The sequence below is a fragment of the Triticum urartu genome, chromosome 5A (assembly GCF_056163025.1).
Source record: "Triticum urartu cultivar PI428250 chromosome 5A, HENAU_Tu73, whole genome shotgun sequence".
In the NCBI taxonomy this organism is placed as follows: domain Eukaryota; kingdom Viridiplantae; phylum Streptophyta; class Magnoliopsida; order Poales; family Poaceae; genus Triticum; species Triticum urartu.
In genome coordinates, this window is record NC_141877.1 from 606,330,307 (window position 1) to 606,402,395 (window position 72,089).

General features: G+C 47.7%; 1 protein-coding gene across 1 annotated transcript; it reads left to right on the forward strand.

Moving 5' to 3' along the window:
* The first annotated feature begins 27,351 nt into the window (after positions 1–27,351).
* On the forward strand, positions 27,352–55,945 carry LOC147973298 (uncharacterized). The gene is made up of 5 exons (XM_087524634.1): positions 27,352–27,463; positions 54,252–54,451; positions 54,936–55,212; positions 55,290–55,636; positions 55,868–55,945. Exons 1-5 carry the CDS (start codon positions 27,352–27,354, stop codon positions 55,943–55,945), a joined length of 1,014 nt encoding a protein of 337 aa, XP_087380760.1.
* Positions 55,946–72,089: the final 16,144 nt, after the last annotated feature.

Here is a 72,089-nt window from a genome sequence, read left to right on the forward strand (position 1 = left end):
TACGTTGACTCTGACATCCTTGCTTTTGAGATCTTCATCCAGCATGATGGCGGCAAAAAGAAATTCTACAGAAATCGATCTCCCCGGAGATCGAGCACTCAAGATCAACTCATGGGGTGAGATATAAAACATCTCTTGAGCTGAGACACGAAACACACATCAGGGGTGATGGAAAGAAGCGGATGATAAAGGTTCAAATTTGGTAGGCAACAATTCCACGCTTAAGTAGGATGATGCATGGTTTCAAAGTAGCAAGGAGATAATTGCCATGATACCATAACGAGACATCTTAAGGAAGGTGACTCGCAGAAATATTCCCTTAAGTGGCAAAAAGAATTACTTTTGATTCAGAGATCATTGAAACTCTTCATACCAGCTTAAGGCAATTTACAATTGATCGTTTGAGGTAGCTCGAAGAGATGGCATACTTGGACTAGGATGGATGATGTGGACTACCTTGTTGAAGACAACGCAATGGATGATTTTTGCTTATCATCGGAGATGGATGGAACCCGTGGTAGGACCACTTTGAAGATGATCCTGATCAGTAATTACTGAGAAGGGTAGTCCGTAGTAGGATGACACAATGGCAGTGCAAGCTGGGAACAAAATGCAAATGCTAGGGATGATTATAGTAAATGGGGAGAAACCCAACAGTAGAGAGAGATTCCACTGTTTGAAAGGTTATGGCTTAATCGAAGAAACTGAGAACGGATCCCAATTAATGCCGACGATAAATCCTAGTGCTTGCGCGTGCTCTCAAGAACTTGAGCATTTCCGTATTCATCAAGGTTCTGCCAATATCCGTGTCAAGGATCCTGGCAACACAACATGCTACCATGATGAATAATGGTGGAAGATGCAGATGCAAAGAAAGATAACACTTTCTTAGATTTCACCTTAGCGAGGCCAAGGGATCAGAATCTGGATGATCGACCGAGAGACATTTAGCACTCCGCCTCTAATGTTCTCCTTGATGTGCTAGAGTAATCCATTCATAGATATGGTTTGATATCTAGAACATCATGTAAAAGGTCGGACTTCGGAAGCTCAAGAATCCATAAGGAATAACTACGGAGGCAGATCCTGCGAGATCCTTATGGGGAGGTGACTAACTTCTTCAACCAGGATACTACAATAATAGGCCTTCCGGTTACGTGTGTTGGCCACGACATCCACGTTACCGGTTACAGAGGGACCAACAATATAGTTCTTGGAGTACGCTCCAACCATCATATCTGCCCGAGATTCAGATCTGGTTGGTGTTAGGATATTCCAGACTCATCGAGTCTAGAAAGAAAATGAAAGTTTGCAACACAAATCGACGAGATGTCATTGCGAGATTCTCAGGAAATGGACTATGGTAGTAAGCTCCAAAACATGAGCCAGTTTTGCTACAAACCTGTGAACACGCTGTCCCAGACAAGCATGACCACATAGTAGTCTTATAATAAAACACTACCGAGTCCAGATGGGGAACCATCATCGAGGATATCGAAGTTCTTGCGTAAGTCTAGCTCTTAAGAAGAAACTTCTTCTCCTTGAACAAATCAATCAGTGGCCTGGTGTGCTAGGGAATCATATATAATGAAGGTTGCAAGTCTCCAGACCACAGAATACTTCGCACGTATGCATGACTGACTTGGGATGATTCTAGAGAAGGCGAGACAAACTTTCCCAAATTCACGGTGGCAACTTGCATCAAATGCACATGAATTAAAGGAAGTCACTTCTTTCATCCGAACATATGCTTCATGAACGGAACACGAAGATAATGCTTATAAAGTTTCCAATACTAGATGGATGTTCAACATGAATCATGGGGAAGACAAAATGCTGCTGATGGGCTCAACAACAACTCATCGGAATTTCCATATCACTGGACTTCCACCATCATGTGAACACGGTGATAGCATTGGTCATACCAAAAGATATAATGGTGTATGCTCAAGGGATCAACCATGAGTAAGACAACATTACGAACATCGTTGGTTCTGATTTGACTTGACGATAGCCCATACTCAAGTCTAAGTTTTGACAAGGCAATAGATCCAACAACTGATCACGAGGACCAATCGATGGAGATATCATCTTTCTTCAACACACACACAATAAAAAGATATCCCTTAACGTGAACTAAGCCAGACAAGCTTTTATCTTCCAACTCTCCAAGTTGTTGTTTAGCTTAACCAACTAGCTCAGGGATATCCAACACGGATTCTTGGAGAAAGGCGTGGTTACAAGAAACCAACTTGATCACGAACTCAACATAGCGGTCAGGTGACAATCTGCTAACACTTCCGAGAAGATATTCGGAAAATCACGAACCACCGATATGTTACTAAGCTCGAGAACAATCTTGCTTTTCAGGGCAAGACGATGTGATCAAGAGAGTGATGGATTGACACAATCCTATCTCATTGATCGAGGAGTGCACTAGGAAAAATGGATTAGGTAGCACGATCAATCTTAGAATGATGATTCAATAACCAACATGCTAAGAATGAAATTATTGTCCATTAACTATCAAGAAACGGAGTTGCTAGGAGTATTGATGTCACACATCACGATTCACTTGTCGGTATTCTGGTTGCGACAACACGACACCGAGGAATGAATAATGATGGCGAGAAGTATCACTGTGTCAAGAATTCATAAGATGGTGTGCAATTCCCATGACATTCTTGACATAAGACAGTAATACTTCAGGATAGAACAGAATCAAAAGCTGGATTGGCATTTTGATCTGCGAAACACAACTACTTTGACCCAATCCTAGATATGGATGAGGTGTTGGAGTTTGTTTCTCCTAGTCATTCCGGAATAGAATGGGTTGACGGACCACAAGAATAAAAGGGCATTGATGAACACAAATGCACACATACTCTTGGCTATCAACTGATAGAGGATGGTCGGAATACAACTGAAGGGGAACAACTCAAGGAACATATAATTTTCTGAGTTGTGGATGCATAGATTAGTATGTCGAGCAAAGCAACATTTCTTCCGGACAACCCATACAGAAGGGTAGGAGTGGAAGATTCACAATGCAGAATGGGGAACTCATCAAGAGCACTCTGGTTGTGATCTTTTGGTTCAAAGAACTTCTGCCATAAGCGGTTTGTAGTATTTGGAAGAAGGAACTACCACGGACCTCGAGGACTAATGCAAAGGTTACAAATGTCCTAAAGGAACTAGCAAACACTATCGACATGAGGTAAGTAGGGTGAATCTCGGGTTCAAAACCCAGGAATAGAATACCTACTACTAAATGGCATCATGGGATGCTTTCGAGAATGGTGGCCAGAATCATCACACGGGAACACAAAACATGGCTAGATTACTAGGTGACTCCCTAAAACACTTAGGGTCATAATAATAATAGCTCCAACATATATGTCGAGGCAATAGAGTACCTCAACTGACCGGTTAGTGTGCTTATTCTGACCAAAAGGACATCGGGAATGGAGAGAAAGGATTTTCAAATGCATCAGACTATTTAGAAACCTGGGATGACTCGGACAGCATAACGGCTGTAAATGCTCAAAAAGATTTGAGACATCCTGCAAAATGGTGGCATAACCACTCAATGCACAATATCAAGGTTCTGAGGCCAGCTATGAACATATGGAAGTAGTAGGAACTGAACTAAGGCTTGAACTCAACAATCCTAAGCAACTATGGTTTCGTAACACGTCATCCTGAGAGATAGAAGAGAAGCCTAGTTCTTAACCCTCGTAGAAAAGAAGAGGATGACTCAGATCAGAAGGTCATGAGGATAAGTAGTAAAAAGAGCCTTACATTCCCTTCCACAATCAATTCCCTTATATAACTAAAGCATCTCTAGACACAACTTCGACCAGTATGGCTTGGTAAACCTACAGGCAGTCAGGCTCTGATACCAAAGCTGTCAGGACCCCGATCCTAAGTCACACCGATCTAGCATGTAACACATCATATCACTTTGCGGCCTCACACACGTTATTTCCACGGGTGCCACCTTACCTGGCCCGGGACCGTTTGCGCCTTTTGGCTCACGTATATGATAGTGTTGCTAGCATCCATATGACAAAGAATCCGAGCCGACATGACTAGTCGTAAACCCAAAGTGGGACTAACTCATGGGAACAGGCATACATGAATCACATCGAGCATGTCGGTCAGCAGCGTGTGAAACCGGGCTGTAGCACTGGGCTAACAGGACTCCGGAAGTCACCGCGTGACATTTCCCCGAAGGGACAGACACGGGAACAAAGTGAATCACATGCCGGCCAGTCAAGTGTCCTGAGTAGTGTTGGGCTAGCAGGACTCCGGTGAACCGGGCTGTAGCGGACTACTATGGCTCATGGAAGCACAAGACTACATTTCCCCATAAGAGAGGATACCAAGGATAAACAACTAGGTTGTCGGATCCCACACATATCAAGCATTTCAATCATACACACAATATGCTCAATATGTGCAAATACAACATGGCATCACAACATAACTCTACAACTCAAGTATTTATTCATTAGGCTCCGAGGAGCGAGATATTACAAACATGGGTCTCATGACCCAACATTCAGAGCATACAAGTCAAAGCACATGCGGAAGCTTAACATGTCTGGGTACAGACATCTACAAATGAAAAAGGCTGAGAAGCCTGACTATCTACAAGACCCTGCCGAGTGCACAAGATCGTAGCTGAGGTATCAAGCTAAACGTCGAAGTCCATGCGGAACTACTAGCGAGACTGAGGTCTCTCTGCAAAACATAAAATAAGCAAACGTGAGTACAAATGTACCCAGCAAGACTTACATCAGAACTAACCACATATGCATCGGTATCAACAAAGAGGGTGGTGGAGTTTAACTGCAGCAAGCCAGCTTTGACTTAGTGGCTAACCTGAACTACGACTGCAAGTAACTCTTTTGAGGTGGCGCACACGAGTCCACATATTCACCATATCAATACACCACTATGGATCCGCTCCCGTCTCCCTGCGAGAACGCCATCCATAGCACTAACACTTATCTTGCGCATTTTAGAGTATCCACTTTCGCTTGTCTATGAACTATGCAAGGGGTCCAAGTTTCCATATCCGAGGAATCCGGCTATTCGAATAGATAATGATAACCCTGCAGGGGTGTACTTCTTCACACACGCTCTCGCCACTTATCGCCATGTACACGTCATGTACCTCGGCAACCTTCAAGCGGCAACCGGGCGAGGGAGTCGGCCATGACCTGACTAACCAACAAGTCTCTAGTCCAGGTTTATCGCCTATTCGGGTTCCATCCGCAAGGAGATCCGGCCGGGGTGTCGCTCACGGCCCCAAACGATGTGTGCAGGGTTCCCAAGCCCACCATCCGGGTGCCACTTGGTACACCATGCCACTGTACCTAGTCTGTCCCAAGCCCACCTGTACCGGGTGCCACTTGGTAGACTACTAACACTACCTACAAACACCAGAAACTAGTTGCAACTCCTGGACAGAGATCGAGTTGATTAATAAGCTGAGAGGGGCCGAGTTACCGGAACCCAATGTGTGGTCGTAACTGTTCATGGATCACAAACACAGAACTCAGTTCCTGAGGACGGCTGCAATGAGACAACCCACCATGTACTCCTACATGGCCTCTCACCACTACCTTTACCAAATCGTGTTCACACACTTAGCTCACACACAGTAGGACATGTTCAACACCATTCCAAATCATCCCCGATGAATCAGACCTGACTCAACTCTAAGCAGTAGCAAGCATGACAACAAGCATGAATGAGTAGGCACATCAGGGCTCAAACAACTCCTACTCATGCTAGTGGGTTTCATCTATTTACTGTGGCAATGACAGGTCATGCAGAGGAAAGGGGTTCAGCTACCGCAACATGTAACAGTTGAAACGTTGTTGTCCTAATGTAGTGAAAGAGAGCAGAAGCGAGAGAGTGGGATTGTATCGGAATGAACAAGGGGGTTTTGCTTGCCTAGCACTTCTGAAGATAGTATAGTTCTTCATCGGTGTCATCGAATTCATCGCTGGATCAACGTCTACTGAGGGGGGACAAACACCGGCAACTGAGAAAGAACTCAATCAACACATGATGATATGCAACAATATGATGCGTGCTATGACATGGCAATATGAATGTGTTTTTGGCTAATGCAAGCTAGAACATATTGAAATGAGTCCATTTGAACCAAGGATTCAAATGCAAACCCATTTTATGAAGTCATATAAGTGCATTAACTTGTTTCACCTAAACAGCAAGGTTAAAGTTTTCTAACATGCATGAAAGTAGCATAAATGGATAGACTGGATTTTTCTGATAATTTTTCATATATATAAATTATTTCATTTGGAGTTACGGTTGATTTTCTATGATTTTTTGAAGTTTGCAACATTTTCTGGAATTTCCTTTATAAAAGTAAATCCAGAAAATACTTATGGCTTCAGCATAGCGTCATTGTGATGTCAGCGGTCAACAGTCGCGGTCCAGGTCAAACCTGACCAGCGGGGCCCACTGGTCAGTGACTCAGGACAGGTTAGTGTCACAGACAGGTGGGGTCCGGTCAACCGCCACATCAGCATGGTCAATGCTGACGTGTGGGTCCACAGGAATTAGACTAATTCCAACTAATTTATTTAGCCGGTTAATTAAACAGATGGGGCCCGACTATCTGTGGGTTAGGGGTGGTTAACAATATGGTTAAGCAGCTAATTAATGCCGGGTTAGCCGGTGACTAATCACCAACGCTAAGCAGTGCATGGTGGCGATCGCCGGCGGCTGGTTCCGGCCATGGCTGCTTGCGTGGCTGGGTGCGTTGGGGAGCTGCTGCTGCGGCGCTTCAGGTGGTGGAAGTGGCATGTGCTGGGGCGGCCGGAGACGACCGCGACATCGACCACGACGGCGGCCGGAGCTCGGTCGGGTGCAGGCGCGGGGCTGCAGGGGGATAGGGAAGGAGCTGGTGGCCTAGATGGCACCCACGGCCCACCATAAGCACTCTGGTGCCACAGGTTCAGGCGGAGGAGCTCAGGGCAAGGGAGCTGGGCGGCCATGGCGGACGGCGGTGCTCGGGCACGCGGGCGGGGGTGCTATGGCACGGGAACGAGCAAAGCAAAGGAGGGGAAACGGGAAGGAGCTCACAGTGAACTCGATGGCGTAGTCGATGAGGTCGGGGACGCACTAGAGCCCGTGAATCGACAACGGCGAGGTGCGGCAGTAGGCGGCGAAGACGGCGATCGTGGCGATGCTGTCGACCTCCCGGGCTCCCTTCAGTCGGTGGCGCGAAGCAGCGCGGTGAGACGGAGCTTCTGGGCTGGCTTTTAGGGCGAGGGGTGGCCGGTGGCCACGCGGGCGGCAGCGGCATGCTCGGTGGCTCTTGGGAGGCTGCCGGGGAAGGGGCAGAGGAGAGGTAGAGAGTGCAGCGAGTGAGGGAGAGGAGAGAGGGGTCTCGGGGCGTCTCCGTGGCGTCGCGAGGATGTCGGGGAGGTTGCCACCGCGAAGCAGGAGGTGGAGGCCTCCACGTGCGCGCGTGCTACTTCGCCTCTGCCTACTGGCAGAGGTTGAAGACAGCCGCTGTGCCACGGTGGGCTGGACTGGTGCAGCTGGGCCGGCTACAGGTAAGTGGCCCAGGTACGGGTCTTTCTCTCTTTTTTTCTAATTTATTCGGTTTTCTATTTTTCTGCTTTATGTTTGCAAATAAAATACCAACCAAAACACTTTGGTTAATTCTGCAAATTTTTTTGAGGAATATTTGAATTATTTTCAACCACACAATAAATTCAGAATGTTTTGCAGCAACCAATATTTAATGGTAACTTTTAAACTCCAACTCAAATACCATAATGATTTAATTCAATGACCAAAATGTCCAGGAAAAATATGCATCATCTCTGGTAGAGGCTTTCACCTTTTTCCATAAATCATGAACATTTTAAAAGGATATTTTGAGGTCTCTGAAAATATTTTGGCTAAACCTATTTGAGTTCTTCTGGTGCTAGGGTTTTATCATCCCCATTTCAACTTCAATTGAAAATTAACATGATGCATGGATGCTTTAATGCAACTAATGACAAGCAAATTCTAGGGCTGTGACAACTCACCCCTACTAAACAAAAATCTCGTCCCGAGATTCAAGACGTGAGGTAAGAAGACAGAGGGGGCACAAGACCAACACAATCTTCACGATCCAGGTTGCATCTCTTAGGGTTGTTGATTCGTTGCATACGTTGACTCTGACATCCTTGCTTTTGAGATCTTCATCCAGCATGATGGCGGCAGAAAGAAATTCTACAGAAATCGATCTCCCCGGAGATCGAGCACTCAAGATCAACTCATGGAGTGAGATATAAAACATCTCTTGAGCTGAGACACGAAACACACATCAGGGGTGATGGAAAGAAGTGGATGATAAAGGTTCAAATTTGGTAGGCAACAATTCCACGCTTAAGTAGGATGATGCATGGTTTCAAAGTAGCAAGGAGATAATTGCAATGATACCATAATGAGACATCTTAAGGAAGGTGACTCGCAGAAATATTCCCTTAAGTGGCAAAAAGAATTACTTTTGATTCAGAGATCATTGAAACTCTTCATACCAGCTTAAGGCAATTTACAATTGATCGTTTGAGGTAGCTCGAAGAGATGGCATACTTGGACTAGGATGGATGATGTGGACTACCTTGTTGAAGACAACGCAATGGATGATTTTTGCTTATCATCAGAGATGGATGGAACCCGTGGTAGGACCACTTTGAAGATGATCCTGATCAGTAATTACTGAGAAGGGTAGTCCGTAGTAGGATGACACAATGGCAGTGCAAGCTGGGACCAAAATGCAAATGCTAGGGATGATTCTAGTAACTGGGGAGAAACCCAACAGCAGAGAGAGATTCCACTGTTTGAAAGGTTATGGCATAATCGAAGAAACTGAGAATGGATCCCAATTAATGTCGAAGATAAATCCTAGTGCTTGCGCGTGCTCTCAAGAACTTGAGCATTTCCGTTTTCATCAAGGTTCTGCCAATATCTGTGTCAAGGATCCTGGCAACACAACATGCTACCATGATGAATAATGGTGGAAGATGCAGATGCAAAGAAAGATAACACTTTCTCAGATTTCACCTTAGCGAGGCCAAGGGATCAGAATCTGGATGATCGACCGAGAGACATTTAGCACTCCGCCTCTAATGTTCTCCTTGATGTGCTAGAGTAATCCATTCATAGATATGGTTTGATATCTAGAACATCAAGTAAAAGGTCGGACTTCGGAAGCTCAAGAATCCATAAGGAATAACTACGGAGGCAGATCCTGTGAGATCCTTATGGGGAGGTGACTAACTTCTTCAACCAGGATACTAAAATAATAGGCCTTCCGGTTAGGTGTGTTTGCCACGACATCCACGTTACCGGTTACAGAGGGACCAACAATATAGTTCTTGGAGTACGCTCCAAGCATCATATCTGCCCGAGATTCAGATCTGGTTGGTGTTAGGATATTCCAGACTCATCGAGTCTAGAAAGAAAATGAAAGTTTGCAACACAAATCGACGAGATGTCATTGCGAGATTCTCAGGAAATGGACTATGGTAGTAAGCTCCAAAACATGAGCCAGTTTTGCTACAAACCTGTGAACACGCTGTCCCAGACAAGCATGACCACATAGTAGTCTTATAATAAAACACTACCGAGTCCAGATGGGGAACCATCATCGAGGATATCGAAGTCCTTGCGTAAGTCTAGCTCTTAAGAAGAAACTTCTTCTCCTTGAACAAATCAATCAGTGGCCTGGTGTGCTAGGGAATCATATATAATGAAGGTTGCAAGTCTCCAGACCACAGAATACTTCGCACGTATGCATGACTGACTTGGGATGATTCTAGAGAAGACGAGACAAACTTTCCCAAATTCACGGCGGCAACTTGCATCAAATGCACATGAATGAAAGGAAGTCACTTCTTTCATCCGAACATATGCTTCATGAACGGAACACGAAGATAATGCTTATAAAGTTTCCAATACTAGCTGGATGTTCAACATGAATCATGGGGAAGACAAAATGCTGCTGATGGGCTCAACAACAACTCATCGGAATTTCCATATCACTGGACTTCCACCATCATGTGAACACGGTGATAGCATTGGTCATACCAAAAGATATAATGGTGTATGCTCGAGGGATCAACCATGAGTAACACAACATTACGAACATTGTTGGTTCTGATTTGACTTGACGATAGCCCATACTCAAGTCTAAGTTTTGACAAGGCAATAGATCCAACAACTGATCACGAGGACCAATCGATGGAGATATCATCTTTCTTCAACACACACACACAATAAAAAGATATCCCTTAACGTGAACTAAGCCAGACAAGCTTTTATCTTCCAACTCTCCAAGTTGTTGTTTAGCTTAACCAACTAGCTCAGGGATATCCAACACGGATTCTTGGAGAAAGGCGTGGTCACAAGAAACCAACTTGATCACGAACTCAAAATAGCGGTCAGGTGACAATCTGGTAACACTTTTGAGAAGATATTCGGAAAATCACGAACCACCGATATGTTACTAAGCTCGAGAACAATCTTGCTTTTCAGGGCAAGACGATGTGATCAAGAGAGTGATGGATTGACACAATCCTATCTCATTGATCGAGGAGTGCACCAGGAAAAATGGATTAGGTAGCACGATCAATCTTAGAATGATGATTCAATAACCAACATGCTAAGAATGAAATTATTGTCCATTAACTATCAAGAAACGGAGTTGCTAGGAGTATTGATGTCACACATCACGATTCACTTGTCGGCATTCTGGTTGCGACAACACGACACCGAGGAATGAATAATGATGGCGAGAAGTATCACTGTGTCAAGAATTCATAAGATGGTGTGCAATTCCCATGACATTCTTGACATAAGACGGTAATACTTCAGGATAGAACAGAATCAAAAGCTGGATTGGCATTTTGATCTGCGAAATACAACTACTTTGACCCAATCCTAGATATGGATGAGGTGTTGGAGTTTGTTTCTCCTAGTCATTCCGGAATAGAATGGCTTGACGGACCACAAGAATAAAAGGGCATTGATGAACACAAATGCACACATACTCTTGGCTATCAACTGATAGAGGATGGTCGGAATACAACTGAAGGGGAACAACTCAAGGAACATATAATTTTCTGAGTTGTGGATGCATAGATTAGTATGTCGAGCAAAGCTCAACATTTCTTCCGGACAACCCATACAGAAGGGTAGGAGTGGAAGATTCACAATGCAGAATGGGGAACTCATCAAGAGCACTCTGGTTGTGATCTTTTGGTTCAAAGAACTTCTGCCATAAGCGGTTTGTAGTATTTGGAAGAAGGAACTACCACGGACCTCGAGGACTAATGCAAAGGTTACAAATGTCCTAAAGGAACTAGCAAACAATATCGACATGAGGTAAGTAGGGTGAATCTCGGGTTCAAAACCCAGGAATAGAATACCTACTACTAAATGGCATCACGGGATGCTTTCGAGAATGGTGGCCAGAATCATCACACCGGAACACAAAACATGGCTAGATTACTAGGTGACTCCCTAAAACACTTAGGGTCATAATAATAATAGCTCCAACATATATGTCGAGGCAATAGAGTACCTCAACTGACCGGTTAGTGTGCTTATTCTGACCAAAAGGACATCGGGAATGGAGAGAAAGGATTTGCAAATGCATCAGACTATTTAGAAACCTGGGATGACTCGGACAGCATAACGGCTGTAAATGCTCAAAAAGATTTGAGACATCCTGCAAAATGGTGGCATAACCACTCAATGCACAATATCAAGGTTCTGAGGCCAGCTATGAACATATGGAAGTAGTAGGAACTGAACTAAGGCTTGAACTCAACAATCCTAAGCAACTATGGTTTCGTAACACGTCATCCTGAGAGATAGAAGAGAAGCCTAGTTCTTAACCCTCGTAGAAAAGAAGAGGATGACTCAGATCAGAAGGTCATGAGGATAAGTAGTAAAAAGAGCCTTACATTCCCTTCCACAATCAATTCCCTTATATAACTAAAGCATCTCTAGACACAACTTCGACCAGTATGGCTTGGTAAACCTACAGGCAGTCAGGCTCTGATACCAAAGCTGTCAGGACCCCGATCCTAAGTCACACTGATCTAGCATGTAACACATCATATCACTTTGCGGCCTCACACACGGTATTTCCACGGGTGCCACCTTACCTGGCCCGGGACCGTTTGCGCCTTTTGGCTCACGTATATGATAGTGTTGCTAGCATCCATATGACAAAGAATCCGAGCCGACATGACTAGTCGTAAACCCAAAGTGGGACTAACTCATGGGAACAGGCATACATGAATCACATCGAGCATGTCGGTCAGCAGCGTGTGAAACCGGGCTGTAGCACTGGGCTAACAGGACTCCGGAAGTCACCGCGTGACATTTCCCTGAAGGGACAGACACGGGAACAAAGTGAATCACATGCCGGCCAGTCAAGTGTCCTGAGTAGTGTTGGGCTAGCAGGACTCCGGTGAACCGGGCTGTAGCGGACTACTATGGCTCATGGAAGCACAAGACTACATTCCCCCATAAGAGAGGATACCAAGGATAAACAACTAGGTTGTCGGATCCCACACATATCAAGCATTTCAATCATACACACAATATGCTCAATATGTGCAAATACAACATGGCATCACAACATAACTCTACAACTCAAGTATTTATTCATTAGGCTCCGAGGAGCGAGATATTACAAACATGGGTCTCATGACCCAACATTCAGAGCATACAAGTCAAAGCACATGCGGAAGCTTAACATGTCTGGGTACAGACATCTACAAATGAAAAAGGCTGAGAAGCCTGACTATCTACAAGACCCTGCCGAGTGCACAAGATCGTAGCTGAGGTATCAAGCTAAACGTCGAAGTCCATGCGGAACTACTAGCGAGACTGAGGTCTCTCTGCAAAACATAAAATAAGCAAACGTGAGTACAAATGTACCCAGCAAGACTTACATCAGAACTAACCACATATGCATCGGTATCAACAAAGAGGGTGGTGGAGTTTAACTGCAGCAAGCCAGCTTTGACTTAGTGCCTAACCTGAACTACGACTGCAACACTATGGATCCGCTCCCGTCTCCCTGCGAGAACGCCATCCATAGCACTCACACTTATCTTGCGCATTTTAGAGTATCCACTTTCGCTTGTCTATGAACTATGCAAGGGGTCCAAGTTTCCATATCCGAGGAATCCGGCTATTCGAATAGATAATGATAACCCTGCAGGGGTGTACTTCTTCACACATGCTCTCGCCACTTATTGCCATGTACACGCCATGTACCTCGGCAACCTTCAAGCGGAAACCGGGCGAGGGAGTCGGCCACGACCTGACTAACCAACAAGTCTCTAGTCCAGGTTTATCGCCTATTCGGGTTCCATCCGCAAGGAGATCCGGCTGGGGTGTCGCTCACGGCCCCAAACGATGTGTGCAGGGTTCCCAAGCCCACCATCCGGGTGCCACTTGGTACACCATGCCACTGTGCCTAGTCTATCCCAAGCCCACCTGTACCGGGTGCCACTTGGTAGACTACTAACACTACCTACAAACACCAGAAACTATTTGCAACTCCTGGACAGAGATCGAGTTGATTAATAAGCTGAGAGGGGCCGAGTTAGCGGAACCCAATGTGTGGTAGTAACTGTTCATGGATCAAAACACAGAACTCAGTTCCTGAGGATAGCTGCAATGAGACAACCCACCATGTACTCCTACATGGCCTCTCACCGCTACCTTTACCAAATCGTGTTCACACACTTAGCTCACACACAGTAGGACATGTTCAACACCGTTCCAAATCATCCCCGATGAATCAGACCTGACTCAACTCTAAGCAGTAGCAGGCATGACAACAAGCATGAATGAGTAGGCACATCAGGGCTCAAACAACTCCTACTCATGCTAGTGGGTTTCATCTATTTACTGTGGCAATGACAGGTCATGCAGAGGAAAGGGGTTCAGCTACCGCAGCATGTAACAGTTGAAACATTGTTGTCCTAATGCAGTGAAAGAGAGCAGAAGCGAGAGAGTGGGATTGTATCAGAATGAACAAGGGGGTTTTGCTTGCCTGGCACTTATGAAGATAGTATAGTTCTTCATCGGTGTCATCGAATTCATCGCTGGATCAACGTCTACTGAGGGGGGACAAACACCGGCAACTGAGAAAGAACTCAATCAACACATGATGATATGCAACAATATGATGCGTGCTATGACATGGCAATATGAATGTGTTTTTGGCTAATGCAAGCTAGAACATATTGAAATGAGTCCATTTGAACCAAGGATTCAAATGCAAACCCATTTTATGAAGTCATATAAGTGCATTAACTTGTTTCACCTAAACAGCAAGGTTAAAGTTTTCTAACATGCATGAAAGTAGCATAAATGGATAGACTGGATTTTTCTGATAATTTTTCATATATATAAATTATTTCATTTGGAGTTACGGTTGATTTTCTATGATTTTTTGAAGTTTGCAACATTTTCTGGAATTTCCTTTATAAAAGTAAATCCAGAAAATACTTATGGCTTCAGCATAGCGTCATTGTGATGTCAGCGGTCAACAGTCGCGGTCCAGGTCAAACCTGACCAGCGGGGCCCACTGGTCAGTGACTCAGGACAGGTTAGTGTCACAGACAGGTGGGGTCCGGTCAACAGCCACGTCAGCATGGTTAATGCAGACGCGTGGGTCCACTGGAATTAGACTAATTCTCACTAATTTATTTAGCCGGTTAATTAAACAGATGGGGCCCGACTGTCTGTGGGTTAGGGGTGGTTAACAATATGGTTAAGCAGCTAATGATGGGTTAGCCGGTGACTAATCACCAACGCTAAGCAGTGCACGGTGGCGATCGCCAGCGGCTGGTTCCGGCCACGGCTGCTTGCGTGGCTGGGTGCGTTGGGGAGCTGCTGCGGCGGCGCTTCAGGTGGTGGAAGTGGCATGTGCTGGGGCGGCCGAAGACGACCGCGACGTCGACCACGACGGCGGCCAGAGCTCGGTCGGGTGCGGGCGCGGGGCTGCAGGGGGGTAGGGAAGGAGCTGGTGGCCTAGATGGCACCCACGGCCCACCAGAAGCACTCTGGTGCCACGGGTTCAGGCGGAGGGGCTCGGGGCAAGGGAGATGGGCAGCCATGGCAGACGGCGGTGCTCGGGCACGCGGGCGGGGGTGCTATGGCACGGGAACGAGCAAAGCAAAGGAGGGGAAACGGGAAGGAGCACACAGTGAACTCGATGGCGTAGTCGATGAGGTCGGGGACGCATTGGAGCCCGTGAATCGATGACGGCGAGGTGCGGCAGTAGGTGGCGAAGACGGCGATCGTGGCGATGCTGTCGACCTCCCGGGCTCCCTTCAGTCGGTGGTGCGAAGCAGCGCGGTGAGACGGAGCTTCTGGGCTGGCTTTTAGGGCAAGGTGTGGCCGGTGGCCACGCGGGCGGCAGTGGCGAGCTCGGTGGCTCTTGGGCGGCTGCCGGGGAAGGAGCAGAGGAGAGGGAGAGAGTGCAGCGAGTGAGGGAGAGGAGAGAGGGGTCTCGGGGCGTCTCCGTGGCGTCGCGAGGATGTCGGGGAGGTTCCCACCGCGAAGCAGGAGGTGGAGGCCTACGCGTGCGCGCGTGCTACTTCGCCTCTGCCTACTGGCAGAGGTTGAAGACAGCCGCTGTGCCACGATGGGCTGGACTGGTGCAGCTGGGCCGGCTACAGGTAAGTGGCCCAGGTACGGGTCTTTCTCTCTTTTTTTCTAATTTATTCGGTTTTCTATTTTTCTGCTTTATGTTTGCAAATAAAATACCAACCAAAACACTAGTTAATTCTGCAAATTTTTGTGAGGAATATTTGAATTATTTTCAACCACACAATAAATTTCATAATGTTTTGGAGCAACCAATATTTAATGGTAACTTTTAAACTCCAACTCAAATACCATAATGATTTAATTCAATGACCAAAATGTCCTGGAAAAATATGCATCATCTCTGGTAGAGGCTTTCACCTTTTTCCATAAATCATGAACATTTTAAAAGGATATTTTGAGGTCACTGAAAATATTTTGGCTGAACCTATTTGAGTTCTTCTGGTGCTAGGGTTTTATCATCCCCATTTCAACTTTAATTGAAAATTAACATGATGCATGGATGCTTTAATGCAACTAATGACAAGCAAATTCTAGGGTTGTGACAGGAAACATCAGTTAGACCACTAGCAATTGGGAATACACAACTGGGGCTAGGTTGTGCTCTAGCTAGGCAGTAAAACAGAGCATATAGAGGCATTGCCTGCCTCTGCTGCAAGTGGGGATGTGAGCAGGATTATCACAATTAGATCACTAGCAAGACTCACAGTTAGGGATTTCACAAAGAAACTCTGTAAAGTGCCGGAGCCTAACATCTTGCATCACAGAGCAAAGCATTAACCGGGCCAACTCCACAAGTCACTAACCAGGCGCACAAATTGACTGGACAAACAGAGTGTTTGCGAGAAGGAAGAGGGGAGAGGAGGCCGAGCTCACCGAGGAGGCGCAAGGTGGCCCTGCGATAGCTTAGTAGCAACAGAGGTGGCCGGAGTTGAGGAAGACAGCGGCGACCCAAGGAAGAAGAGGTGGAGGGGGGTGGAGGGGTTGTCGGCATCAAAACCGGCGGATCTCGGGTAGGGGGTCCCGAACTATGCGTCTAGGCGGATGGTAACAGGAGACAAGGGACACAATGTTTTACCCAGGTTCGGGCCCTCTTGATGGAGGTAAAACCCTACATCCTGCTTGATTAATATTGGTGAGCTGGGTAGTACAAGAGTAGATCTACCACGAGATCAAGGAGGCTAAACCCTAGAAGCTAGCCTATGGTATGATTTTGTATATTGGAGTTGTCCTACGGACTAAAACCCTCAGGTTTATATAAACACCGGAGAGTGTTAGGGTTACACAAAGTCGGTTACAATGGTGGGAGATTTGAATATCCGCATCGCCAAGCTTGCCTTCCACGCCAAGGAAAGTCCCATCCGGACACGGGACGAAGTCTTCAATCTTGTATCTTCATAGTCCAGGAGTCCGGCTAAAGGTATAGTCCGGCTACCCGGACACCCCCTAATCCAGGACTCCCTCAGGGGTCGAGCGTCGTCGCGCCCTGGTTCCGCGGCTCGCCGGCCCGGTGTTGAAGCAGATTTTGCCCACCGCCTTGCCTGTCGCCTCGCACGGTGGAGCTCGAGCGGAGAAGGCATGGTGGAGCGTCACGTGTTTCTAGGGTTTCGAGGGCTGGGAATGCGAGGGAGGGGGTGGGTGGGTGCAGTGAAGGCGAGGGAGGGGTGGATGGGGAGCGGACGGCGATGGGGGGCACGGCAGGGGCTGACTGGGGGCAGTGACGGAGACGGAGGCACGGGAGCGGTGACGGCGTGGGTCGGGGCAGCGGGGGGAAGTGGATCTGGTGCGGGAGAGGGACGAAGGGGATCTGGCGAGAGGGAGGGAATTAGCTAGGGGGGAATCTTACTAATGGCGCACCCGCGGTCGGTGCGCCATTAGTAATCTTTTTTTACATAGCAATGGCGCACCAGGAAGAGGTGCGCCATTAGTAATCTTTTTATATATATATAGCAATGGCGCACCAGCCAGAGGTGCACCATAAGTAATTTATTTTTATTTTTTGTTGCATGTAATAATTTTTTAGAAAATGAATATGAATATGAAACAGTAATATTTTTATTATAAAAACAGTAATAATTGTTGTTTAACAACAATTGTAGTCTACAATTTTTTATTATTATTTTTTTAAAAATGAATATGAATATGAAACGGGGGGCGCTCGTCGGCGGCGGTGGAGCGGGGGAGGGTGCGGTGGGTCGTCGGCGGCGGTGGAGCTAGCGGGGGAGGGTGCGGGTGGGATCGAGATGGAGGGGGATAGCCATCGAGATAAAGGGACATCGAGATCGAGATGGAGGGGGAATCGAGATCGAGATGGAGGGGGATCGAGATCGAGTGTCCTCATGAATATTCAATATTTTATCATATTGAATATGAAAATTATGAAAAAATATCATCAAATTTGAAAAAATATTCATGAATTCAAAAAGTTCCCATGAAATTTAAAAATATTCATGATATCAAAAAGTGCCCATGAAATACAACCGAGAAATGAAGACTACGATTTAAATACAGTCGATCTTAGCTAGCTATCTGTTCATAATCTTCTTGCCCTTCTTTTTCGCAAATGGAGTTCTTCTGTGTAACGGGCGTCCTTTAGGTAGGGTGGTCCTGCTTCTTCTTGTGGTGTATGCTGCTACTTCATCGTCGTCGTCATGTTCGATCTTCAGGTCGCCGTACTTGTCGAAGTCTTGCTCATTGGCTACTCCATCCATTCCGATGATCTTCCTTTTGCCTCTCCTCACGACAACACGAGTGGGCTTTGACGGGTCGGTAATGAAGAAGCATTGGTCCACTTGGGAAGCCAGTACCCATGGCTCATTTTTCGCGGTGACGTTTGCGCCCGCGGTCTTGGATTTGGCTTTGGGTATAACCATGGTGGTGAAATACCGGTCTTCTTTTAGGACGCTCTTGGCCCATCTGACACGGAACATCGGGACCTTCTCTCCAGCGTAGCTCAGCTCCCAGATCTCCTCGATCCTTCCGTAGTATCTGTCCTTGTCGTTACCGGTGTAGGATTCCATCGTTACCCCGGAGTTCTGATAACCATCGCTCTTCATGTCCTTGTCCTCGGTGTAGAATGTGTAGCCGTTGATATCGTACGCCTCATATGTCATCAGGTTGTGCTCGGCCCCCTGTGACAAGGCGAATATGAGTTGTTCTTCCGCGGAAGAATCCTCATGTAAAGGGTACGACAGAAGCTTCTGCTTGAACCAACGTGTGAAACATGAGTTGTGCTCTTTGATTACATCTCCGTCCGTCCTCTATTGGCCTCGGTCATTGTACGTCTTCTCAATAAAGGTTTTGTGCTCTACCACCCAAGGATCGACCACGTCTATGTGTTGTAGCGCGACTAGGTTTTCTCTTTCAAAGTCGGCGAGTCGACCCTCGAAGTCGACATGCATTTCACGGCGACCCTCACGGTGACCCCATCCAGCGAGCCTGCCGAGGTGCCTGTTGACGGGCAAACCAACGGGGTTCTCGATGCCTAGATAATTCGTGCAGTAGGAGATGCACTCTTCGGTCAGAAAGCCCCTGGCCATACTTCCCTTTGATGACACCATTCATCCTTTCGAATGGCATCATGCTGTGCAGGAACGTCGGCCCGAGTTGGATGATATCCTCCACAATATGGACCAGCAGATGCACCATAACGTCGAAGAATGCGGGCGGGAAGTACATCTCAAGCTCGCATAGTATCACCACGATCTCTTCTTGTAGCCTTCTGAGTTGCCTCACGCCAACCGACTTCCGAGAGATGACGTTGAAAAAGTTGCATAGGCCAAATAGCGTTTCACGGACGTGTGCGTCCATGATCCCACGGCTTGCAACTGGGAGTATCTGCGTCATCAGCACGTGACAGTCGTGAGACTTCATCCCGCTGAACTTCTGCTTCGCTAGGTCTAGGTATCTGCTTATCTTCCCCGCGTAACCGTAAGGAAGTTTTACTGCTACGAGGCAGTTGAAAAACTGCTCGATCTCCTCCTGACTTAGAGTGAAGCACGCGGGCGGGTAGTCATTTCCAGCCTTCTTGGCCTTTTTGCCTTGGCGACGACTTTCTGTGTCCTGCTTCGCCTCATCATCATCATCATCATCATTAGCGTGAAGCTCCTGCCTGATGCCCATTGATTTCAAGTCTGCCCTTGCTTTCGGCCCATCTTTGGTCCTCTCTGGCATGTTGAGCGGGGTACCAAGCAGACTCTCGCACACGTTCTTCGTGATATGCATGGCATCAAGGCTGTGAGGCACACGGTGGATCTTCCAGTATAGCAAGTCCCAGAAAACAGACCTCGTTTTCCATACCTTCAGCAGCGGCTCTGGCGCCTTTCGCTTCTTTCCCGGCTCTGATGCCTTTTGCTTCTTTCCCGGCAGTGGGCAATCTTTCCAATTTTTCAACAGCCCGTCTATTTCCTCGCCGCTCCTCGTACGCGGGCATCTTCAGAGTTCGGTTTCACCATCGAACAGATCCTTGCATTTGCTCCACGGGTCATCATCGCGAAGCCACCTTCGATGTCCCATGAACACGGTTTTCGAAGACCCGGGATCTCTATCTAGCTGGCGATACGTTGTGTCATCCATGCACCTGACGCATCCAGAAAATCCGTGGACCACCAGCCCCGCGAGATATCCGTAACCGAGATAGTCGTGCACCGTCGTGAGCAGTGCGACTCTCATAGGGAAATATTCTTTCTCTGCGGCGTCCCACATATTGGCTGGCGTTTTCCACAGCGTGTCTAGCTCCTCTTTCAGCAGCCCTAGATACAGATTGATGTCATTCCCTGGTTGTTTCGGCCCTTCAATTAGCATACTCATGTGAATGTACTTCCTCTTCATGCACAACTAGGGGGGAAGGTTTTACATCCACACAAACATAGGCCAGGTGCTATGTGTGCTTCTCTGGCTCCCAAACGGATTGACTCCATCGGTGCTCGTGCCCAGCACGATGTTCCTTGGATCCTTCCCAAATTCTGGATGTTCGAAGTTCAACGCTTGCCACTGGCTCCCATCCTTAGGGTGACTCAGCATCTTGTCTTTTTTATTTATCTCCGGATCATTTGCATCATCTTCTCGCTTCTTCTCCTCCCTATCCGCGTGCCAACGCAGGAGCTTTGCTACCTTAGGGTCCGTGAAATACCGCTGCAGACGAGGAGTGATCGGAAATTACCACACCACTTTTCGAGGAGCTTTCTTCCTATTATGTATCGAGTGACGCCGCACAACGGACATATGGTAGACTCCGCGTGCTCGCCCCGATAAATGATGCAATTGTTCATGCACACATGGTATTTCACGTGCGGTAAATCCAGAGGACACACGACTTTCTTCGCCTCCTCAAAACTGGTCGGGCACTTGTTCCCCTTGGGAAGACGTTCGTGCCAGAATGACATGTTCTCATCGAAGCATGCGTCGGTCATTTTGTGTTTTACCTTCATCTCCAAAGCCATGAGCGTTACTTTCAGGCAGGTATCCTCGGGTCTGCATCCTTCATACAATGGAGTAACCGCGTCTATCTCCAGTTGATCCAACCTGGCTTTCTCTCGGGCGGCAGCTCTTGCGTTATCCGTCTGCTTGAGAAGCAGCTCTTGAATATGAGGGTCCTGCACCCAGCCCATCGATGGTCCATCGTCGTCTGCTCCTCCGGCATCTTGATCTTCATGATCATGCCCTTCGTCTGCTCCGGCATCTTCCTCATCATCATGTCCGGCATCTTCTACATGATGACTGTGTACAGCATCACCGTCGTGATCATGTCCTGGAGATTCTTCGTCTTCTCGCCCGCCCGAGCCGCGGTGGTTGTGTTGCTGCCCTTCCTCATTTCTTGCCCGGCCCCCATGGACGACTTCATAGTCATCTTCATCACCTTGCCACCGATAGCCATCCATGAAACCACGCAAGAGCAGGTGGTCCCGCACCTGCCCGGAATCCGGGTCCGCAATAAGGCTCTTCAGCTTGCATCTTCGACACGGACATCTTATCTCCATCTCGTTCTTTTGAAGCATCTCGTCCTTCGTGGAGCTCAAAAACCTATTCATGATGCCTTCGGTCATCGTGCGGACCATGGTCGCCTGCGGGGTAGAGCAAAACGATATTTTAGAACCAAGAAAAAATTTGGCATGACTTTCCCTAAAAATAGGACCAAAAAGAATGCATAGTGCCAAAATTTTCGCCGAAATGGAAATGAATCAACATTCCGGCAAAATATTGGCAACTATCACATTTCAAATACCGGTACCTGCAAACACAAACATATATGCAACACCACAAACATATGCAACACCACAAACATACATAGATCTAGCTAGGCCACAAAAAGTGCATGTGCACGTTGTTGGAGCGAGCTAGGGAGAAAAAAAGTAGATCTACAACATGAAGATAGCTTTCCCCTTACTTACCTATCAAAAAAAGGTAATTTCACCACTTAATTTTGATGAATCTATGGTGCAAATGAGGTGAGGAGGAGGAGGCAGCCGACAAGCTTAGAGAAGGAGGTGGGGGGAATGAAGTGGGGAAAGTGAGTGTGTAGGTGTGGCTGTCCAAAAATATTTAGCTGGTCCCAGGTTACTAATGGCGCACCACACAGCCATGCGCCATTAGTAACCCAACATACTAATGGCGCACCACACAGACATGCGCCATTAGTAGTTTTGCAAAAAAGTAAAAAAAATTATACTAATGGCGCACCGTGGCACAGTGCGCCATTACTAGTTTAAACTAGTAATGGCGCACTATGCAACGGTGCGCCATTAGTAGTTTTGTAAAAAAGTAAAAAAAATACAGTAGTGGCGCACTATGTGGCTGGTGCGCCATTAGTAGTTCTAACTACTAATGGCGCACTTTGCCTGGATGCGCCATTAGTATGTCTGAAAAAATGAAAAAAAACATTTTGTTACTAGTGGCGCACCTTGTGCCTGGTGCGCCATTAGTGTCTTCCACACTAATGGCGCATCTCCACATGGTGCGCCATTAGTATATAGTAGTGGCGCACCACTTCTCTGGTGCGCCATTAGTGTCAATTTCATCTTTAGCCCTTTTCCTAGTAGTGCATAAACAGTATTGCAATGCTAGGAAACAAGGCCTAGGGTTCATACTTTCACTAGTGCAAGTTCTCTCAACAATAATAACATAATTGGATCATATAACTATCCCTCAACATGCAACAAAGAGTCACTCCAAAGTCACTAATAGCGGAGAACAAACGAAGAGATTATGGTAGGGTACTAAACCACCTCCAAGTTATTCTTTCCAATCAATCTGTTGGGCTATTCCTATAAGTGCCACAAACAGCCCTAGAGTTCGTACTAGAATAACACCTTAAGATACAAATCAACCAAAACCCTAATGTCACCTAGATACTCCAATGTCACCTCAAGTATCCGTGGGTATGATTATACGATATGCATCACAAAATCTCAAATTCATCTATTCAACCAACACATAGAACCTCAAAGAGTGCCCCAAAGTTTCTACCGGAGAATCACGATGAAAACGTGTGCCAACCCCTATGCATAAGTTCATGGGCGGAACCCGCAAGTTGATCACCAAAACATACATCAAGTGAATCACGTGATATCCCATTGTCACCACAGATACGCACTCCAGATCTATTCTCGTCTCCGAAGGTTTTAGGATATATGGGAATATATAGGCAAAAGAAGTCGGTAAGGGGAGCCACGAGGGGCCCACGAGGATGGAGGGCGCGCCCTAGGGGTGGGCGCGCCCCCCTACCACGTGCCTTCCTCGTTGATCCCCTTACGTGCACTCCAAGTTCTCTAGATTGCTTTCCTTCCAAAAATAACTTCTCCAGTTGGTTTCATTCCGTTTCGACTCCTTTTGATATTCCTTTTCTGCGAAACACCGAAACAAGGGAAAAACAGGAACTGGCACTGGGCTCTGGGTCAATAGTTTAGTCCCAAAAGTAATATAAAAGTGCATAGTAAAGCCCATAAAACATCCAAGATGGATAATATAATAGCATGAATACTTCATAAATTATAGATACGTTGGAGACGTATCATGGCGTCACGTGAATGGTTAACAGAATGCACATGGTTTGAATTATACAAACGTTTGAGATATTAAAGTGGCAGCTACTTTTTCAAAATGCCTTTGTTGGTTGTTATTCGAGTGTGCCTTCTCTCAAAATGGACACGAAAAATACCACAGCATGCCAGGTGCCATTCCATGATAACATGCCAAGTTTCATGAATTTCTGACGAGATTTGGATTTACTAGAATTTAAAAACAAAGTATCTCAACATTTTGTCGGCAATCAACGGTGCCCTGGTGTTTGAAATTCATTCCCATTTCTTGCATTGGACCTAAAAATGCACCCAAGGACAAAGATTTGATTTTTCTACCAATTATATGCACTGGAGCATGTGCATGTAGTTCAAATTTGAATTATGCACATAAATGCATTGAAAACTCAGTTGATGCATAAAAATGTCCAAACGAACCCTGAAAATCACAAAAATTGACACAACACTCCTTTTGTTCTATGTTGACATGAGAAAAAAATTGAAAGCAATAAGAGGCAATGGATATTGTTTCGTCCCCAAAGGTGGGACGTTCCCTACCGAAACCATCATGCTTATTGTGAGAAGCTCTGGTTTGTGAGAAGCATATACCCAAACCTGCCCCAAATGGGACAAGAAATTTACCACGACATTGTGATGCCGCTCCATGATAGCACGCCAAGTTTCATGAATTTCAGACGAGTTTTGGATTTACTAGAATTTAAAAACCAGGTATCTCAATGTTTGCGGCCGAGTGGTGGCAGGGTGTTTGACATTCATTCCCATTTCTTGCAAGGGACCTAAGAATGCACCCAAGGACAAAGATTTGATTTTTCAACCAATTTATATGCACTGGAGCATGTGCATGTAGTTCAAATTTGAATTATGCACATAGATGCATTGAAAACTCGGTTAATGCATAAAAATGTCCAAACGAACCTCGAAAAGTCACAAAAATTGACACAACACTCCTGTTGTTCTATGTTGACAAGAGAAAAATTTTGAAAGCAATATGAGGCAATTGATATCGTTTTGTCCGCAAAGGTGGGACATTCCCTACCGAAACCATCATGCTTGTTGTGAGAAGCTCTGGTTTGTGAGAAGCATATACGCAAACCTGCCCTAAATCGGACAAAAAATTTACCACGGCATGTTGATGCCACTCCATGATAGCATGCCAAGTTTCATGAATTTTCAGACGAGTTTTGGATTTACTAGAATTTGAAAACCAGGTATCTCAATATTTGCGGCCGAGTGACGGTGGCAGGGTGTTTGACATTCATTCCCATTTCTTGCATGGGACCTAAGCATGCACCCAAGGACAAAGATTTGATTTTTCAACCAATTTATATGTACTGGAGCATGTGCATGTAGTTCAAATTTGAATTATGCACACAAATGCGTTGAAAACTCAGTTAATGCATAAAAATGTCCAAACGAACCCCGAAAATAACAAATATTGACAAAACACCTGTTGTTCTATGCTGACACGAGAGAAAATTTGAAAGCAATAAGAGGAAATGGATATCATTTTGTCCCCAAAGGTGGGATGTTCCCTACCGAAACCATCATGCTTATTGTGAGAAGCTCTGGTTTGTGAGAAGCATATACCCAAACCTGCCCCAAATGGAACAAAAAATTTACAATGGCATGTTGATGCTGCTCCATGATAGCATGCCAAGTTTCATGAATTTAGACGAGTTTTGGATTTACTAGAATTTAAAAACCAGGTATCTCAATGTTTGCGGCCAAGTGATGGCGGCAGGGTGTTTGACATTCATTCCCATTTCTTGCATGGGACCTAAGCATGCACCCAAGGACAAAGATTTGATTTTTCAGCCAATTTATAAGCACTGGAGCATGTGCTTGTAGTTCAAATTTGAATTATGCACATAAATGCATTGAAAACTCAGTTAATGCATAAAAAATGTCCAAACGAACCGCGAAAAATCACAAAAATTGACACAACACTCTTGTTGTTCTATGCTGACACGAGAAAAAAATTGAAAGCAATAAGAGGCAATGGATGTCCTTTCGTGCCCAAAGCTGGGATGTTCCCTACCAAAACCATCATGCTTGTTGTGAGAAGCTCTGGTTTGTGAGAACATATACCCAACCCTGGCCCAAATGGGACAAAAAATTTACCACGGCATATTGATGCCGCTCCATGATAACATGCCAAGTTTCATGAATTTAGACAAGTATTGGATTTACTAGAATTTAAAAACCAGGTATCTCAATATTTGCGGCCGAGTGAGACGGTGGCAGGGTGTTTGACGTTCATTCCCATTTCTTGCATGGGACCTAAGCATGCACCCAAGGACAAATATTTGATTTTTCAACCAATTTATATGCACTGGAGCATGTGCATCTTGTTCAAATTTGAATTATGCACATAAATGCATTGAAAACTCAGTTAATGCACAAAAATGTCCAAACGAACCCGGAAAAACACAAAAATTGACAAATCAATCCTGTTGTTCTATGTTGACATGAGAAAATTTTTGAAAGCAATAAGAGGCAATGGATATCGTTTTGTCCCCAAAGGTGGGACGTTCCTTACCAAAACCATCATGCTTGTTGTGAGAAGCTCTTATTTGTGAGAAGCATATACCCAAACTTGCCCCAAATGGGACAAAAAAATTACCACGGCATGTTGATGCCGCTCCATGATAGCATGCCAAGTTTCATGAATTTCAGACGAGTTCTGGATTTACTAGAATTTAAAAACCGGGTATCTCAATTTTTGCGGCCGAGTGACGGTGGCAGGGTGTTTGACATTCATTCACATTTCTTGCTTGGGACCTAAGCATGCACCCAAGGACAAAGATTTGATTTTCAACCAATTTACATGCACTGGAGCATGTGCATGTAGTTCAAATTTGAATTATGCACATAAATGCATTGAAAACTCAGTTAACACATAAAAATGTCCAAACGGACCTTGAATAATTCCAATCCTTTTACGACACACATATAGTTGCATGTTCACTGCAGATAAAAGTTCTAGCAATTCAAACACCGTCCATTGCCGTTGTGACCCCATTATGTAATTCAAATCAAGACGAAAAATCGAGTAGATCCCACACAGTTTATTATAACCAACCGTGTGACATGCAGCACAAAATATCTTGCAGCACCGTCGGAGTATAGTACGCATATGGCTTACGCGAGAAGGTACGACGGCTAAAGTCCACAGCCCGCTCTGGATAAGGGACCGTGTCTGATGAAACTTTGTGCGCTAGTTTTTTCGCTGAAGCGATTCCAAATTTTTGGCTTCCGCGGAAATATCTACCTCCTCACCCCCTCCCCCTTACCAAAAGCCACATTTCCCCTGTTTCCGCCTTCCTTTCCAAGTTCAAACCTTCACTCCTTGCTTGCAGCGCCGCCTCCTCGCCGGTGACCCTCCTTCACGCTGCTCGGCCTCACCTATCCAGGCAGGTAATCCACACCCGACCCCCATCCTCCTCCTCCTTCCACATCCCACATGCCTCGATCGCTGGCGCGAGCGTGACACCTTCCACCCAAATCACCGACCCCTCCATCAAATAAGCACTGCCCTAAGCCATGGTGCACGTAGTATAGCCAGGATCTCAAGGAGCAATTGGTAGCGGAGAAGCAAATCGCAGCCGCATGCGCGGATGAGGTCACGATGGCTGCTATTCATGCCGACCCCCAGACCTTGGAGGAGCACCTCGCCGTCGAGGCCACCATCGACGCCACGCACGCCGATGCTGCGACGCGGTTGGCTGCTTTAAACGACAGTTCGTGGCATTTTCTCGAGGCTACCGTCGGTGCCTTCGACAAAGACTACGAGGTGTTTTCTCAGCGTGCACGTGCTTACCTCATCTTGAGAGCTAGCAGGTTGGTGCCCGGAGCGGCATGGGCAGTACACCACTACGACGAGGGCACCCATGATGTGGAGGCCTCGCCCTCTTCCATGTCCTAGGAGCCAATCGTCATCGATATCTCCGACAATGAGGAGTAGCTTGTCTTATTAACTCACGATAAGGACCCATGTTCAATTTGCTAGCTATTGCCTTTCCTTAACATATTCTAGTGGATTGTTCTATCTACTTTTACCATGCAATCTTCTGCTCTAGAGTATATGTTCTATATGTCGTGCAATGTGGTGTTCTGTTAACTGTTTGGTTCAATTCTGCAAATTTGATGTTCAATTCGTCAGGGTGCAATTTTCCAAGTTGTCAAGCATGCTTGGTTTGGTTAACTGTCCGATCTTCTATTAGGAGTATGTTATATTGTGCAATGTGGTGCTCAGTTAACGTTTGGTTCATTTGTTGTGGTGTTTAGTTGACTAGTTGGTTCAATTCTGCAATGCGATGTTCAATTGTTGTGGGTGCATTCTGTTATTGTATACCATGTGAGAAATAAATCGAACTTGGTTGTACTAAATACATGAGAAACAAATACAATTGATATATTTCCAAGTTGTTAAGCATGCTTGGTTTGGTTAACTATTTGATCTTCTATTAGGAGTATGTTATATTGTGCAATGTGGTGCTCAGTTAATGTTCGATTCATTTATTGTGGTGTTTAGTTAACTTCTTGGTTCAATTCTGCAATGCGATGTTCAATTGTTGTGGCTTCATTCTGTTATTGTATACCATGTGAGAAATAAATCGAATTTGGTTGTACTAAATACATGAGAAACAAATACAATTGCTATATTTCCAAGTTGTTAAGCATGCTTGGTTTGGTTAACTGTTTGATCTTCTATTAGAAGTATGTTATATTGTGCAATGTGGTGCTCAGTTAACGTTTAGTTCATTTGTTGTGGCGTTTAGTTAACTGCTTGGTTCAATTCTGCAATGCAATATTCAATTGTTGTGTCTGCATTCTGTTATTGTATACCATGTGAGGAATAAATCGAATTTAGCTGCACTTAATACATGAGAAACATATACAAGTGCTATATTTCCTAGTTATTAATCATGCTTGGTTTGGATAAATGGGTTTTCAATGTGGCTTGAATTAATCTGATGAATCTGCAATGTGCTTATTTATCATCAACATATTTTACTGATAGCATGCAAACCCTTACTTAACCTGATGACTAACTACCTTATATGTGTTGCAGGGAAACAATGGGAAGCACTGAGGTTTACAAGATGGTACTAACTATTATACCTTGCCTTTTTTTATTCCTTTGCCCCATTTCCAATATAGAGAAGATATTTATGCACATCCTTGTTTTCAGTGTTCACTGATGATTACCTCTCAAACCACCTCTGTGGTCACGAGGAGAGGAAAGTTTTCATACAACACCCACGGTTCAATATTGAAGTGCTCCTGAAGAGGTCGAAGGATGGACGGTCAATCATCCACAGGCACTGGCCTAAAGTTGCAAAGACCTTCAACATGAATGAAGGCTCAATATTCACCTTCCGCTTCAGCAGTTTTCCAGATGAGATGCATCTGTCTATGTACCGTCTATGATGCTAATTTCAGAAGGTTCTAGATGTTGCATGTCAAACTTGGTGCTGGTGCAGTTGTGTAATGGGGTAGCTGAGTGCTGAAGCTATATCATGTTGTACTCGGATGTATTTCAATTATGAAATCCTGCTTCCTTAATATAGAAATGAAATATATTATGTGCTTAATATGAATGTCAATTAGATTAGTAAATGGATTATTAATAATAGGGCAATTAGCCTGCTAATTGGATTTTCCTATTGCAAACGGTTATTGAGAAAACACCGTGGGCGATGACCTCAGACAACGCACACAATTTCTACGAATAAACTGTGTTGGATCAATGAACAATCACACACGACATTCTCTTGAAAACTGTTTGCGTTATGCCACCTTGCGCAAACGTTTTCCTTGGAGTGACTGTGTGGGATGTATATACGAATGGAAACGTTTAGCAGGGACTGACTGTGTGGGATGTACTTACGACTGGAAACGATTTCGCCTGTATAATTGTATTTTTTAGCACTATTGTACGTATAACCGTATTTGGTCGCTTGTCGGTCGCACACGATCTCATTTTTCCGAGCGTGTGTGCTAGGAGGGCATATCCCCGACAGTTTCTAGGTCGTGTGGGAAGGACCCCCCCCCTATCGCACTCACTCACTAGGTGATGGTTCCGAACGCTGTCGCGCAAAGGGGTTAAAAACCGTTTGTATAGCACCTACATGTACCAGTGTGTGTGCTATCAAACGTCACAACGTAACTGGGTGATTACAAAGATGCTCTACAGGTATCTCTGAAGGTGTTTATTGGGTTGGCATAGATCGAGATTAGGATTTGTAACTCCGAGTATCAGAGAGGTATCTCTGGGCCCTCTCAGTAATGCACATCATGATAAGCCTTGCAACCAATGTGACTAATGAGTTAGTTGCGGGATGATGCATTACAGAATGAGTAAAGAGACTTGCCGGTAAAGAGATTGAACTAGGTATGAAGATACCGACGATCAAATCTCGGGCAAGTAACATACCGATGAAAAAGGGAATAGCGTATGTTGTCATTACGGTTTGACTGATAAAGATCTTCGTAGAATATGTAGGAACCAATATGAGCATCCAAGTTCCGCTATTGGTTATTGACCTAAGAGGTGTCTCGGTCATGCCTACATAGTTCTCGAACCCGTAGGGTCCGCACGCTTAACGTTCGATGACGATTTTGTATTATACGAGTTATGTGACTTGGTGACCGAGTGTTGTTCGGAGTCCCGGATGAGATCACGGACATGATGAGGAGTATCGAAATGGTCGAGATGCCGGCGTACTGATCCACGGGCACCTATGGGACCGGTGGACCGGGTCCCTTTCGGTTCGGCGGGGGCGGAGATCGTGCAAAGAGCGGATCGAGGCAAAGCACACGAGCGGTTTACCCAGGTTCGGGCCGCACGGATGCGTAAAACCCTACTCCTGCTTTGTGGTTTGTATTGAGTTCTTGTTCGGGACCGCGGAGTGCTACAGTACACACCAGCAGCTAAAAAGACCGAGCGTGAGTGTTCTCTGAGCTAGCTAACCCCCCTCTACGTTGCGCATGGGCCTCCTTTTATATGCTCAAGGGGTCACCGACAGGTGGCAACGGAGACAAGGGGTAAAAATGGAAAGGTGCTGCGGTAGGTACAGCTACCTGCTAAAGTGTATCATACCTAACCCTGACGGCAGGGGACAAGGGCATTAAATGCCCGTCTGTGTCGCCTAAATAGTGCAAAAAGGGACCGTCAGGGACGCCACTGCTCGCCACGATGGCGATCTTGTCAGCGCCGCTTGCCACCGCGCACCGCTGGCTGCACAGCCTCCCGCCACGTACGCTTGGAAGGGCCCCAGAGCGACACGTTGGTGGATGTGCTGGAGCGCGGGCCCAGAGAGGTGGCTTGCCGCGGCAAGCGCCTTGCCGCTGTCGTTGTCTTGTCGCATCCGGAAGCTTGTCGCTCACCGGGCCTTGCCAGGACGCGTGGCGCGCCGCGACAAGTTCCTTGAAGCGCCTTGGTAGGCCTTCCCGGCAAGCTCCTCTTGCCAGAGTCTTGAGATGCCTTGGTTTGGATACTTTGTTCTTGAATGGCTCCAAAGGAACCACGGAGGACCTTGGCGGTCACCCGGCAAGCCTTGCCGCGGGACGCTGCGACTGCCCGTGCACAAGTTCGGGATACTAGGGTACCCCTACTCTAGTACACCGACAGGAGCCCCCGGGCCTGGGCCATACACGGTGCCGAGCGCTGTTGGGCCAGGCCCAAAACAGGGCACGGGCACGCGCGGCCTAGGTTACGCCGTATCTCTCTCCGTATCCACCGCGCCCTCCCCGAACGACACGCGTTGAATGCGGCGTCGTGGGAGAGATCGTGGGTGATTACTTTATTCGGAAATGCGGAACGTCCGCCCCCTCCCTCTTTATAAGCAGGGGAAACAGGCGCAGTTCGCCCATTCGCCCATTGCTGCTTCCAATATCAGAAATCTCCGCCGCTCCCCCATCTTCTCAAAGCCGAAAGAGAGCAGCGCTCCGCCCCCCATCACCACCAGCACCACCAACGCCGTCGACCTCCCCCACCACTTCCGCCATGGCTCCGAAAGCCGACAAGGGGAAGGTCGTGAAGTCGACCGAGGCGCAGCGGCTCACGGCGCTGCGGAAGGAGCGGGTCGTCTTCCCCCCCAAGCTTGCCGCGAAGGAGCTGAGGGAGAACTACTACCTCTTCTGGTCGACGGAGACACGAGCGCATCCGCGCACGAAGGTACTCCCCGCCGCCGCTTGGAAGAAGGCCCCAAACGGATACCCCTTCTTCGCTTTGTTCTTCTACTGCGGGCTCTGCCCGCCTTTCTCTGAATTCTTCTGCGACATCATGACTACCTACGGATTCCACCTCCTTGACTTCACCCCCAATGTCGTTCTGACCATGGCAGTTTTTGCACATCTCTGTGAAAACTTTGTCGGAGTCCATCCCAACGTAGCCCTCTTTTGCCTCTATCCGGCGGAATCGCCTGGATCTCAAGGGCCGGCAAGAAGGAAACGTATCTGGAGGGAGAATTCTGCGGCAAGTGGGAGGAGTGGAGAGTAGACTGGTGTTGGATTGACGAGGAGAACCCGCAGCCATTCACCACCCGACGCCAAACCCCAGTAGCACGTGGCAGCGATTGGAGTGACATGGCCCCGGAAGACGACAGGCTGAAGATTGTTGTCACCCGGATCCTGCGCCTCAGGCTTGCCGGGCTTACTGTAGGCGCTGTTGGCGCAGACTTTCTTCGTCGCCACATCGCCCCCCTGCAGGAACGGGGGAGGCCCACTTGGGAGTTCAAGAATGCGGCAGATATCATGAGGCTGCGGCCGGGCCTCAACTTCAACTTCACCGTTCTGGAGCTCAACGCGATGCTACAGGAGCTCTTCAAGTATGACCCCCAACATCCCGAAGTGTTCAGGTTGCCGGGGGGCGTCGTTCCGTTGTGCAACAATTCCGCGCTCGACCGCATCCGTGCAATGATGCCGCTGTGCGACTCGCATGGAATTGTGCCAACTTGGCAGGAGCCTGCAGACGACGTCGTGCAGCAGTTCTTCGATGACTTGGTGGAAGTGCCGATCCGCTCCGACGAGAAGGACAGCCTCACCCGCAACACCACGGATGCGGAGATGGCACTCATCGCCACTAGGCTGGAAGAGGCGGCGGCAGCCGCAGCCGCGGGCGAGTTTGGATTCACCATGGAGGAGGCAGATGCAGCAGAAGCGGCAAGCCGTGCCGAGCGAGGGGAGCCCGCCGGCAAGAAGGAGCTTGCCGGGCGTGACGCCGAGCCGAGCGAGCCCGCCAAGGACACGAGCAGCTCGTTGGAAATCAACTCCTCTTCCTCCTCATCTTTGGGCAGCTCGCCGCAAGCAGAGCCTCCATCCCCACCAAGAAGGCGTCTCCGCAAGGCCGGTGACGTGGCGGAGCGGCAAGCGGGTCAACAGTCGCCACGCCGCGTGACACGCTCCACCGTGGCAAACACCGTTGCCGAGGGAGCGCCTCATGCTGCGACGGAAACTGGAGCGGGGTCTAGCCGGACCACCGCTTCAGTTCCTGCCGCTGCTCACGCCGCGCCGGTAGCCGGAGCGGGGTCGTCTCAGACCACCGCCACTACTCCCGCCAAGCGGCCAAGGGAAGCTTCTCCTCTGCCTCCTCGCGCCGGGCGCGCGCCGGACTTCGACTTCTCCGCGTTCAGCTCCGACGAGGAAGAAGAAGAAGAAGAGTAAGCTTCTCTTGTTGTACTTGCAGTTCTTCAATCCTTTCTGTTTGTCTTGTTTCTCACTTGCTTTTCTCTGAACTTGTTCCTCTTTAGGACTCTGGCCCAGAGAGCAGCAAAGAGGGCCAAGGTCCCGGTGATCGTCATCGAGGATGAACCCACCGCGACGGCGGGGGGCGCGCCTGAGACAACCTTGCCGGACCCGGCAACCCTTCTCCAGAGCAGCCCCCAGCGTAAGTATATGATTTGCTCTCCGCTTGTGAGGTGCGCATGGATACTCTATCTTTGCTGACATTTGATTGCTGATTTGTGTAGGAGCAGAGCAGCCCCACCAGGAGCCAAGGGAGAATCCCCCGACAAGGGAGAACTCTCCGACAAGGGAGGGCTTTCAGGTAAGGGAGAAGTCTCCGGCAAGGGAGGGTTCTCCGGCAAGGGACAGCACCAGCGGCCCCCCGACGGCGGAGACCACGGCAGCAGAACCCGGTACAGGTAACCCTTTTGCTTCAAAACCTCCCTTGGGTTCTTCTTCTCTTGATCTTCTTTTCGTTGGATTTTTGCTTGACTCTTCCCCCTTTTCCGGCCGTCAGACCCATCCGCTGCGGAGCAGATGGAGACCGAGGTTGCCGCCGAAGAAGCGGCCGGTGCTGACGATCCCGCCGGCGCAGAGGCCACCAAGGCTGCCGCCGCGGCAACTGGCGAGGGGTCTGGCGATCGTACTGACGGCCCTGAGGCCGCAGGAGCGCCAGGCGCTACACCGACCGCCGACCCGTCCGCTGCTGCCGCAATGCCAGGCTCCGAAGAGCCCCAGCCAGGCGTATACTTGAAGGACGGCAAAGGCGTCTTCATCAACCTCCCCTGGGCGTCAAGCTCCAGGGTGCCGGTCGAGGGAGAAATCTTCGACGGGGAAGTGCTTGCCTCCGCGGGACTGACGCTGGTCGACGCGCCGAGCAGCAGTAGCAACGAGCCTGAAGAGGAGCGGCTGCTGCGGAAGCTGTTGTCGCTCTACCGCGCGCGGCAAGCCAAGCTGAAATCCCGCGAGGCGCTTGTCGCGAAGGCGGGAGCAGATATCGAGAAGCGCGCGGAAGAGCTCGGGGGTTTCCACCGGGAAGCCCTCCGGTCCCTGGTGGAGGAGCGGGAGCAGCTTGCCGAAGCGTAGAAGGTCTTCTTCCTCGAGAAGGCCGAAGTCGAAGAGCAACAGCGGCTTGCCGCTGTGAAGCTATCCGCGGAGGAGGGCGAGCTGGCGCAGCGGAAGGTCAATCTTGATGCCCACGAGGAGGAGCTCGCCGTGCACGAGGAAAAACTCGGCGGAGCCCTCAAGCAAGCAGAGGATGCCGCCGCCGCCGCTGAGGCCGTGAAGAAGGAGTTGGAGACGAAGGTGGCGCAGCTAGAAGCCGATCTTGCCGAGAAGGGCAAAGAGCTCAGCGCCGCCAAGGACTCCAACACGGGTCTTGAGTTAAAGTTGACCGCTTTGACCAAGACGCTGGACAGCGCCAAGAAGCAGGAGGCGGCCTTGAAGGAGGAGATCAAGGCCGACAAGGCGCTGCTAGAGAGTGTTGCCGCCACCCAAAACGCCTTCAGGGAGACTGTGGAGCATTGGACGGAGAGTCTTGTGAATGCTGCCACAGACATTGACAGGGAGTTGGCGCAGCTGGGGATGGAGGATCTCGGGTATCCCTCCGATGAGAACCTCCAACCCAGTGCCAAGCTCGTCCTGTTCTTCAAGGGCGTGGCGACGGCCCTTCAGCGGCTCCGGGAGAAGATCCCAAGGCAGCTGGCCGACGAGTCGCGCAAGATTTGCGTGGGAGCTCTCCAGAAAGTGTTGATGAAGGTGGCCTTCCGCAATCCGGGCCTCAACCTCACCAACGTCCTCAGGACCCTGCCGCCGGATGCTGATCTGGAGGCGCTCAAGGCCCTTGTCACACCCATTGTGGACAAGGTGAGCGGGATCAAGAGGATCGAAGGCGATCGTGTAGATTAGGCCGCCCATTTCTTCTTCTCTTGTCGCTATTTGCCATGTTATGAAAACAATCTATTAGAGCTGCGACAAGCTATCTTTGTAATATAACGCTATTCTGGGTAATGATTGCAATGTTATTCCCTTTACTTGATTCCTTCCTTTGTATGTTTTTGCCCTACGCTTTTAGGGAATTTGTCGGTGCAGGCACCTGAGCCGCGAGCGCTGAGTGTGGGACGTCAGTAGCCTACTGGCGGTGCCGCTACCGACAAGAAACCTTGTCGCAACTAGTTGCAGCTCACTTAAGTTGTTGAGCGGACTCAAAACAAAGTAAGGGCGCAACTAGCTACGAGTTGGTTCCTCCGCGCACATGTTTTCCATACAAAGTGCGGTCGTTCAAGGGAAATAACTTAAAATTTAAAAAATCTGATTGCTCAAACTTTGGCAACTTAGCTTTTCTGTTGTTTGCTTCCCGGCAAGGCGAAACTTTCTTGAACGACGCCTGGTCCATACAATTATCTTCTTCTTTCCCCCCTGGCAAACTTGTGGGCGAGGGAACCTTTCTTTCCTTGAGAAAAAAGAAAGAAGAGACAATACAGATATGGGGCTTTATGGCTCATTATTGCTTACCGTGGAGTAGGTGCTGCACAAAGTGTCAGATCATATATGCCAGAAAATAGAAAGCATGAAATCGACAAAATGTGCGGAGCACATGAGCTTTACTTATGCACGGGGTCTGCGCCCGGCTTTGTACAAAGGATTACATGCAACAGCGGCAAGACTTGTACAAAAGGTGGTTGCCGGAACAGGTTCTGGCAACCGCGCCTTACGGGTAAAACTTACGAAGATGCTCAATGTTCCAGGAGTTGCTCACCGGAATGCCATCTTCGGTCTCAAGGCGGACAGCGCCAGGCCTAGTGACTCGTTTCACCCGGTAAGGGTCTTCCCACTTCGGCGTCAACTTGTTGGAATTCTTGGCGGACTGAACACGCAGAAGAACAAGGTCGCCTTCCTCGAGACTTCTAGCGTTAACTTTGCGGCTATGGTAGCGGCGCAAAGCTTGCTGGTAGCGAGCAGCTCGCACAGCAGCCTGAAGACAGTCTTCCTCAAGGAGCAGCGCGTCATCTTGTCGCAGCTGCTCTTACTCAAGCTCATCATAAGCGAGCACTCGAGGTGACCCGTATACGAGTTCCGTGGGGATAACTGCCTCTACTCCATAGACTAGAGCGAAAGGTGTCTGTCCAGTGGCTCGATTTGGCGTCGTCCTGATCGACCAAAGAACCACCGGCAGCTCCTAGATCCAGTTTCTTCCGCACTTGTGCAGCCTGTCGAAAGTTCTGGTCTTGAGCCCGCGCAGCACTTCAGCATTTGCCCTCTCCGCTTGACCGTTGCTTCTCGGGTGAGCAACAGAAGCGAAGCAGACCTTGGCGCCAAGATCTTGGACGTACTGCATGAAGGTGCGGCTCGTGAATTGTGTACCGTTGTCGGTGATTATCCTGTTAGGGATCCCGAAGCGGCAAACAATCGACCTGAGGAACTTGACTGCTGACTGTGCTGTCACCTTCCTCACTGGTTCCACTTCCGGCCACTTTGTGAACTTGTCGATTGCAATGTACAAGTACTCAAAGCCCCCGACTGCTCGGGGAAAGGGGCCGAGGATGTCGAGCCCCCAGACCGAAAATGGCCAGGATAAAGGGATCGTCTGGAGAGCTTGAGCTGGTTGGTGTATCTGCTTGGAATGGAACTGGCACGCTTCACACTTGGTTACTTGTGCAGTTGCATCCTGGAGGGCTGTCGGCCAAAAGAAACCTTGCCGGAATGCTTTGCCGAAAAGTGCTCTTGCGCCAATGTGGTGACCACATATGCCTCCATGTATCTCTGCCAACAGCTTTTGTCCGTCTTCCCGGTGAATACACTTCAATTTCACACTGTTGAGTCTTCTTCTGTACAGTGTCTTGTCGACAAACTGGTACATAGTTGACTGCCGAGCTACTCTTTCCGCTTCTTCTTGCTCTTCGGGAAGTTCTCCTGTCTGAAGGAAACGGACAATCTGCTGCGCCCATGCTGGAGCTTGTTGCTCGACAACAAGGACTAAAGGCAAATCTGCTGCTGCAGGAACATCCGCTTCTGCGGCGAGAACCTGCGGCTCTACCGGGGCTTGACGTTCCCCGGCAAGCTTGCCGGAGCAAAACTTGTCGGGAGCTTCTGCTTCAACGGAACAAACCCTGGGGCTTGCTGAAGCAGAATGCTCCTCAGCACTCTTGGCGTTGATCTTGGGGACCTTCTTAGCGGCGGCTTCGGGAAGCTCTGCCGGAGAATAGTCACCAGAAATCAACTTCCTCTTCTTGCTCTGTCCAGTTGATGGCGTTACGGACGGTTGAGTCAGCTTGAGCACAAAGATCCCTGGTTCCACAGGTAACTTAAGCGCGGCGCACTTTGACAGGCCATCGGCAATGGCGTTCTGAGCTCTTGGAACATGCTCCATCTGTAGGCCGTCAAAGTGCTCTTCTAGCTTTCTCACTTCATCGACGTAAGCTTCCATCAACGGACTCTGGTAGCTCTTGTTTACTTGGCGGACGACAAGCTGCGAGTCACCCCTGACAATGAGCTTCTTGATCCCAAGGTCTGCGGCGATCCTGAGACCGGCAAGCAAGCCTTCATACTCTGCAGTATTGTTTGTTGCTTGCTCCTTGGGAAAGTGCATCTGGACTACGTACTTGAGGTGCTCTCCGGTGGGTGCGACAAGCAGCACGCCAGCACCGGCGCCTTGCAGCGAAAAGGCACCATCAAAGTACATCAGCCAATCTTTGCTTGCTTCTTCGACGGGGATGCTCGTTTCTGGAATTTCTTCATCTGGTGTTGGCGTCCATTCTGCTATGAATTCTGCCAATGCTCTGCTTTGGATAGTTGAAGTACTCTCAAACTTGAGGCCAAAGCTTGACAGTTCTAGCGCCCACTCAACAATCCTGCCTGTCGCTTCTGGATTCTGTAGTATCCTCTTCAGCGGAAAGCAAGTGACAACTGTGATCTCATGTGCTTGGAAGTAATGGCGCAGCTTTCTCGAGGCCATGAGAAGGCCGAAAAGCAACTTCTGCACGCCAGAGTACCTTGACCTAGCCCCCTGCAGAAGGGAACTGACAAAGTAAACTAGGCGTTGCACCATCTTCTTCTGTATTTCCTAGCGCATCTGCGCAGATCCATCCTTGTCGGGACCAGAGCTTGTCGGGGAAGCCCCCTGCTTGTCGCTGGATGTGCTTGCCGTGGTTGCTGGCTCATCATCTGCCTCCCTCTCCGCTACTAACGCAGCACTAACCACTTGATTGGTTGCCGCTATATACAGCAGCAACTTCTCTTGTGGCCTAGGTGCGACAAGTATTGGAGGGGAGGACAGGTATCTCTTCAAGTCTTGCAGCGCAGCCTCCGCTTCCGGAGTCCATTTCATTGGACCTGCCTTTTTCAATAATTTGAAAAATGGCAGGGCGCGCTCAGCAGACCTAGAGATAAACCTGCTGAGAGCAGCCACGCAACCGGCAAGTCTTTGTACATCCTTGACGCGCTTTGGTGCTTCAATCTGCTCAATGGCCTTGATCTTGTCGGGATTGGCTTCAATTCGCCACTGAGACACGAAGAACCCGAGAAGCTTGCCAGAGGGAACTCCAAACACACACTTCTCTGGGTTGAGCTTGAGGCTGATCTTGCGCAGATTTGCAAAGGTCTTGTCTAAATCTTGAATCAGAGTTGCCTTGTCCTTGCTCTTGACCACTATATCATCCATGTAGGCCTCCACATTTCTGTGTATTTGTGGTTCGAGAGCGACATGGACTACTCTTGCAAATGTTGAACCAGCATTTTTTAATCCGAAAGGCATCCGTATGCAACAGTACGTGCCACATGGAGTAATAAATGCGGTCTTCCCCTCATCCTCTTCTGCCATGAAGATCTGATGATATCCTCAGTATGCGTCAAGAAATGAAAGCAAATCACATCCGGCTGTGGAGTCAACAATTTGGTCAATGCGTGGCAAAGGAAATGGGTCTTTGGGACAAGCTTTGTTAACATCGGTAAAATCGATACAAAGTCTCCATTTCCCATTCGCCTTGCGCACGACTACAGGATTGGCCAACCACGTAGGATGGAGCACTCCTCTGACAAGGCCTGCTGCTTCCAACTTCTTGATCTCTTCTGCGATGAATTCTTGGCGCTCCACTGCTTGCTTCCTAACCTTCTGCTTGACGGGCCGCACATGAGGACAAACGGCAAGGTGGTTCTCAATTACTTTCCTGGGAACACCGGGGATGTCAGACGGTTGCCACGCAAACACGTCGACATTCGCCCACAGGAAAGCAATGAGCGCGCTTTCCTATTTAGGGTCGAGAGTGGCACTGATGGTGAAGGTACCACCAGTGCCATCCTCCTTGGCGGACACCTTTTTCGTCTCTGGCGGAGCTGCCATCGTCTTCTTACACTTGCCGGTGGAGCTCGATGGTGCGTCCTCGACGGCAGCGCAGCACTCCGAAGAGGTGCGCTTGCCGGAGTGGGCATCAGAACTCTTGCCGGACTTGGTCTTCTTCCCCCCGGGAGCTTCAGCGGCAAGTGACTCGCGATCTGCTGCGGCTGCTGCTTCCCGGTAGATTTTGTCGGCGCAGATAAGAGCATCCTTCTTGTCGCCAGGGACAGAGATGACGCTTATCGGGCCTGGCATCTTCAGGATGTTGTATGCGTAGTGAGAGGCTGCCATGAACTTGGCGAGTGCTGGACGGCCAAGTATCCCATTGTAAGGCAATGGAATATCGGCAACGTCAAAAGTAACCCTCTCAGTCCTGAAGTTCAACTCGCTACCAAATGTTACTGGCAACGTGACCTTCCCCTTCGGCTTGCTCCTTCCCGGGTTGATTCCTTGGAATGTGCCGGTCTCTTCAAGCTCGCTGTCAGGGATCTGGAGTTTCTGGAGTACAGCGGAGGAGATCAGATTCAAGTCGGCCCCGCCGTCAACTAGCATCTTAGTGACCTTGAGGTTGCGGATAGTTGGTGAAACCAACATCGACAAGCACCCAACCGCGGTTCTGCGATCAGGGTGGTCCTCAATATCAAAGATGATAGGCGTGCTGGACCATTTCAGAAGCTTGCGTGACTCGACAGGTGGTTCCGCCGCATTGACTTCCCGCACCCACTGCTTGAGTTGGCGGTGTGAAGTATGCAGAGAAGCACCGCCGTCAACGCACAAGACCTCTGTGGCTTTCTGGAACTCCTGCTCACTGGTCTCGACATCATCCATGTCTTCGTCGTCGTCGTCGTCTTCATCCTTGTCGCGGCCGCGGGGAGGTCTGTCTCCTTGCCGCTGCTTGGCCTTGCCGCGGCGTCCTCCCCGGCCGGCGCGCTTCTTGCCGGATTCTCCAGCGCCTCCTTGGGCCCTCTCCTTGTCGCGTCGCTCGTATTCAGCCTTTTGCTGCTGGACAAGCTGCTCGACCTTCTTGCAGCTCTGGAGGTCATGGCCCTTGGTGCGGTGGATCTTGCAATACTGCTTGTCGGTGTCGTCCTGCTTGTCGGCGACCGCCACAGCCTGGCAATTGGTGCATGTGGCAACCTCCTTGCCGGAGCTACCAGCCTTGGCTTTCTTAGCGCCACCTTCGTTGCCGGACTGCTCGACCACTAACACATATTTGCCTTTCTTCTTCCTGTTCCGCCGCCGGTTTTTCTTTGCCGGGGCAGCATCCTCGGTGTCAGATCCTCCTGCTCCTGCATTCTCCCCGGGGAGTTTTCTCCCTTCCTCAGCACGTGCACACTTGTCGGCCAGGGCATACAGCTCACTGACGTCTCTGATCTTGCACATCGCCATCTCCTCCCGCATCCTGCGGTTTCGCACGTTCTGATGGAACGCGCTGATGACCGCGACAGGGTGGACATCTGGGATGTTGTGCTGTACACGGCTGAATCTCTGAATGTACTTGCGCAGGTGCTCTCCTTCCTTCTGGGCGAGCAGATGAAGGTCACTCTCTTGGCCATGAGGTTTGTGGCTGCCTGTAAAGGCGCCGACAAACTGATGGCATAGGTCTTCCCAGGAGGATATGGAGTTGTCCGGCAAGTGCATGAGCCAGGACCTGACGTTGGGCTTGAGCACCAGCGGGAAGTAGTTGGCAAGGATCTTGTCGTCCCGCCCCCCGGCAGCCTGCACCGCGATGGTGTAGATGCTGAGGAACTCCGATGGATGCGTCTTGCCATCGTACTTCTCTGGTACATCTGGTTTGAAATTCTTCGTGCTAGGCCACTGGACTTGCCGCAGCTCACGAGTGAACGCAGGGCAACCTACCGCGTACGGCAAGTCGCCTGGTGCCCCTGGCGCATGCATGTCGACAGAGGGCCCAGCACGCTGGTCTGATTGACGCCGCGCTTCTCTTCGGCGATCGATGCGAGTACGAGCGTCCTCTTTTTGTCGTTCTTGAAGAACTTGGCGCTGATCGCGACGAGCTCGCGGATCTGATGACGCGGTGGAGTCGCTGTCGAGGTGAATCCGGCGAGTCAGCGATCTTGGCCTTCGGGGCGGAGAGTGCACAGAGGTTGCACCCCCACCGGTCTTGTTGCCACCGGCTCGTGCCTGGCTGACTGGCTGCGGCTGCGGCTGCGACGTGCTCGGCTGCCGTTGAGTGTCGCCGTTGGCGAAGCCGATGAGACTCTGAATGGTAGCCCTCCAGTCGTCGATCTTGTCTGCCGTTGGAGGGTAGTCTAGGAGCAGTTGAGCTCGCGCCAAAGCTTCTGCTGCAGTGGCGGGTGGTGGTGGCGAACGGTGCGAGGAGCGGGACATGCTCGGACTTCTAACTATGTTAGAAGGAGCAGTATTCCGTTCAGGCGACCGTGCCCCGCTCGTGCCAGCATGTTGGCGTGCATGCTGGTCTTGAGCACTCCGAGATCCACCAGCTCGATCTTGGTCCAGCAAACACATGGTACCATGAGTACCATGACGCTGCCGGTCCCGCGCCTCCTGAGATGGGCGCGGTGCATGCACGGACGCCGAGGTCTTGGAGTGCGTCCGGTCGTTGTGGGAGCCGGCTATGCCGCCGATGGGCAGCGCAGCCTTGTCCTTGGACCTGGCAGCACCGTGAGCTCCCTCGTCGACGCCCGTTCTTCCGCCGTCGTCCGCCCCATCAGCCGCTTGCTCCGGCGGTGGTGGGTTAGGCACGAACAGAGCAACCGCCTCCGAAGCCTTCTTCTTCGGCGGCATGTTGATGAAGATGAGGAAGATCTAGCTCGTGTGAACGCCGGATCTGGTTCACACAACCTCGACGCCCCCTACCTGGCGCGCCGAAGATGCCGGGGTACTGATCCACGGGCACGTATGGGACCGGCGGACCGGGTCCCTTTCGGTTCGGCGGGGGCAGAGATCGTGCAAAGAGTGGATCGAGGCGAAGCACACGAGCGGTTTACCCAGGTTCGGGCCGCACGGATGCGTAAAACCCTACTCCTGCTTTGTGGTTTGTATTGAGTTCTTGCTCGGGAGCGCGGAGTGCTACAGTACACACCAGCAGCTAACAAGACCGAGCGTGAGTGTTCTCTGAGCTAGCTAACCCCCCTCTACGTTGCGCATGGGCCTCCTTTTATATGCTCAAGGGGTCACCGACAGGTGGCAACGGAGACAAAGGGTAAAAATGGAAAGGTGCTGCGGTAGGTACAGCTACCTGCTACAGTGTATCATACCTAACCCTGACGGCAGGGGACAAGGGCATTAAATGCCCGTCTGTGTCGCCTAAATAGTGCAAAAAGGGACCGTCAGGGACTCCACCGCTCGCCACGATGGCGATCTTGTCAGCGCCGCTTGCCACCGCGCACCGCTGGCTGCACAGCCTCCCACCACGTATGCCTGGAAGGGCCCCAGAGCGACACGTTGGTGGATGTGCTGGAGCGCGGGCCCAGAGAGGTGGCTTGCCGCGGCAAGCGCCTTGCCGCTGTCGTTGTCTTGTCGCATCCGGAAGCTTGTCGCTCACCGGGCCTTGCCGGGACGCGTGGCGCGCCGCGGCAAGTTCCTTGAAGCGCCTTGGTAGGCCTTCCCGGCAAGCTCCTCTTGCCGGGGTCTTGAGATGCCTTGGTTTGGATACTTTGTTCTTGAATGGCTCCAAAGGAACCACGGAGGACCTTGGCGGTCACCCGGCAAGCCTTGCCGCGGGACGCTGCGACTGCCCGTGCACAAGTTCGGGATACTAGGGTACCCCTACTCTAGTACACCGACACGAGTGGTAAAGATTCAAATATAGGATGATAGTATTCGGACATCAGAGGTGTTCTAGGGTACCGGGTATGTATCGGGTCACGGGAAGGGGTTCCGGGCAACCCCCGGCAAGCTATATGGGCCTAATGGGCCAAGAGGGGAAACACACAAGCCACAAAGGGCTTGTGCGCCCCCCATATGGGCTGGCCAAATTGCATAAGGAAAGGAAAAAGGGAATAGTACTCCCCCTTCCCCCTCTTCCCTTCCTACTCTGAATAGGAATAGGAAAGGGGGAGGCCAAATTGGGAGGACCCCAAGTAGGATTCCTCCTACATGGGGCGCCCCCTTGGCTGCCTCTCCTCCCCTCCAACCTATATATATGATGGCACTACTAGAACACACAACAAACATTGTTAGCCGTGTGCGGTGGCCCCCTCCATAGTTTACGCCTCCGGTCATATTCACGTAGTGCTTAGGCGAAGCCCTGCGCGGATCATTTCACCATCACCGTCACCACACCATCGTGCTCACAAAACTCTCCCTCGACACTTTGCTGGATTAAGAGTTCGAGGGACGTCATCGAGCTGAACGTGTGCAGAACTTGGAGGTGTCGTATGTTCGGTGCTTGATCGGTCGAAACGAGAAGAAGTTCGACTACATCAACCGCGTTGTCAAACGCTTTCGCTTTCGGTCTACGAGGGTACGTGGACACACTCTCCCCCCCCCCTCGTTCCTATGCATCTCCTAGGTAGATCTTGCATGAGCGTAGGAAATTTTTAGAAATTGGATGCTACGTTCCCCAACAGTGGCATCTGAGCCAGGTCTATGCGTAGATGATATGCACGAGTAGAACAGAAAGAGTTGTGGGCGATCATAGTCATACTGCTTACCACCAACGTCTTATTTTGATTCGGCGGTATTGTTGGATGAAGCGGCCCGGACCAACCTTACATGACCACTTTCATGAGACCAGTTCCACCGACAGACATGCAACTTATTTTGCATAAAGGTGGCTGGCGGGTATCTGTTTCTCCAACTTTAGTTGAATTGAATTTGACTACGGCCGGTCCTTGTTGAAGGTTGAAACAACATACTTGACGAAACATCGTTGTGGTTTTTGATGCATGGGTAAGAATGGTTCTTACTAGAAGCCCGTAGCAGTCACGTAAAACTTGCAACAACAAAGTAGGGGACGTCTAACTTGTTTTTGCAAGGCATGTTGTGATGTGATATGGTCAAGACATGATGTGATATACGTTATTGTATGAGAGGATCATGTTTTGTAAAAGTTATCAGCAACTGGCAGGAGCCTTATGGTTGTCGCTTTATGGTATGAAATGCAATCGCCATGTAATTGCTTTACTTTATCACTATGCACTAGTGATAGTTGTAGAAGCATAAGTTGGAGAGACGACAACGACGCTACAATGGAGATCAAGGTGTCAAGCTAATGACGATGGAGATCATGACGGTGCTTTGGAGATGGAGATCAAAGGCACAAGATGATGATGGCCATATCATGTCACATATTTTGATTGCATGTGTTTTTTATCCTTTATGCATCTTATTTTGCTTAGTACGATAGAAGCATTATAAGATGATCCCTCACTAAAATTTCAAGGTACAAGTGTTCTCCCTAAGTATGCACCGTTGTGACAGTTCGTCGTGCCGAGACACCACGTGATGATCGGGTGTGATAACCTCTATGTTCACATACAACGGGTGCAAGACAGTTTTGCACATGCGGAATACTTGGGTTAAACTTGACGAGCCTAGCATGTACAGACATGGCCTCGGAACACTAGAGACCGAAAGGTCAAACGTGAATCATTTAGTAGATATGATCAACATAGAGATGTTCACCATTGAAGACTACTCCATCTCACGTGATGATCGAACAAGGTTTAGTTGATATGGATCACGTGATCATTTAGATGACTTGAGGGATGTCTATCTAAGTGGGAGTTCTTAAGTAATATGATTGATTGAACTTAATTTATCATGAACTTAGTCCTGATAGTATTTGCATGTCTATAAAATAGATCAATAGCTCGCGTCTAGCTCCCGTGTTCTATTTTTGATATGTTCCTAGAGAAAACTAAGTTGAAAGATGATAGTAGCAATGACGCAGACTGGATCCGTGATCTGAGGATTATCCTTGTTACTGCACAGAAGAATTATGTCCTTGATGCACCGCTAGGTGACATACCCATTGCAGGAAGAGATGCGGATGTTATGAACATTTGATGAGCTCGGTGTGATGACTACTTGATAGTTTAGTGCACCATGCTTTACAGCTTAGAACCGGGACTACAAAACGTTTTGAATGCCACGGAGCATATGAGATGTTCCAAGAGCTGAAACTGGTATTTCAGACTCATGCACGTGTCGAGAGGTATGAGACCTCTAACAAGTACTTTGCCTATAAGATGGAGGAGAATAGCTCAGCTAGTGATCATGGGCTCAGAATGTCTGGGTACTATAATCGCTTGAATCAAGTGGGAGTTAATCTTCCAGATAAGATAGTGATTGACAGAGTTCTCTAGTCACTATCACCAAGTTACTAGACCTTCGTGATGAACTATAATATGCAAGGGATGACGAAAACGATTCCCAAGCTCTTCGCGATGCTGAAATCGGCGAAGGTAGAAATCAAGAAAGAGCAACAAGTGTTGATGGTTAACAAGACCACTAGTTTCAAGAAAAGAGGGCAAGGGAAAGATAGGGAACTTCAAGAAGAATGGCAAGCAAGTTGCCACTCCCGTGAAGAAGCCCAAAGTTGGACCTAAGCCTGAAACTGAGTGCTTCTACTGCAAAGGGAATGGTCACTGGAAACGGAACTGCCCCAAATGCTTGGCGGATAATAAGGATGGCAAAGTGAACAAAGGTGTATTTGATATACATGTTATTGATGTGTACTTTACTAGTGTTCATAGTAGCCCCTGGGTATTTGATACCAATTCAGTTGCTAAGATTAGTAACTCAAAACTGGAGTTACAAAATGAACAGAGACTAGTTGAGGGCGAAGTGACGATGTGTGTTGGAAGTGATTCCAAGATTGATAAGATCACCATTGCACTCTACCTTCGGGATTAGTGTTGGACCTAAATAAATGTTATTTGGTATTTGCGTTGAGCATGAATATGATTGGATCATGTTTATTGCAATACGGTTATTCATTTAAGTCAAAGAATAAATGTTATTATGTTTACATGAATAAAACCTTCTATGGTTATACACTCAATATAAATGGTTTATTGAATCTCGATCATGACACATATTCATAATATTGATTCCAAAAGATACAAAAGTTGATAATGATAGTGCAACATAGTTGTGGCACTGCCGTTTAGGACATATTGGTGTAAAGCGCATGAAGAAACTCCATGTAGATGGACTTTTGGAATCACTTGATTATCAATCATTTGATGCTTGTGAACCATGCCTCATGGGCAAGATGACTAAGACTCTGTTCTCTGGAACAATGGAGCGAGCCACTAACTTATTGGAAATAATACATACCGATGTATGCGGTCCGATGATTGTTGAGGCTCGCGGTGGGTATCGTTATTTTCTAACCTTCACAGATGATTTGAGCAGATATGGGTATATCTACTTGATGAAACACAATTCTGAAACATTTGAAAAGTTCAAAGAATTTCATAGTGAAGTGGAGAATCATCGTAACAAGAAAATAAAGTTTCTATGATCTGATCGCGGAGGCAAATATTTGAGTTACTAGTTTGGCCTTCATTTAAAATAATGTGGAATAGTTTCACAACTCACGCCGCCTGGAACACCACAGCGTAATGGTGTGTCCGAACGTCGTAACCGTACTTTATTAGATATGGTGCGATCTATGATGTCTCTTACCGATTTACCATTATCGTTTTGGGGGTTATGCATTAGAGACAGCTACATTCACATTAAATAGGGCACCATCTAAATCCGTTGACACAACACCGTATGAACTGTGGTTTAGCCAGAAACCTAAGCTGTCGATTCTTAAAGTTTGGGGTTGTGATGCTTATGAGCTCAAACCCAAATTGGAGAAGTGCGTCTTCATAGGATACCCAAAAGAAACTATTTGGTACACCTTCTATCACACATCCGAAGGCAAGATCTTTGTTGCTAAGAATGGATCATTTCTAGAGAAGGAGTTTCTCTCGAAAGAAGTGAGTGGTAGGAAAGTAGAACTTGATGAGGTAATTGTACCTTCTCTCGAATTGGAAAGTAGCTCATCACAAAAAACCGTTCCCGTGATGCCTGAACCAACTAGTGAGGAAGCTAATGATAATGATCACGAAACTTTGGATCAAGTTACTACCGAACCTCGTAGGTCAACTAGAGCACGTTGCACACCAGAGTAGTACGGTAATCCTGTTCTGGAAGTCATGTTACTAGACCATGATGAACCTGCGAACTATGAGGAAGCGATGATGAGCCCATATTCCGGTAAATGGCTTGAGGCCATGAAATATGAGATAGGATCCATGTATGAGAACAAAGTATGGACTTTGATTGACTTGCCCGATGATTAGCGAGCCATTGAGAATAAATGGATCTACAAGAGGAAGACGGACGCTGATAGTAGTGTTACTATCTACAAAGCTCGAATTGTCGCAAAAGGATTTCGAAAAGCTCAAGGTGTTGACTGCGATGAGATTTTCTCACCCGTATCGATGCTTAAAGTCTGTCTGAATCATGTTAGCAATTGACACATTTTATGAATCTCGCAAATGGATGTCAAAACTGCATTCCTTAATGAATTTATTAAATAAGAGTTGTATATGAAGCAAACAGAAGGTTTTCTCAATCCTAAAGGTGCTAACAAAGTGTGCAAGCACTAGTAGAAAAAGGGCCTTCAGTCCCGGTTCATAAGGGCCTTTAGTCCCGGTTCTGGAACCGGGACTAAAGGGTCGGTACTAATGCCTCTCCCTTTAGTCCCGGTTCAATCCAGAACCGGGACTAAAGGGCGCGGCCACGTGGAGCTCCACCTTTAGTCCCGGTTGGTTTTTTTTTTGAAAAAAAAAATTGAAATTTTTTTTGAATTTTTTTTATTTTCAAATTTCTGAATTATTTTAACCTCTAGTCTGTAATCACCACCCCTCATCACTTCTCAATTTATCCTCTAATCACCCCTCATCATTCCAAATCATCTAACTTCCCGAACGGTTACCCATCCTCCCACTCCCCCAGCCTAAGCACGCTTAACTTCCGGGTTCTATTCTCCCTCGCTCCAAGTCTGCACTTGTTGTTTTCCTGACAATACTAAGATGTCAATCCTATTAACCTTCAGGAATTTTGCTTGAGCATGAAGTGACACATATCATAGTTTTATTTTGAAACTATTGTTTTAAAAAACAATAATTATTTAGTAACACTAATATTTCTTGAATAATTAGTTTGACCATTGTTTGACCACAGTTTGACCAGATTTGACCAAAATTGAAATAACTGAAATAATTATTTAGTAACACTAATATTCTAGAATAATTAGTTTGACCATTGTTTGACCACAGTTTGCCCACTGTTTGAATTTTTTTCGATTTTTTTCACTCTAGATCTTAAAAGCCCCGTAACTTTTTTCTATTAGGTTTTTGAGGATTTTGAAAATGTTTAACGGGGTTTCCCCGGTTAAATTCGGATGTAACTTTTCGAGTAGATGATCTTTCATATAAAAAACTTTTTCATCTGAGTAGTATGCAAAAGTTATGCCCATTTTTACAAATTTCAGAGAGATTTTGCAAATAAAGTCAAATTTCACATTTGCAAATTTTCCCAACAACTAGACCACATATCACATGGGAAACTTATTTTCTTTTATTTTTTTGACATTTCCATCATTTTCTTTTATTTATTTTTAAACTGAAAAGGCGATCCACAGGGGGGGGGTAGAGTTTGAAAATGGGACCTTTAGTACCGGTTCGTGGCATGAACCGGGACTAAAGGTCTCAACCCCATTAGTCCCGGTTCGTGCCTCAAACTGGGACTAAAGGTCTAATCTTTAGTCTCGGTTTGAGGCACGAACCGGGACCAATGGTTGTAGGCCAGGAGCGAGGCCCATTGGTCCCGGTTCATCCCACCAACCGGGACCAAAAGGTCCAGATGAACCGGGACCAATGGCCCACGTGGCCCGGCCGGCCCCCTGGGCTCACGAACCGGGACCAATGGGGGCATCTTGACTGAACCGGGACCAAGTCTGGACTGAACCGGGACTAATGGGTTGACCCGGCCTGGACCAAAGCCCTGTTTTCTACTAGTGAAGCTCCAGCGATACATCTATGGACTTGTGCAAGCATCTTGGAGTTGTAATATACGCTTTGATGAGTTGATCAAAGCATGTAGTTTTATACAGACTTGTGGTGAAGCCTGTATTTACAAGCAAGTGAGTGGGAGCACTACAGCCTTTCTGATAAGTATATGTGAATGACATATTGTTGATCGGAAATGATTTTGAATTTTCTGGAAAGCATAAAGGAGTGTTTGAAAGGATTTTTTCAAATATATACCTCAGTGAAGCTACTTACATATTGGGCATCAAGATCTATAAAGATAGATCAAGACACTTGATAAGACTTCCTATGAGTACATACCTTGATAAGATTTTGAAGGAGTTCAAAATGGATCAGTCAAAAGAAGGAGTTTTTGCCTGAGTTGTAAGGTATGAAGTTAAGTAAGACTCAAAACCCGACCACGGCAGAAGATAGAGAGAGAATGAAAGTCATTCCCTATGCCTCAGCCATAGGTTCTATAAAGTATGCCATGATGTATATGATGACCCACAAGTATAGGGGATCTATCGTAGTCCTTTCGATAAGTAAGAGTGTCGAACCCAACGAGGAGCAGAAGGAAATGATAAGCGGTTTTCAGCAAGGTATTCTCTGCAACTACTGAAATAAGTGGCGACAGATAGTTTTGTGATAAGATAATTTGTAACAAGCAACAAGTAACAAATGTAAATAAAGTGCAGCAAGGTGGCCCAATCCTTTTTGTAGCAAAGGACAAGCCTGGACAAACTCTTATATAAGGAAAAGCGCTCCCGAGGACACATGGTAATATCGTCACGCTAGTTTTCATCACGTTCATATGATTCGCGTTCGGTACTTTGATAATTTGATATGTGGGTGGACCGGTGCTTGGGTGCTGTTCTTACTTGAACAAGCATCCCAGTTATGATTAACCTCTATTGCAAGCATCCGCAACTACAACAAAAGTATTAAGGTAAACCTAACCATAGTGTCGTGGTTTTGTCACGGTAGATGTCCTAGAGAGAGGACTTAGTCGTGGAGCCATCACGACGGGTTAGCCTAAAGGGGTTAAAGCGGACACAGGGACGCAGAGAGTTTATACTAGTTCGGCCCCTTCAATGAAGGTAAAAGCCTATGTCTAGTTGTGATGGAATTGATGGGGTTTCGATGACTAGGGAGCAAAAAAGCTTCGCCTAAGTCTCGAGTTGTTGTCTGTTGTCCTCAACCACCGTCGGGTCGTCCGCTTATATACACTGGTGATGCCCGTCGGTTCACAGAGTCCCAACACCAGTTCATATTCGTATCCGGGTTGGTCTCTCCTTATTCCTATCTTACAATACAAGTTTACATACAGATGTCGGTTTACGGCTACAAGTCTTAAACCGTCTATAGGCCTCAGGCCCTCATCTATCTTCTTGGGCTTTAGTACTCTTGAGCTACTGATGAAGTTAACCCGGCCCAAATAGGCCGGTTTACGTCCAGTAGTAATATCCCCAACATTAGGCCCCAGATTGATTTGAACGGGTTCATGTCAATCCTTAGCAAAATCTTCATCTTCAACATCTTCTTGTAATTGCTGAACCGCCGTGATGTCATCCTCTCCAGTTGCTGTAAACCGGGGTGACGTCACTTTTCATAAAGAAAACATCCATGATATCTCCTTGTTTAATAGACTCACAACAACCGAGGCGACAGCTCTGCTTCCGAAATTTGCGGTTCCTGGATTCACATGCCTGACACATGTCTTTTTGCCTTATAAATAGGACCGAAGGGTCATTTCTTTTTTCCCCTTCGTGCCCTTCCTCTTCGTCTTCCTCGCGTCGCCAGTCTCAGAGCTCCGTCGCCGCCATCGTCTTCTACATCGACCTTGGCCGCTGCATCAACCTGAGCGCACCAGAAAACTGCGGCGACCTTCCGCATCTTCCTCAGCTCGGATAGGTCTTCTACTCTTCTAAACCTAGATCTGTTCTAGGGTTTCGTGTTCTTGCTCCGTTCATCACCTGTTCATACTCATATGCTAGCTTCTGGATGCATCTGTGAACCCCTTCTATGTGTAGTGATAACCTTTAGTATCCGCCTTTAGTTTCATGCCCAAAACCATTGATCTCACATATATTTCTGCCCAATGATTCAATACTGTTCTACTTTGAGCTTTTGAATATTTTCCTTCTTTTCTGAACTTGCTTCAGATCCAGCGCTGTAGAGAAATCTTGTGAAATCTGTTTCTGTTTACTTATCCATCTGCAATCTCAAATGTTTCAATGCTTAGATCCGGCGGTTTAACTTGGTGTAGAAAAAATTAACAAACCGGTATATACCATTAGTCCCCTTGTTGAACTGCCAGATGCTGTCGCTTCGTAAAACTCCGGTTTAGATATAACTATTTCCGGTTTAACATTGTACATACCAGTGTACTTTAATCAATGCGATCTTGAACAGGAATCACCTATCTTGTAGATTTCATCATGGCCAAGCAAGTATATGAGTGCAACTGGGTTCCTTCTCGCGTCACAGAAACTCAACTGAATAATCTGGTCCTGACCGGCGCTTTAAGCAGCAAAGACACCATCCATTGGAGGGTCCCTGGTAAAGAATGCCCTCACACACCTCAAGAGGGAGAGGTCGTCGTTTTCGCATATCACTTAGCCCGGGGTTTTAATCCGCCCGATTCTAAATTTTACCGGGATGTCTTAGCCAATTTTCAACTCCGCCCGCAAGATACTCGCCCCAACTCTGTTACCAACATATGTCACTTTCAAGTGCTCTGTGAGGTGTTATTTCAAGAGGAACCCATAGTTGAGTTGTTCAGAGACTGCTTCCATCTAAACCGCCGCACAGAGTTTACTGACGGTTCTAATACGGAATTGGGTGGTGTGGCGATTCAAAAAAGAAAAGAGGTCACTTATCCTCACGCTAAACTGCACAGCCACCCTAAGGAGTGGAATCAAACATGGTTCTATTGCAAAGACACCTCCCCTGCTGATGAAAATCCTTTGCCTGGCTTTCGTCCGGAGCGGCTTAGCAATACACACCCCTTTCCACAAAGGTTGACTGCCAAGGAGAGAAGTAAATATGCTCCTCAACTGTCCAAGCTCAGAGCCTTCATGGCCAATGGTTTAACAGGGGTTGATCTCGCTCGCTGTTGGATATCGTGGAGCATACTGCCCCTTAGTCAGCGCTCCGGTTTGATGTGCGAGTATACTGGCAGTGTTGATGACCCACTGCGATATGTTAACATCCAGCTCACCGACGAAGAAGTCACAGAAGCTGTGAAGAAAATGCTGAATGAACCGGAACACATCTGTGCTCGAACCGGCCTGCTTCCCTTCTGTGCCACCAACAAACCGCCAGCTGTAAGATTTTGACTTCACTTTTTACTTAACCTGTCATTGCTATATCTGGCCCTTCTTTAATATCAATATCTGTTTAAATAGGGTGATGATCTGTTTTGGAGCAAGAAGCTTCCACAAGAGAAACCAGAGAAACCATACAAACCGGAAAGACCAATCCGGCAAAAGACTAGAGTCGTGAAGAGGCCTGCTCATAAAAGGAAAACCACTGCATCTTCTGATCCGGCCGCTGATGACGATGTGGGTAACCCGGACTTTGAGGTAGAGCTTGATTCACTTGGCTTACTTTTCACACGCCTTATTGATGATGATATTTGTCAGGATGATGCCGAAGCCAGCCATGCTGATGCTGCAGAGGTAATTACTCTCTCTTCCGATTCAAAACCTTTGCCTTCACTAAAAATCCGTCAGGCAAACCGGAAAGTTAAATTTTCTCATCCTCTTGCTTACTTGGATCCCAAATTTCTTATGAAGACCCAACAGCACGAAGCTCGCCGCACAACCCGGCACAGCGGCCAGGTAGTTACCTCCGCCGGTTTACCGAACAGTCCAGTTCGGAAACGCCATTCAGAGGTGTCTAATTTGCTTGTCAGTGCTTGTCCTAAAGTGGGCTGTTTTCGTTAACCTCTTAATCCATCTGACTCCGATTATCAGGTTACTTCGCACTCATCCTCTGGCGAGTCATCGGCTACTCAGCTGCCACCGCTCAAAACGGTGCTTGGGTAAGCTATACTTATCATAATATTTCTGGTGCATTACTTTGTAACATATGCTGTATTTGACTTTGTTACTTCTTTCAGGGCTAAGCCTAGGCCGAGCAAGAAGGCTCGCCTGGATAAAGTGGCCGAGGAGGACGCCGTCCCTGAACCGGATAAAACACCAGATCTTGAAGCGGCTATCTGTGAAGATATACCCAATGATCCACCACAGCAGGATGACGATTTTGTTGCTGAAGAAAGGCCTATTGATACCTCAGGACCTGTTGACCGGCCCACAAGCCCCATCCGGATTGAGAGATCCACCAGTCTATCCCAACCTGCTGACAAACCGACTGCTCCAGTGCAAACCGGTGATGCTAAGGATGATGAAGTTGTAATTACTGGCATTGGCCGTACAGAGCCCAACAATCCTGTTGCCTTATCCAAGCATACCGCCAAAGAAGAATTTGCTGCCATAGGCAAAGGCAAGTGGAATGTTGACCTAGCGACCTATGCTGCTCTGAATGCCCAAGATCTTCATTCTGGCTACCTGAACCGGCTGTATACCAGCCGTGATTATGAAGCTGGTCTGGTGAATATGATGAAAGAGAAATTTGAGGTAACCTCCATGTGCTTTTTCCTGCTTGAATATTTCAATTTTGTTAATTCTCCTAGCCCCCAAGGGCCGGTTCAACTTAATGTAGTTAAACCGGGACTTGCTAATATATATCTCAATGCTTCGGAATTTGCTAAAGTAGCCCCCAAGGGCCGGTTCAACTTTATTGTAGTTAAACCAGGGCTTTTAGTAATTGGCCTCCCGACGTCAGAATTTATTCGAGCAAATAGCCATTAGCCCCCAAGTGCCAAGTTGAATACTTGTATTGATCTTGGGACTTTAGAATCAATTGAAAGATGAAAATCAAATATGCATTAGCCCCCAAGTGCCAAGTTGAATACTTGTATTGATCTTGGGACTTTAGAATCAATTGAAAGATGAAAATCAAATATGCATTAGCCCCCAAGTGCCAAGTGCATAACTTGTTATGTGGTTGGTACTTCAATTCTTGCACTGCTTTCTTAATCATATAACTGCCTGTATGTAGGCTGAGCTGAAGACAAAAGAAGGCCAAGTCGCCGATCTCCAAGAGAATCTGAAGTCCCAACAAGCTGAAACCTCAAAGGCAAAAGAGGAGTTGACCAGCGCTTTAAGCGTCATGGAACAACTTAAGGAGGATTTCAAGAAAGAGCGGGCGTACTGGGCCACTGAGAAGGCCGCTTTTACTAAGCGAGTGGAAAACGCCGAAGCTGCACTTAAACCGGTGGTAGATGAATTGACCAGCGTAAAGCGGCAGGTGCATGCCATGACTACCGCCATCTTTGGTAAGCTTTCTTGATTTCTGTAGTAATTCATCCTTCTTATGATTTGTCCGGTTTGTGAATCCTTTGTAATGTTGCAGGGACACGCATTGTTCACTTGGGGTCAGATGTGCGGAAGAAGTTGAAAGCTGCCTATACACTGATAGAGCAATTGTATACTGGCGCGCGGCGGATCATCTCAACTGCGTCCCACAACAATCCGGCGCCTACCTTGATTCAAGACACCCTAAAAAGACTATCTATGCTTCCTGCCCGGGTTGAAGAGTTGAAAAAATCTGCTGCTCGAACCGGTGCTATCAATGCCTTAATCCGGGCAAAAGCATGGGTGCCGGATTTTAACCCTGTTGAAGCGGCTCAAGGCTACCCCCACTTGAAGGAAGATGGCACAGAGTTCAACGAGGAGGACCTGAGAGCGATAAACTGGGAGGTGCGCCCTCTAGCTTGTCAATTGGTGGAAGAGGCAGACTTGTCTCATTATCAAGCCCAATACAACGACCAGAACAAACGAGTGGTTGCACCAATTCCTGAAGCGGAGAATCTGATCCCTCCAATCCGTAAGCACACTTACGCTCCTGATATTGAACCGTCGTTGCTGATCCATGATGAAGCTGTCTTTCAAGACTTAATGGGAATCGACTGGACAACTGTTGATTTCCAGCCACTGGGTAAGGAAGCAGAAGTTGAAGCGGCGCAAGATGACCCGCAACCATCAGACCAGGCCGGCGACGCAGCTTGAACCGGAGGCCGGTTTAAATTTCTTCTCTGTTACATTCCGCCGAGAAAACAATGATCTTATTTGGGCACCATGTTGCCTTGTAATAGGATAGCCAATACTCTTGCTTTTGAGATGCCTTCGTGCATAGGTATTGGTACTTACACTTCTTTTGAATGATCAAACCCTTCAATCTATTTTTCCTGCAATCACAAAATCTTAAACTGCCAAGGCGGATGTACCGCCAGCCAGATTATGATCTTTGTATATGTATGTAATGAAATTTAGGTATATGATCAAATCTTGTGATACAAGATACCTGGCATCGTTGGGCATGAAGTTGGCATTGCCAATCTTGAAACGAAGGTATATAAACCTATACCGTCGAAGGAGAAAGTAGCTCCTGTGTATGTAATGCCGGTTTACCATGTAAACCGTGCCGGGTTATGATAAACACCGTTTTATTTCAAGATGCAAACGGAAAATCAAACCGAGCCAAAAGTCTCCGGATTAAAAATGTACCATGTTCCGTCAATTGACTGTTTGAACCGGTTTAAAACTTTGTCGGTTTAAAAACGCAACAAAAAGAAAGAAATATCTATCAAAGAAAATTATGAAGCAAAGGCAATGATAAAACCGTTTGCAAAAAGAGGCTTATTTGAGCCGATCAGATGGCGTTACCATGGTCGGACACGACCAAGCTCCCGATAGGCGTAGCTATGGTTCAAGTCAGCCAAGTCCCCGAATGAAACCGTGGCATTTATGCCGATCAAGAGGCGTGGCAATGGTTCGGGTTCGACCAAGCCCCCAAGTGATTCTGTGGCCTTAGGCCGATCAAGAGGCGTGACTGGTTCAGACTTGACCATGTCCCTAAGTGATCTGGTGGCTTGCGCCTATCAAAAGGTGTTGCATTGGTTCGGATACGACCAAGCCCCCAAGTGATATTTAAAAATCAAATTCAAGGGGTAAACCGGAGGCCGCTTTAATACAGAACAACTCTGTGTAACCACGCATGATGTGAAAGAACAGATACCCCGCTTTAGCTGAGGTTCCGGTTTATTATATTAATCATAATATATACATTGTCATAATATGTACATAAGTAGAGCCAATGGCTCAGGTATAGTAAGGCCGAAGATGAGCTATATTCCACGGCCTGTTGGTCTCCTCCTCTGATGTACGTGAGTCTTTATGCTCTCGAATATCGATCAGATAGTATGACCCGTTGTGCAGATTCTTGCTGACCACGAAAGGTCCCTCCCAAGGTGGGGATAACTTATGCATATCAGTCTGATCTTGGATGAGCCGGAGCACCAAATATCCTTCTTGAAAGGTTCTGGTTCTAACTCGGTGACTGTGATAACGACGAAGATCCTGTTGGTAAATCGCCGAGTGGGCAGCTGCTATGTCACGCTCTTCATCCAACCAGTCCAAAGCATCTTGCCGTGCTATCTCGTTGTCCGCTTCAACATAAGCCGCCACACGAGGTGAATCATGACGGATATCACTGGGGAGAACCACCTCTGCTCCATAGACCATGAAGAACGGTGTGTATCCTGTTGATATGTTGGGTGTGGTATTGATGCTCCATAACACAGATGGTAACTCTTCCACCCAACAACCCGGTGTTCTCTGCAAAGGAACCATAAGCCGGGGCTTGATGCCTCTCAAAATCTCTTGATTAGCCCTTTCTGCTTGACCATTGGACTGTGGGTGCGCCACTGATGAGACGTCAAGCCGGATGTGCTCATGTTCGCAGAACTCCTTCATGGCACCCTTGGACAAATTGGTACCATTATCTGTGATGATACTGTGTGGAAAGCCAAACCGGAAAATCACTTTTTTGATGAAGTGAACCATCGTGGCCGCATCACACTTGCTAACAGGTTCTGCCTCCACCCACTTTGTAAACTTGTCAACCGCCACCAGGAGGTGGGTCTTCTTGTCCTTGGACCTTTTGAAAGGCCCAACCATATCTAGCCCCCAAGTCGCAAACGGCCAAGTGATTGGAATCATTCCCAATTCTTGAGCCGGCACGTGAGCACGTCTTGAAGACTTTTGGCAACCGTCACATCGTCTGACCAGATCCTCCGCATCAGCATGAGAAGTTAACCAATAGAAGCCATGGCGGAACGCTTTAGCCACCAAAGATTTTGAACCGGCATGGTGACCACAATCTCCTTCGTGGATCTCACGCAAAATTTCACAGCCTTCTTCAGGAGACACACAGCGTTGAAACGCCCCTGATACACTGCAATGATGCAACTCGCCATTGACAATAGTCATGGACTTGGACCGCCGGATTATCTGCCGGGCCAGAGTCTCATCCTCTGGTAACTCGCCCCGGTTCATGTATGCCAGGTAAGGAAGCGTCCAATCCGGAATGACATGAAGAGCTGCCACCAATTGAGCCTCCGGATCAGGAATAGCCAGATCCGCTTCACCAGGGAGCTTGACCGACGGGTTGTGCAGCACATCCAGAAAAACATTGGGCGGGACCAGTTTGTGCTGAGAGCCCAGCCGGCTTAAAGCGTCCGCCACTTCATTCTTCCGTCGGTCCACGTGGTCCACCTGATAGCATTTAAAGTGACCTGCAACGATATCCACCTCACGACGATATGCTGCCATGAGCGGGTCCTTGGAATCCCAAGTGCCAGATACTTGTTGAGCCATGAGGTCTGAGTCACCGAAGCACTTAACTCGACTTAGATTCATCTCCTTAGCCATCCGGAGACCATGGAGCAAGGCTTCATACTCAGCTGCATTGTTAGTACAAGGGAACATTAAGCGGAGAACGTAACAAAACTTATCACCTCGTGGGGAAGTTAATACGACTCCAGCCCCCGAGCCTTCCAATTGCCTGGATCCGTCAAAATGGATGGTCCAATATGTGTGATCCGGCTTTTCTTCAGTTGCTTGCAGTTCCATCCAATCATTGATGAAATCAACAAGTGCTTGAGACTTAACCGCCGTCCGAGGCACGTACTTCAACCCGTGCGGCCCAAGCTCTATAGCCCACTTGGCAATCCGGCCAGTCGCTTCCCGGTTCTGGATGATATTGCCCAAGGGAGAAGAACTGACCACCGTAATGGGGTGCCCTTGAAAGTATTGCTTAAGCTTCCGGCTTGCCATAAAAACTCCATATACCAGCTTCTGCCAATGCGGATACCTTTGCTTGGACTCAATAAGTACCTCGCTGATATAATAAACCGTACGTTGAACCGGATGCTCCTTGCCTGCCTCTTTTCGCTCCACCACAATAGCCACACTGACCGCACGAGCATTAGCAGCAACATATAGCAGCAACGGCCCCTTGTCAATGGGAGCGGTGAGCACAGGCGGATTGGCCAATTGCCGCTTTAAGTCCACAAATGCCTTATCAGCAGCAGAACTCCAAACGAATTGATTCGTCTTCTTCAACATCTGATACAAAGGGATTGCCTTCTCACTAAGGCGGCTAATAAACCGGCTCAACACGGCAATCCGGCCTGTCAGGCGTTGAACATCATTGATACACTTCGGTTTAGACAGGGAGGTGATGGCTGTGATCTTCTCCAGATTAGCCTCGATTCCCCTGTTGGACACTAGAAAATCCAATAACTTGCCTGCCGGTACACCAAAGACACACTTGGTCGGATTAAGCATCATCTTGTACGTCCTCAGGTTATCAAAGGTCTCCTTCAAGTCGTCAACCAGAGTCTCCTTCTCCCTTGACTTAACCACAATATCATCCATGTAAGCATGCACATTACGGCCAATCTGCTTGTGAAGGCAATTTTGTACACACCGTTGATAAGTTGCCTGGGCACTCTTGAGCCCAAAGGGCATAGACACATAGCAGAAGGCCCCAAAGGGAGTTATGAATGTCATCTTCTCCTGGTCCTTAACTGCCATTTTGATCTGATGATATCCAGAATATGCATCCAAAAAACTCAAACGCTCACAACCCGCCGTAGCATCAATAATTTGATCAATACGAGGGAGGGAAAAAGGATCTGCTGGACAAGCCTTATTAAGATCTGTGTAATGCACACACATGCGCCAGGTGCCATTTTTCTTAAGGACCAGCACCGGATTAGCAAGCCATTCAGGGTGGAAAACTTCAATGATAAAGCCAGCTGCCAAGAGCCTGGCCACCTCCTCTCCAATAGCCTTGCGTCTTTCTTCATGAAACCGGTGGAGGAACTGTTTCATAGGTTTGTACTTAGGATCCACATTAAGAGTGTGCTCAGCGAGTCGCCTCGGTACACCTGGCATGTCAGAAGGTTTCCATGCAAAAATGTCCCAATTCTCACGGATGAACTCGATGAGCGCGCTTTCCTATTTCGGATCCAAGTTGGCACTGATGCTGAACTGCTTGGACGAATCGCCAGGTACGAAGTCAACAAGCTTAGTTTCAGCTGCCGGTTTGAACTTCAGGGCCGGATCATGCTCCGTAGTTGGCTTCTTCAACGGAGTCATGTCTGCCAGATCAACATTGTCCTTATAAAATTTCAGCTCCTCGGTGCACAAACCGACTCTGCGTAGGCCGCATCTCCTTCCTCGCACTCCAAAGCAACTCTACGGCTTCCGTGAACCGTTATTGTCCCCTTGTGACCCGGCATCTTGAGCTGTAAATACACATAACAGGGCCGTGCCATGAACTTGGCATAGCCGGTCGCCCAAACAGGGCGTGATATGGACTTTGGATTTTTACCACTTCAAACATCAATGTCTCTGACCTGGAATCATGATCATCTCCAAAAGCCACTTCCAGAGCTATCTTGCCAATAGGGTATGCTGACTTGCCAGGTACCACACCATGGAACACCGTATTGGATGGTTTGAGATTTTTATCTGTTAGTCCCATACGTCGGAAGGTCTCATAGTACAAGATATTAATACTGCTTCCTCCATCCATGAGTACCTTGGTGAACTTATAACCTCCCACCTGAGGTGCCACCACCAATGCTAGCTGACCCGGGTTATCAACCCAGGGTGGGTGATCCTCTCTGCTCAATATGATCGGCTGCTCAGACCAGCGTAAGTAACGGGGCACAGCCGGTTCAACAGAGTTGACTGCCCGCTTCTGAACCTTCCGGTCTCGCTTGTCCAAGCTAGTGGTGAAGACATGGTACTGCCCACTATTCAACTGCTTTGGATTGCTCTGGTAACCCGACCGTTGCTGCTGCTGGTTGTAACCACCCTGGTTATTCTGATTATTTTGATTGTTATGTCCGCCCGGATTACCATTAAATCCTGAACCGGAATTTCCTCCACCGTAACCCGGCCCGGATCTTGAGCCACCGCCGGAGCCGTGATCATATCGGAAAGCATTAGAATTCTTAAACTCCTACATAATGTAGCAATCCTTCCAAAGGTGGTTTGCTGGCACCTCCTTCGTCCCATGCTTTGGAAAGGGCTGGTTCAATAGATAATTTAGGCGGTCCGGGTTAGGGTTAGGCGCCCCACTGCGATTCGGCGGTTTACCCTTGCGTCGCTGACCCTTGTCTTGCGCGTTGGTATTAGCCACGAAATCCATGTTGCCATCCGCTTTACGCTTGCCTCCGCTACCATTACCTGCCAAGTGATGTTGCTGACCTTTGGAGTTGCTGTTCTTCTTTCCCTTCCCTGTCTTGTCATCATCAGACTCGGGATCCTTGGTACTATCAGAGTCAGCATACTTTACCAAAGCGGCCATGAGGGTCCCCATGTCAGTGCAATGGCGCTTCATCCATCCTAACTTCAGCTTTAGGGGCCCAAACCGGCAGTTGCCTTCTAGGGTTATAACCGCGGTGTCAGCGTTGATGCGGTCTGATGAATGCAGAACTTGCGAGACCCAGCACACCCAATGAGTCATCGATTCTCCTTCCTCCTGGATACAGGCAGCTAAGTCCACTATCGACATAGGTTGCTTACATGTATCCTTGAAATTACTGATGAACCGGGCTCGTAGCTGGGCCCATGAACTGATAGAATTGGCCGGTAAGCTTTTTAACCAAGTGTGGGCCGTTCCTTCGAGCATCATGGTGAAATACTTCGCACATGCCGCATCATCCACATCAAGCATCTCCATGGCCATCTCATAACTCTCCACCCATGTCTCTGGAGGTTGATCCGCCGTGTAATTTGGTACCTTGCGCGGGCCCTTGAAATCCTTGGGCAGGCGTACATTGCGTAAAGCGGGGACAAGGCAAGGCACTCCCAAAGAACTAGAAGTAACACCAGGCTCGACTGAGGTAGTGGGACAAACCGGCGTAAGCTGCCGAGCCTGATATTGTGCGGCTAACTCGGCCTCCCTGCGTGCTCGGGCCCGGTCCACCACTTCCTGAGTGTTATCAGCACCACCCGCCGGGTTGTTGCCGCGGGGTGCTCCACGTCGTTCATTACTTGACACGGCCGGTTCATCCATATGCCTGCTATAGCTCCGGCTTGGACGAGGGGTCGAGTGGATCCGGTCGCGGCTGTACGAGTATGCTTCCTATTGGACCAAAGCTGTCCTAAGAAGCTCCTTGACCCGGCGCGTCTCTACCGCCTGCGGCGAGTCACCTTCGATTGGAATGGCCTCCAGCCATGCAGCAGCTGCAACAAGATTGTCCATCGGGTTGGAGTAGTGACCCGGAGGTGTTGGAATAGCCTGAGGCACAACAATGTTATGACGAGGCAGATCCATCAAACGGGGCTGAACCGGCGCGCCGGTCCCAGGAGCTTCCGCCCGGTTTACCACCGGTGGATTACTGGTTCCTGCTCCTGGGGTGTTGAAAAGGTCTCTGGCCTCGAAAACCGAAGGCAAGCGGGATCGGTATTTCCTCTTCATGACTTCATGCGACGCGTTCTGGTCCAACATGAGCCTGTAGGCTTGTGCATCTAAAGCGGCCCGCTCCGCGGCCATCCTGGTATTTTCAGCTGCCAGGTCCGCCTTGGCCTGAGTGAACTGTTCCCTCACCTTTGCAATCTCCGCGTTGTGGATGTCCTGATCCACCGGGTTAGCTTCTGCCATAAGCGTAGCCAACGCATTGAACAGATCTGATAACACTTGAGCTGGCGGGCGCACAGAGCCTCCTGCCCCGGCAGCCGTCGCCGCTACTGAATCGGAGGTCATTGCCGCAGCGGTCGAAGAATGAAGCACTGCTTGTGTACCGGCCATGAATATTCCAACCCGGTTGGGCATATCGGAGGGGTCCGGAATACTGTCGCCATCGGAACAGCCCCCAATCCGGCCATCTTGTAGTTGATACAGAGATTCGGTTTCTCCGGTTGATGACTTGTCGCCAGAGTAAACGACGGTCTCGCCACCAGATTCCGATTCATCCTCATAACTTCCTCCATGGATGACTCCCACGAAGGCACGTTTCACGGCCGATTTAACCTGGGCGGATCGTGCACGCTGAGCCGTCTCGACGAGGTCGGTGCAGATGTCCGGCTCAGGGCCCGGTTCACCGATCTTGCCGATGAAAACGTGTATGCCACCAAAGGGGACCCGGTACCCGTACTCGATTGAGCCGGCCTCGGGGCCCTAGCCTACGTCATCGATGTAGAGCTTGTCGCGATCACTCTTAGTCATCCGGCCCACAGCGTAGCCCTCGAGTCCTTCAAAGCGGCCCTCCAAGAACTTGAAACCATCGTGCGATAGCCCCACGGTGGGCGCCAACTGTCGTGGTTTTGTCACGTTAGATGTCCTAGAGAAAGGACTTAGTCGTGGAGCCATCGTGACGGGTTAGCCTGAAGGGGTTAAAGCGGACACAGGGACGCAGAGAGTTTATACTAGTTTGGCCCCTTCAATGAAGGTAAAAGCCTACGTCTAGTTGTGATGGAATTGATGGGGTTTCGATGACTAGGGAGCAAACAAGGTTCGCCTAAGTCTCGAGTTGTTGTCTGTTGTCCTGAACCGCCACCGGGTCGTCCCCTTATATACACGGGTGACGCCCGTCGGTTCACAGAGTCCCAACACCGGTTCATATTCGTATCCGGGTTGGTCTCTCCTTATTCCTATCTTACAATACAAGTTTACATACAGATGCTGGTTTACGGCTACAAGTCTTAAACCGTCTATAGGCCTCAGGCCCTCATCTATCTTCTTGGGCTTTAGTACTCTTGAGCTACTGATGAAGTTAACCCGGCCCAAATAGGTCGGTTTACGTCCAGTAGTAATATCCCCAACACATAGCATGAAACATATAGATCCAAATCAGCCCCTTACGAAGCAACACATAAACTAGAGTTTAAGCTTTTGTCACTCTAGCAACCCATCATCTACTAATTACTTCCCAATGCCTTCCTATAGGCCCAGATAATGGTGAAGTGTTATGTAGTCGAAGTTCACATAACACCACTAGAGGCTAGACAACATACATCTCATCAAAATATCGAACGAATACCAAATTCACATGACTACTAATAGCAAGACTTCTCCCATGTCCTCAGGAACAAACGTAACTACTCACAAAGCATATTCATGTTCATAATCAGAGGGGTATTAATATGCATAATGGATCTGAACATATGATCTTCCACCAAATAAACCAACTAGCATCAACTACAATGAGTAATCAACACTACTAGCAACCTACTAGTACCAATCCCGGACTTGGAGACAAGAATTGGATACAAGAGATGAACTAGGGTTTTGAGAGGAGATGGTGCTGGTGAAGATGTTGATGGAGATTGCCCTCTCCCGATGAGAGGAGCATTGGTGATGACGATGGCGATGATTTCCCCCTCCCGGAGGGAAGTGTCCCTGGCAGAACAGCTCTGCCGGAGCCCTAGATTGGTTCCGCCAAGGTTCTGCCTCGTGGCGGCGGAGTCTCGTCCCGAAAGGTTGCTTATGATTTTTTCCTCGATGAAAGACCTCATATAGCAGAAGATGGCCATCGGAGAGCCAACGAGGGGCCCACGAGGTAGGCGACGCGCCCTGGGGGGGTAGGGCGCGCCCCCCACCCTCGTGGTCAGGTGGGTCCCCCTCTGGTGAACTTCTTCCGCTCAATATTTTTTATTATTTCCAAAAATGACTTTCATGGAGTTTTAGGACTTTTGGAGTTGTGCAGAATAGGTCTCTAATATTTGCTCCTTTTCTAACCCAGAATTCCAGTTGCCGGCATTCTCCCTCCTTATGTAAATGTAAAATAAGAGAGAATAGGCATAAGTATTGTGACATAGCGTGTAATAACAGCCCATAATGCAATAAATATCGATACAAAAGCATGATGCAAAATGGACGTATCAACTCCCCCAAGCTTAGACCTCGCCTGTCCTCAAGCGGAAGCCGATAATGATAAATATGTCCCCATGTTTAGAGGTAGAGGTGTCGATAAAAATAGAATACGGACATGAAGGCAGCATGATTATTCTCATAACAGCAACATATATAGGTATTGTCATATGATTTCTTATGCTCAAGCAATAATCTATTCACAATGCAGAGTACGAATCATAAACTTTATTGAGAACCAACAAACTATAATCTCAGTCATTGAAGCAATTGCAATTTATGAAAGTGCAACTATCCCTAGGTGGTATTGGTAATTCATAACAACATATAGCTCATTGAGCTAATGCTATTCCAAGATGATTATTTCAGGAAAGCTCAATGATTGGCATGGCATGGATGTGAAAGTGGAACCCTCAAAATGCTAAGGACAAGGGATTAGCTCAAGCTCAACAGCTCAAGACTCTTCATTTTATATTTTAGTGATCCAATATCACATTGAGTCTTTAGGAAAAGCCAATACTATCAAGGAGGGATGAGGTGTTGCTTAATGAGCCTCTTGCTTCATGTGCTCAGTGATATGCTCCAAAACCCTCAACTACTTTCCCATATCCACATATGACCTAAACCCTAAGCCAAACTCGGTCCTACCGATTCTTCCTATCCGGCGCCACCGAGTTTCACTTGTCATAAGCCACTGCCAAACCCTAGCAATTCGGTTCTACCGATAGGGATCTCAGTCTCATCGAGATGGGATTGCAAACTCTCTATTTCCCTTTCGTAACTTTTCGGTCTCACCGAAAGAGCGAATCGGTCCCACCGAGATTGCAATGTAAATTCAGTGTTTCCTTTTTGTAACTTTTCGGTCTCACCGAAAGAGCAAATCGGTCCCACCGAGTTTGCCTGACCAACTCTCTGGTTAGCTAATTACCAAATTCGGTCTCACCGAGTTTGTGTAATCGGTCTCACCGAGATTACGTTATGCCCAAACCCTAACCATATCGGTCTTGCCGAGTTGCATGTCAGTCCCACCGAAAATCTCTAACGGTCACTAGGTTTACATTCTCGGTCCGACCGAGTTTGTTGATTCGGTCCCACCGAGATTGGAAAACTGTGTGTAACGGTTGGATTTTGTTTGGAGGCTATATATACCCCTCCACCTCCTCTTCATTCATAGAGAGAGCCATCAGAACACATACACAATTCCAACTCATATGTTCTGAGAGAGAACCACCTACTCATGTGTTGAGACCAAGACATTCCATTCCTACCATATGAATCTTGATCTCTAGCTTTCCCCAAGTTGCTTTCCACTCAAACCTTCTTTCCACCAGATCCAGATCCTATGAGAGAGAGTTGAGTGTTGGGGAGACTATCATTTGAAGCACAAGAGCAAGGAGTTCATTACCTACACACCATTTGTTACTTCTTGGAGAGTGGTGTCTCCTAGATTGGCTAGGTGTTACTTGGGAACCTCCGACAAGATTGTGGAGTTGAACCAAGGAGTTTGTAAGGGCAAGGAGATTGCCTACTTCGTGAAGATCTACCGCTAGTGAGGCAAGTCCTTCGTGGGCGATGGCCATGGTGGGATAGACAAGGTTGCTTCTTCGTGGACCCTTTGTGGGTGGTTGCTTCTTCGTGGACCCTTTGTGGGTGGAGCCCTTCGTGGACTCGCGCAACCGTTACCCTTCGTGGGTGGAGCCCTCCGTGGACTCACGCAACCGTTACCATTCGTGGGTTGAAGTCTCCATCAACGTGGATGTAGGATAGCACCACCTATCCGAACCACGGGAAAAACATCCGTGTCTCCAATTGCGTTTGAATTCTCCAAACCCTTCCCTTTACATTCTTGCAAGTTGCATGCTTTACTTTCCGCTGCCAACATACTCTTTGCATGCTCGCTTGAATTGTGTGATGATTGCTTCACTTGTCCTACAATAGCTAAAATCTGCCAAGAACTAAAATTGGGAAAAGGTTAAGTTTTTATTTGGTCAAGTAGTCTAATCACCCCCCCTCTAGACATACTTTCGATCCTACAAGTGGTATCAGAGCTTTGGTCTCCATTTTCCTTGATCTCCATAGCTTTTGGTGGTCATAGCCTTGGTTTCACAACCTAGGAGAGTATGGCGTCTAGCGAGGGAAATTATCGCCGTAGAGGTCCTTACTTTGATGGTACTAATTTTGCTAGTTGGAAGCATAAAATGAAAATGCATATTCTTGGACATAACCCCGCCGTTTGGGCTATTGTGTGTGTTGGTTTGCAAGGTGACTTCTTTGATGGGAAAGAACCAAACCATGGAGCTACCGCGGATGAGTTGAAGATGTTGCAATACAATGCACAAGCTTGTGATATTCTCTTCAACGGATTGTGCCCCGAAGAATTCAACAAAATCAGCCGTCTTGAGAATGCAAAGGAAATTTGGGACACTTTGATTGATATGCACGAAGGTACCGACTCCGTCAAGGAATCCAAGTTGGATGTGCTTCAAAGTCAACTTGACAAGTTCAAAATGAAGGATGGTGAAGGTGTCGCTGAAATGTACTCTAGGCTTGCTCTCATCACAAATGAGATTGCCAGCTTAGGAAGTGAAGAGATGACCGATAGATTCATCATCAAGAAGATTCTAAGAGCCTTGGATGGAAAATATGATACCGTGTGCACATTGATCCAAATGATGCCCAATTACAAAGATCTCAAGCCAACGGAGGTGATTGGACGAATTGTTGCTCATGAGATGTCACTTAAGGATAAAGAGGAACTTCACAACAAATCAAGTGGTGCCTACAAAGCCTCATGTGAAGCCCCTACATCATCAAGTGAGAAACAAAACTTCAATGAAGAATTGAGCTTAATGGTGAAGAACTTCAACAAGTTCTACAAGAGTAGAAGCAAAGATAGAAGCTTCAAGTCAAGGTCCTACAATGACAAAAGATCTTCTAGTCGAGAGCGAAACTGCTACAGCTGTGGAAGACCAGGACACTATTCCAATAAGTGTACGGCTTCCTACAAGAGAAGAGAAGATTCTCCAAAAAGAAGAAGCAAAGAATCACCACCAAGAGAGAGAAGGAGTAGAGATGATCGTTATGAACGAAGATACTCACGGAGAAGCAAGGATTCGGAAAGGAAGGAAAAATCATCAAGGAGCTACACAAAACGAAGACATCAAGCTCATGTTGGTGAATGGGTATCCGGCTCCGACTCCGACAGCCACTCCGAGAGAAGTTATCACTTCGACTCCGAAGATACTCAAGATGAAGGTGTTGCCGGTCTAGCACTTGTGTCAACCAACTCCTACGACATATTTGACTCACCAAATGAAGGAATTGGAAGATGCTTCATGGCCAAAGGTCCAAAGGTAACACACCCCGAGTATGTTGATTTCAATAGTGATGAAGATGACTTGTTAGGTGATGATTTGCTTGTTAACAACTCTAGTGATGAATACTATGATGAAACGTCAATTAATCATGCTAATCAAGATAAAACGAATGACAACGATAAGGAGAAGATTGAGGCTCTAACTAAAGAACTAAACACTCTTAAGTTAGCTCATGAAACTATCTTCGAAGATCATCGAGAACTTTTAAGAGCTCATGAGAAATTACGCTTTGAAAAGCTCAATCTTGAGCAAGAGCATGAGTTCTTAAAAGCAATCAATGATGATCTCCGCAAGAAAAGTTCTTCTTACATTGCCAAGCATTTACTCTTATCCACTTACATGCCTCAAGACAAGTCTAGTAACAAGAACAAGAAAGATTCTTCCTCTAGCAGTAACAATGATCATGCTAAATCCAATATTGTTGCTTCTAGTAGTTCTCTTGATTCCACTAATGATTCTCTTAGCCAAGTTACACTTGAGCAAGAAAATAGCTTATTGAAGGGAATTATAGAGAAAGGAGTGTACAAAAGCCTTGCCGGGAGTAAGCAATTTGAGGAAATTGTGCGCAAGCAAGGAATGCACCGGAAGAATCAAGGTGTTGGTTTTGAACGAAAGTTCAATGCCAATGGAGTTGAGTGGGAAGAAGATCAATACCCCAAGACAAATTTTGTTCCTCAACAAGAGAAGTATGATACTTCTTTCAAGGGGACACAAGCTCAAGATGATCTTCCACCACAAGACTACAAGCAAAAAGGCAAGGACAAGCTTCAAGAGGAAATTGATGCATTTGAAGAAGCTCCTAAGACCTTAGTCAAGTGGATTCCCAAGACTACTTCAAGTTCCACTTCATCAAGTACGACTACAACTCCAAGGATTCCCATCAAGGTGATGTGGACCCAAAGGAAGAAGAACTAGAGAGTTCTTGAGGGTGACTCCGCCAACATACTTCACTCTTATCATTTTGGCAAGAACAAGTGCAATCAACTTCCACATCTTGCACTAGTTCAAGGAGTCACAAACCCTCTTGTTGGTAATACAAGGGACAAGGTAACCTAAAAGTTTTCATGGACATCATCTTGTGTGTGCATCACTCTATGTTTATGGATATCCTTGTTTGTTCCTTGTGGGACTAACCCATGTAGGTATTGAAAGTGCAATTCACTCAAATGGATAGCTCCAAGTGATCTACATCAACATTGAGCATCCACATCTTCAACATCTACATGAAGTCATCATCGACAAAACCCGAGGTTAGTTCATCCCTCTAAGGGGGCATATCACATCTAGGGGGAGCTTTACTCTAAGACTTGAGCTAGAGCAACTCTAAAGATGTGAACACAACAATGCTTTATGTAAAAGTGGTAACCCCACTTGAGCTCAAACGATGAGTATGACCTATGATCAAGTGTTCTCACTTGACTCCTAAGTCAATATACTCATATATAGATGACCTTGTCATCGCAAATTGCTTGATAGATGCTAGAATTGGTTGTGCATGCCTTGTCACATATTTCATTTGCCATCTTATTGTGTGAGCATGCTAGTTGCATATTTTACTCATTCGAGGACATCCACTTGTTGTTTTGATTGTTTGGTTTTATTTCCTTTTGCCAAGTGGATGGACAAGAATGCCTAAGAACCTCCTCTAGCTATCTATGCTTTTCTCGTCTCAAACTCTATTCATGCTACATCACAAAATTTGATCAAGTCAGATTCGAACCACTCTGTGTGAGGAGCGCTCGGAGTCCCTGATTCGTCATAGACTTAAACTTCCAAAACCTCTTTATGATTCTCGGTCTGACCGATACCCTACTTTCGGTCCTACCGAGATCATTAAGTTGATCTAGGTTTTCGATCTCGGTGAAACCGATTTGAACCTTTCGGTCACACCGAGTTTCAGTAACTGCTTGCAGTTATGAATCTCGGTGCCACCGAGTTGTTCCACTCGGTCACACTGACAGGGTCGGGCTATATATAGTCACGGGCAAAAATTTGGAAATTTCTCCGAACCCCTTCTCCCGCGCGATAGCCTGCTCTGCCAACTTGGTCTCCGGATCGTCTCCTCGCCTCCAGCCGCCTCCAGTCGCTGGTCTCCATCGCCGTCAACGGAATTCTACCCCGCCGTTGCCGCAGTAGCGAGTCTCCGACGAACTAGGGTATGGACTCGATCTTTGTGCTATTCTCCAATCCGATTCTTAGCACATTGTGATCATCATGATTCTTGCCACGATTGAAACACTCCTATCCAGTCAATGCGTTCGTAGATTAGTTTTGATTCGAAAATTTTAGGGTTAGGTTTCCGCCGAAACCATCTCGGACCCACCGAGTTGAAAAACTCGGTCCCACCGATTTGGCTTATGCCATTGCACAAGTGAGACTCGGTCTGACCGAGAATTACTTATCGGTGTGACCGATTTTGGAACTTTGTGAAACCCTAGCAGTCTCGGTGCCACCGAACTGTGACTCGGTCTGACCGAGTTCACTAGTTTAGGTTCCAAAACTGCTTCGGTATCACCGAGTTTAAAAATCGGTAGATCCAAGATGATTTCAGTGGGAAACTAAAACTAAGTTTTTGGATCATTCTTTTGCAAAAATCTCTGCATTTTGTGATGCTCATCTATTCTACCTCATCTATAAACTATTCACAGGGTCAGCAGACAGCTTGTTCATCATGTCAGATCAGAGTGACAGCCAGAACATGTCAGAGCAGCAAGTGCACATGAGTGAGGGCACTAGTCCCTCCAGCTCTTCAGATGATGGCAGTAGAAGTACTCCTAGCAATCTGCCAAAAGCTGCCACCAGACAAAGGAAGAAGAGAACTTCAGATTCTGAGGATGAAGATTATGTGGCAGAAGAGGAAGCAACTTCCAAGAGAGTTGAGCCAGCTCAAGGCACAAAGCCAGGGATGAAAATCAAAAGGCCAGCAGGTAGGCAGCCTATGCCAAAGGCCAGAGCCTCAACTCAGATTCCTGAAAAGCCTGCACCCAAAGAGCTAGTTGCTGCTGAAGGAAAGAAAAGGAAGGAAAGGGTCAAGAAGACCGTAGCCAGAGTGCTTGGAAAGGCTTCCATCATGGAAGAAGAGGAAGATGAAGAGGTTGCTGCACCAGCACCTAAGGCACCTAAGCTTATGGGTGATGCTATAAGATCAGGGGCTGCTGCATCCAAGCCCAAAGAAGCACCCAAAGCTGCCTCCAAGCCCAAGTCTGCACCAAAGAGAAATACGAGGAGCATACCTGCAACTGAGAAGAATAAGGCCCCAGTGCCTGAGACTGTTGTTGAAGAAGATGATGAAGAGCAAGTTCTCAGAAAACTCAAGCCCAAGATCCCAGACCACAATGATGCTCATCCTGTGGCTGAGGACAAGAAGCTCAGGAGAGATTCAGGGCTGAGGAAGTGGAGAGAAGAAGATCTGTATGCTTCAAGGAGAAGGACTGCTATGGATTACAGATTTCACACCAAGGAACAGCAGGACTTCTATGAGACAGTGCTGCTTGATAAGAAGCCAATAGTCTGTGATATGAGATGGGTTGACTGGCAATACATCAAGGACAACGAAGAGTACTACCCTGGAGTGTATGACAGCTTTAGTGCTTGTGGAGTTGCA

What these genes read in the sequence shown, in the direction of transcription:
- LOC147973298 (XM_087524634.1), top strand. Translation starts at nt 27,352, where the DNA reads ATGGCTGCTATTCATGCCGACCCCCAGACCTTGGAGGAGCACCTCGCC. An exon ending in GTTGGCTGCTTTAAACGACA is followed by an intron (nt 27,464 to 54,251) that starts GTTCGTGGCATT and finishes TTGGCCGTACAG; the next exon opens with AGCCCAACAATCCTGTTGCC. An exon ending in TGATGAAAGAGAAATTTGAG is followed by an intron (nt 54,452 to 54,935) that starts GTAACCTCCATG and finishes GCCTGTATGTAG; the next exon opens with GCTGAGCTGAAGACAAAAGA.